The 60,948-nt window shown below is 53.3% G+C and overlaps 2 protein-coding genes across 2 annotated transcripts in view; one reads left to right on the forward strand and one right to left on the reverse strand.

Moving 5' to 3' along the window:
* The window catches only part of LOC144942883 (A disintegrin and metalloproteinase with thrombospondin motifs 4-like), an 18,702-nt gene extending 18,375 nt beyond the window's left edge, over positions 1-327 (reverse strand). Inside the window, exon 1 of the mRNA XM_078869885.1 lies at positions 1-327. This exon is cut by the window's left edge and continues 1,021 nt beyond it. The gene's annotated coding sequence lies outside the window, so the exon portion shown is untranslated.
* A 30,803-nt stretch (positions 328-31,130) lies between these two features.
* Positions 31,131-58,225, forward strand: LOC144942926 (A disintegrin and metalloproteinase with thrombospondin motifs 4-like). Its single transcript, XM_078869956.1, has 8 exons — positions 31,131-33,234; positions 38,442-38,574; positions 50,609-50,788; positions 54,144-54,466; positions 54,947-55,139; positions 55,447-55,664; positions 57,274-57,449; positions 57,767-58,225. Exons 1-8 carry the CDS (start codon positions 31,921-31,923, stop codon positions 58,194-58,196), a joined length of 2,967 nt encoding a protein of 988 aa, XP_078726082.1. The 5' UTR covers positions 31,131-31,920; the 3' UTR covers positions 58,197-58,225.
* Positions 58,226-60,948: the final 2,723 nt, after the last annotated feature.

The raw sequence follows: 60,948 nt of genomic DNA on the forward strand, positions 1-60,948 counted from the left end.
CCTTAGGCAGCAGCAATAGCAGCAGCAGCAGCGGCAGCGGCGGCGTCGATGCGTTTGTGAGACTGTGGTCGAAGTGGGGGGAATAAGTGAGGTTTCTATTCTCTCCCTCTCTCTCTTGTTCTCTGAAATAAATATAAAAAACAAGGGAAACCAAAAAATACCACGCAAACTCTCGTGCACACAGCGAGAAGGAGCCGTAGGAGCAGAGGAGCAGAAGGAGGAGAGGATATCTCGCTGAGTCAGCTAAGCTGGTCTGAGCGAGGGCGCACTCGCGTTACACGCCGCGCGCCCGTGTATATATATCTGTCTGGGCTGCGTCCGAACTTCTGACGTTCGTCGGATATTGCGTCCTTTTATTGGCTCACGGACAGACGCGCACGCGCGCACTCACATACGCACGTCTCAGCACGCGCGCGCACTCGCTCGCTCATGCACACAAACACTCGAGACGCACACTCCCACGCCCATACAAACACTCGAGACGCACGCGCACACGCATAATGAGCACAAAGGCAAAGATCCCCCGTGTAGCCTTTCACAGACTGTTGGGGGCAAGTGCCGTTAGCGAGCACCGATGAAGGACTGCACGGCGCACGAGGGGGTGGTGCGGCGAGCACCACGCCCGGTCGCCTTTGTCTCCCCAGTGCTGACGGATTACACATCGCACGAGGTACTAATTTCAGGCTGAGCCGACCTAGGGGAGGCTCAATTTTCTGTTCAGATATCCGTGACCGATGTTAGCTGTGAGCGGGATTTGAACTTGGGGTTCAGACATAGAAATACGAAGATCATCCGTTTGGTCTTAGTCGACTGTAGGTGCAAGTGCAGTTCAAAGAGCAGCACCTTTGAAGGCCGCTACGGCACACACGAGGGGGTGGGTGGCCATCACCACGCCCGGCCACCTTTGTCTGCCGAGTGGCGATGTTTACACACCGCACCAGGTACTCATTTGAGGCTGAGTCGACCTAGGGGAGGCCCAGTACCGGTTCAGAGAATTGCCACTGTTGGTGGTTGTGAACGGATACTCGGCTCCCACGCACACAGTCACACACGCACACAGTCACACACGCACACAGTCACACACGCACACAGTCACACACAAAGACAAGGACCCCCCCCCCCCCGCATTGCCTGCACAGACTGTTGGGTAAAGGTATTTTAGCGAGCACCACAATCTGTACGGTCCGTAGCAGAGTGCGCTAACCACTGCTCCACCGCTCCGCGTAGATGCACCCACATTATACAAACACACTCACATCGACTCCCGCGTATACGCACACACACTCACGCGCGCGCACGCCTATTATTTCCCGGAACGCTGAGAGATGTTTTACTTTGTGTGAGGCTATGAGTGACGAGGAGGCGGAGTCGTAGCGAGGGGTTGGGAGGTGATGACGATGGGGGGTGAGGTGGATTTGGGGGGCGGTGATGGGGTGTTGGGATGAAGAGGGTGCTACCTAAGAAAGGCCACGGGCAATAAAAGTAATGGAAGTGGTGAGTACAGGGGGGGTTACGGCTTGTATATATATGTCTGTGGTAGTCTTTAGAGCTCAGCTCTCCGATTTCTCTGCCGATTATCCATTCGGTTGGAACAAAATAACTCGCCTCTGTACCCCAATTGTGCCGCTGTACGGGATGTGATGGGTGTGGTAGCTTGTAGAGGTTTGGGGGGGTGGAGGGAGGTCACCTACGTTCAGGTGGCAGGCAGGATTGGAGGGGGTTCGATACATCGACCGCAAACAATGAGTCGATGTTATTGCTTCGTCGATTAATCGAATCGCTGGGCTTAATCGACGGAATGATCCCAGCCCTGGTAGTTTGGATAAGGGCCTGCGGGGAGTGGAGCTGCCAAATACCGCGGATTGGAGTACAGGCATCTCATCAGCTGGCCCCCTTCCTGTGCAGTAAATCATCTCCCGGTACGAGCGGACATCTGGATAACAAGTTATGAGCGCATTTATATAAATAATAAAACACACAAAAACATTTCAAATCACACATTCCCCATCCCCAGAAAGTAGGTTATTCCGCCGCAGCCGAATGTCTCTCGTCTTGAACATACAACTGTGAAAACTCGCTCAAGACTTTGTCTCACATACTTTCGCTTGCGTTTTCACGATGGGTTTTTTTTCCTTTCTACTTTGCTGTTGTTGTTTTTGTAGAGACAACTTCCCACTGCTGGGCAATGGCATTATTTCCCTCCCTAAACTCAATTCCTTCCATCCCTAAACTTATGCCTTCCATTCCTGAACTAGTTTCTTCCATTCTTAAACTCATTCTTTCCATCCCTAAACTCATTCGTTCCATCCCTAAACTCAATCCGTTTTCATCCCTAAGCGCATTCCTCCTTCCATCCCTAAACTCATTCCTTCCATTCTTAAACTCATTTCTTCCATTCTTAAACTCATTCTTTCCATTCCTAAACTCATTCATTCCATCCCTAAACTAAATCCGTTTTCATCCCTAAGCTCATTCCTTCCATTCCTAAACTCATTTCTTCCATCCCTAAACTCATTTTTTCCATTCTTAAACTCATTTTTTCCATTCTTAAACTCATTCTTTCCATTCCTAAACTCATTCGTTCCATCCCTAAACTAAATCCGTTTTCATCCCTAAGCTCATTCCTTCCATTCCTAAACTCATTCCTTCCATCCCTAAACTCATTCCTTCCATTCTTAAACTCATTTCTTCCATTCTTAAACTCATTCTTTCCATTCCTAAACTCATTCATTCCATCCCTAAACTCAATCCGTTTTCATCCCTAAGCTCATTCCTTCCATTCCTAAACTCATTCCTTCCATCCCTAAACTCATTTTTTCCATTCTTAAACTCATTTCTTCCATTCTTAAACTCATTCTTTCAATTCCTAAACTCATTCATTCCATCCCTAAACTCAATTCGTTTTCATCACTAAGCTCATTCCTTCCATTTCTAAACTCATTCCTTCCATCCCTAAACTTATTCCTTCCATTTCTAAACTCATGTCTTCCATTCTTAAACTCATTCTTTCAATTCCTAAACTCATTCATTCCATCCCTAAACTCAATCCGTTTTCATCCCTAAGCTCATTCCTTCCATTCCTAAACTCATTCCTTCCATCCCTAAGCTCATTCCTTCCATCCCTAAACTCATTTTTTCCATTCTTAAACTCATTTCTTCCATTCTTAAACTCATTCTTTCAATTCCTAAACTCATTCATTCCATCCCTAAACTCAATTCGTTTTCATCACTAAGCTCATTCCTTCCATTTCTAAACTCATTCCTTCCATCCCTAAACTTATTCCTTCCATTTCTAAACTCATGTCTTCCATTCTTAAACTCATTCTTTCAATTCCTAAACTCATTCATTCCATCCCTAAACTCAATCCGTTTTCATCCCTAAGCTCATTCCTTCCATTCCTAAACTCATTCCTTCCATCCCTAAGCTCATTCCTTCCATTCGTAAACTCACGTCCCAGCAGTGGCTTCCGAATTATTTGATTTCATCTCGCTGCAGCTGCTGCTGCTGCTGCAGCTGCTGCTGCTGCAGCTGCTGCTGCTGCAGCTGCTGCTGCTGCAGCTGCTGCTGCTGCAGCTGCTGCTGCTGCAGCTGCTGCTGCTGCAGCTGCTGCTGCTGCTGCTGCAGGCCACCGCGCTGCCGCTGCCGTTTCTTTCCTCTGCACCTCCGTCTGCTTCGCTTCTCGGGCGGGGCGGGGGGGGGGGGCCCTGGTGGCCGCGCACGTGGCCTGAAATCAACGAGGGATTGGTAGATCACACGCACGTTGCGAAACTCCCGTCTCCCGTCGAGGAAGTTGCCATACCCCCAGGCTCGCCAGGTGACCGCAGTGCAGCAAAGTGCGTTGGGATCGACGGATTAAGTGCGCCTTACAAATGTCAATGATTGTTTGTATTCTCATAATCATCGTGGGTCCCTTCTGAATGGTGATCGAGCGTTGGCCCTCGCGCACACGTGGGACTTCGCTTTTCTCCCACATCCTCATATATGTAGAGAATGACGTCTCAACATATGTATAGGGCGGCAGAGCTTGGGTAAATCTTGGCGGAACCAGTTCACTGTCTGGCTGCCTTCCCAGCTTGTCTGGCGATAGCGAGATGTAATTTGCACGAACGACGTGGGGCGATGTAGAACTACCAAGAAACCGCAACAATGTGCGACGATTGTGTTCACCTGTAACTACTCGTTCGGCGATGCTGCTGCTGCTGCGTTAGCAGTGGTGCACACGCACACACCACCATCACCACAACAACAACAACAACACATCTACGCACCCATCCGTCCACGACAAGTTTTACGTGCTATGAAGAAGGGCCATTTCCCAAAACGCCGATGTCTTTCACGAATATTTAGAGTCTGTTTCCTACGAATGTGGGGTTCGCGGTGTTTGGAATGAGCACCAGTGGCCGAGGAAGGAACGAATCAGAATCTAAACGATGACACATCTCTTTGTAACAAGTGATATACATAACAAGAAGAAAGTTGTGTAAAGCGGCAAGCTCCCTCGAGATGTAATGTCAAAGCGACTGAGTGTAACCAGACGCGATTGGAGACAGATTTGGCTGCTCCTCTTGAATCTCAACTTGTTTTCTATGACGATGCCCCCACGACCACGCGCTGAGTGGGTCACGAGGGGGGCTTGACCATACTTTACCACGCTGGTCAATACAAGGTGTTTATGTAGATCGGTGAGGATGTAAGGAGGTGGCATGAGTGTTTCAGATTTCATTCTCCACTGATGTTAGCCAGGCCCCGGAATCGGATTCCAACGCAGCGGTTCCACGGTGGAGTGCGCTAACCACTGCCCCACCTTTCCATCCGTTTCTATTCGGTCATAGAAACAGCATAGCGTGGCAGTAGTTGCATAACCGATTGCGTATCGGTTAAGAATAATGACGGAATGGAATCCAAAGAAGAGTACGTTCTCCCAGGAGATGGAGCAATGAAATCAGCTCGTGGGCAGATGCTCGGTGGTTTGTTCCATCGCGGGATCTTGGAAGATGGTGACGGCGTGGTGGGGAGGTGGGGAGGGGGGCTAGTGGAGGAGTGGGGGGGGGGGCAGGGGGTTCATCCAGCAGTGGATTGATCGTGGCTGATGGTGAAGAGCATCCTTGGAAGAAACGATCTTGGGCTGCTGAGCAGCGCCTGGCGGCGGAATGTTGGCAGCAGCAAGGCGGCGATGGCGAGCTGTAGTCCGTCGGTGCGTGGTGGTGGTGGTGATGGTGGTGGTGGAGAATCAGCGCCAGTGGCCGTGATTACCTTGTAGCCCGCGACACGCGAAACGAGCAAAACAAACGGGGCGATGTGTTTGTTTTTCCTGGGAGTTTGGGACGCATGCGTTTGGAATAAAATGCGTCACTTTGCATGGCAGAGAACAAACAAAGCTGGTGGTTTATTGGCATGTCGGGGATGTTCGGAGGGAGAGAGAAAAAGAGGCGGAAGGGGGGTGGGGTGAGAGAGACACGATGGAAATGTAAGGAGAGAGACACGGAGAGGAGGGGAGAGACACACACGTAGAGAGGAAGCTAGAGGCAAAGGAGAGAGGCGCAGGAAGGGGGAGGAGAGGAGACACGGCGAGACGGATTTTAGAGACACACGAGGGAGAGAGAGACACACACAGGGAGAGAGACAGAGACATTGAGAGAGAGACACAAGCAGAGAGACGTAGGGAGAGGGGATAGAAACACGGGGAGACCTACACGAGAGAAGAGGAAAGAGAGAGAGAGACGGGGAGAGGAACGGAGAGGCACAGTGAGAGGGAGACTCAGGCAGGAATCGTGGTAAAGTCGGGGAGAAGGGGAGGGAGAGACGCAGGGGGGTGAGGCTCATAAATCTTCCCCGCCGGGGTCGCGGTGTCGTCCCTCGCGGACGTCACGAGCGGCGCGCGTGCGTGAGCCTGGCGCGTGCGTGAGGCGCGCGCGCGCGTGCGTGCGTGCAGAGGAGGCGGGAGACGCGGCACGGGCAGGGGGAGAGGTGTTGAGGGCTGGGAAGACGACGCGAGGAGAGGTGAGGGGATGGGAGGTGAGGGGAGGGGAGGTGAGGGGAGGTGAGGTGAGGGGAAGATGGGATGAGGTTGTGGGAAGGAAGAATAAATGGGGGGGGGGGGGAGGGAGATGATGTGCGGTGAGGAGATGCGAGGCGAGGCGGAGATACGGTGAGATGAGAAAGAGGGGAGATGAGGTGAGGGTGAGTTGACGTCAGCCGAGGGGACGTTATGTGAGAGGATGGGAATTGGCGGTTGGTGAAGTGTAGGTGAGGTGACGTGAGGTGAGGGCGGATGGGGTGAGGTCACGTATAACGAGGGGAGGTGAGGGTAGACACGAACTAAGAGAAGAGGCAGTGAGGTGGAAAGGGTGAAGAGGTGAGGGGATACTTGAGGGGACATGACGTGCGATGGAGAAGAGTGGAGATGGGGTGAGGTGATTAAGATACATCGATAGGAACGAGGTGAGAAGAGGTGACAGCTGCAATGTTGAAATGAGATTAGGGATGAGAGATTGGTCAATTAAATTACGACGATGGCGGTGATGGTTGACTCGCGATGAGGAGAGACCAGATGAGATGCCAGCCGACACGAGGTGAGATGAGGAGAGAACAGATGAGACGAGGTGAGATGAGGAGAGACCAGATGAGATGCCAGCCGACACGAGGTGAGATGAGGAGAGAACAGATGAGACGAGGTGAGATGAGGAGAGACCAGATGAGATGCACACTGTACTCGTTAAGGCCCTGCTGTATGTAAACACCATTGATCACGAACTGAGCTCATTTACCATTCATGTTTATTAAATGTTTAATGTGCTGGCTTGTCAGGGAACAGCGACAGTGCGTGTGGCTGCATGTGTGTGTGGGGTGGTGTGGCCGCGTGTGTGTGTGAGGTGGTGTGGCGTCTGTGACCACCACAGTGGCTAAACGGGGGCTCTGGACGGGTGCGAGGGGCTGGTAACCCCTCCACCTTCAATTAATTACCACTAAACCACGAATTAAATATGTAACTAATAAGCTTGTGCCAGAGGCCGCGAGGGGACAGGCGTCTATGACGTCTCCTGGCCAAACCCCAATTGGTGGAGCCAGGAGATTGAATCTTAACCCTCGAGGCTCCTCCAGAAACAACGAAAAACCACTTCGTGTGGCCACGTGGAATGTTCGAACACTCACTGCGGAGGAGATTCTGCCACTCCTCTGTCGGGAGCTGGACCGGTACCGCCTGGATCTCTGTCGCATTCAGGAGGCTCCTGCCACCATGAGGGGTGGACAGTCCTCTTCTCGGGGCAGGAGACTGTCAAACAACAGGGTGTGGCTCTTCTGAACAAAAGAATGAAGGGGGCGTGGGAGCGTGGAGGTGAGGTGTGGGAAGCTGTAAGCCCCAGGCTACTTTGGGCTCGCCTTCCCATCAACCGGAGGCGAGGAGTGGTGGTCGTGATTACTTATGCCCCCATCGAAGACGAACATCCGTGGTGGGATGCAGGCAAAGCCGATGAGTCAGATGCCTTCTATGACCTCCTGTCACATGTTCTGGCTAAAGTGGCCACTCGGGATAGAGTCATCTTGATGGGTGACTTCAATGCCCGAGTTGGTCATGATGCTGGCACCTGGTCTGGAGTGATTGGAGGGCATGAGCCAGATCAGCTCAATAACAACAGTTAGGAGGCTGCTAGATTTTTGTGCAGCCCATGGGCTTGTAATTACCAACACACTCTTCCGGCATCGACGCATCCACACAACATCATGGATGCATGCCGGGTCCAAGCAAGAACATCTGCTGGACTACAGTGACGGACCAGCGGATGCGAGCCCATGTCCTTGACACCAGGACCTTCCGTGGAGCTGATCTGCCCTCTGACCATCGACTAGTCATCTGTAAGATGCGCCTGCCATTCTTCCACTCCGGTGGTGGGTGTACACCCAGGACCCCATTCCAACCTAAAGTGGCCTGATCTCAGTTAGTTGATGAAAGTTATAAGCGAGAATTTCATCATCGCTTGAGGCTGGGGTTGGCATCATCCCCCACTCCTCCTTACATCGAGGGTAAATGGGCGAGATTTAGGACTCTTACTCATGCAGCTGCAATGGCTGCTTTGGGTACGCGGTCCAGACCTCCCCAGAGATCCTGGCTGACAGAGGAGGTGTTCAGGATAGTTGAGAAAAAGCGACAGGCCCACTATCATCGGCTACAGCATCCCACGTCAGAGAATGAGGAGGCTTACCGCAGCCTTCGCTCGGAGGTTCGGAGAGCCGTAAGGCGCTGCATGGATGGGTGGTGGTCGCAGGTTGCTGAGGAGATGGAGTCTGCCTCAGTGGCCCGCGATCACAAATCACTATTTATCTCCATCAAAAAATTTACCTGCAGCGCCACACCTATTACCATCATTAGAGGAAAAAACGGTGATCCAAACTCCGACCCTCAGGAACAGGTTTGCAGATTTGCTGAGCATTTCTGTGAGGTCCTGGGGAGGGGAAATCCCTCAGCCAGGAAAACATAATGGCACAAAGTGGGGATGGCCATGCTGAGGCTGCGGTGCCTCAAATATTGGAAGAAGTCACCCCCTGTGAGTGGCTAGCTGAGGTGCCATCTGTTGAGGAAGTACTAAAGGTGATCCGGAGTCTGAGACCAGGAAAGGCACCGGGCAGAGATGATCTCTCAAGCGAAATGCTGAGGGAGGGTGGCGTTTGTGCACAGACTGCCCTATATGACATCATAACAACAGTCTGGACAACTGGACGGGTTCCGCAGGATTGGAAGGATGCCCTGATGGTCCCCCTCTTTAAGAAGGGGGATCGGACAGATTGAAACAACTACAGGGGCACCTCACTCTTCAGTGTGCCGGGAAATGTCCTGGCAAGGATTATTCAACATCGCCTTGCTAGGCACGCTGAGGAGAGGCTTGCGGAGCCCCAATGCGGTTTCAGGAAAGGGCGGTCCTGCACAGATGCCATATTTTTTGCCCGTCTGCTACAGCAGAGGTGTAGGGAATTTCAACAAGACCTACATCTCTGCTTTATTGACCTGGTCAAGGCCTATGATACCATCAGTAGGCCTGGGCTCTGGGTTGTTCTTCATGCTTTCGGAGTCCCTGATCCTCTGCTCACGATCATTAAGGACCTTCATGATAGTGAGCGGGCCCGGGTAAAACTACGTGGTCGTGAGTCAGAGCAATTCCCTGTACACCTTGAGGTGCGACAGGGATGTCTTTTGGCTCCCACATTATTTAACATCTATTTTGACCACGTAGTTCGTGAAGCCTTCAATAGCTGTACCGGGGGAATTTCCATTTGGTACAGATATAATGGGAGGCTGATCGATGCCCGGGTGCGATCAAGGGATGGCTCCCTATTGGTCAACCACGTTATGTATGCCGATTATTTGGTATAGCTGCTCATTCAGAGGAGGAGTTAAAGACACTGCTGCTGAGACTGGAGCGTGCCACTAAGAGGTGGGGCCTTACCATCAGCCCCACCAAAACTAAGCACCTGCCTGGGTATTTTGTACCATCGGACACTCCACCCACACAACTCCCAATCGGTGATGGGGCAGTTGTGGAGAGAGTGGAGAGTTTCCCATACCTGGGCAGTGTGCTTATGGCCGGCTCCAGTTTAACAGCAGAGGTCTCACTCCGAATCAGTCGAGCGGCAATATATTTTCATCGGTTGCGTAACGCTGTGGAAGCTACCTGGTCTGTCACTCCGCACGAAGCTTCAGGTATTCTCGGCCACAGGCATTCCCTCCCTTCTCTACACTTGCGAAACGTGGACCCCCCTAATGGAGCATCTTCGCCGGTTAGAAACATTTAGGCTGGCCTGCCTACGATCCATCCTGGGTTTAACCAGGCTGGATTGTGTGAGGAGCTCACAAATCCTTGAAATATCTGGGCAAGGACCCATCGGTGAGCTTCTCCGGCATGCAAGGCTGTGTTGGCTGGAACATGTAGCCCGATGCCCAGCCACCGCATGTCTAAACAGCTTTTGTTCACCCGGATCGAAGGGGCTAAACGGGCGCGGCACGGGCTAGAGAAGAGATGGAGTGATTTGGTACAGGAGGACGTGGAGCTGAGTGGACTTACCGATGATCGGCCTCTGTGGAGGAAGCTCATGAAGGACGCTACTGGGCAGTTGGAGGCTGTCGCCCTCCAACAACAATGGAGGGCGGAGGAGCGACGCTCACAACAACGAGCGGTGCGCCGGGTGGCTAAAGCACAGCAAGTTGGCACAGTAGGGGGCACAGGTGGTGCATCAGCCAGTCATCTCGGTCATCTCAGTCAGTCGACCCGTGGCACCTGCTGGGTCTGCCCCGTGACCTCCTGCCAGCGGGCGTTCGACACTTCACGTGGCCTCAAGGTGCACTTGGCCTGGCACAAGCGTCGTGGTGACGTCACCGCCACTTAGTGGCGAATGGCGGTTGTTGTTGTTGTGGCTGTGTGTGTGAGGTGGTGGTGTGGCTGTGTGTGGGGTGGTGTGACTGTGTGTGTGTGGGGTGGTGTGACTGTGTGTGTGTGGAGTGGTGTGACTGTGTGTGTGTGGAGACCATAGGTGCTCGCTAACAGCACTTGCCCCAACAGTCTGCAATGTCTTTGCGGGAGACGGTTGTCTTTGCGTGGAGCGGCAGTGGTAGTGGTTAGCGCACTGCGCTACAAACCCCGCTCGTAACAAAAAATAGCGGCGAATATTTGAACCGGTCCTGGACCTCCCCCTCGGTCGACTCAGCCTGAAATGCGAGCCACACCGGCCTCTCCATGTGCTGTGTTGACCTTAATAGTTGCTCACTTGGCCAAACGGAGATCCAATTCTCTAATTCGTGTCGCGCTGTCTTCTGTTGCTCTCTTCAACTGTGCCCACGTCCTTCCTCGTCAGACATCGTCCAGCATCGTCCTTCTTTTCATTCATTCTCCGTCTTGTCCCAAACAATCCTCACCTCGTTTAGCTCATTCCCTCTCACGACCACCATCTTGCCCAATCAACTCGTTCAACTCATTCCCTCCCACTACCACCACCTGCCCGTTCAGATCCTTCAACTCAATTACTCTCACTACTGCCACCTGCCCAATCTACAGCAAAAACAGCTTGGGTAGGCCTTAAACCAGCGGTGGATTAACCATGGCTGATGATAATGATGATAATTACAGAGAGTCTGTAACCTTCTCTCACTCGGAGCCATCTGTTCAACAACTCAGCACGTGCCCATGTGTTGTATGCTGGTGTGCACTGATCACTCGGAGCCATCTGTTCAACAACTCAGCACGTGCCCCATGTGTTGTATGCCGGTGTGCAGTGACTCCATGGTGCCATGGAATCAGCTGTTGGACTAATGCTCAGGGCACACTCGCCATCTGAACTCTCGCTCATGTACAAATGTTTATCTCTCCTCCTTCATCTTCTTTTTGCAACTCCTGGCGTCTTTTGCACGCCGTCCAACTGAAGTGAAATCTCTGCCCGCCCGTCTGCCTGTATATCTGTTGTAACATAAAAAAAAAACCCTCAACACAGTTGGCAATAACACCGTAGCCTTAAAAGACAACGTATTATAGGAGACGTTTCGGACGATGGTCCTCATTCATAGCGCACAAATGCCCATTGTTCATAGCATGGAATGAAATGTATGTATCTGTTATGTATAAGGGTCATTGCCATTCGTTATCTCCTTCTTCGTGTGGCTGATGTAAATGAAACACAACAAAACTCAGATTGTCATTGAGGTGGTTGAGCCAGAGAATGGCATTAAGACGAAGGGCATCGCTGTGATGATGCCTCCGTATTTGTGGAGTGAGAAGTGAGTAAGTCAAGGTTCCGTGGTCTGTTCTGGGTGACAACGGGCGTACATTGCTGGAGAGTTTATTATTTATTTTACATGTCTTGTGAAAAAGGCCCATTAACCGAAACGCCACCGGTTATATATTGCCATCTTTTGAGGCCACGGTGTTATTGACGAGTGTGTTGAGTTTTGTGTTTGTATAATTGTCCCTGTGTACCACTGCCACCAAAGCAGCAGGGAGTAGGGAAGGTGGGGAGGGAGGGGGGGTGGAGCGGCGTCTGTTTCACAGCAGGTGGCGGGGAGAGGGGGAGGGGCTCGTGGAGGGGCGTGGCCACACACACGAGCCATGAAGGTATATTGATATGCATTTTATGAGCACTCACAAAATAATTGCACAATGTGTAAATAAGCTATGTTTGACCTTCATGGAAATAACGATGTTCAGTTGAGTAAACAGCAATGCATACATATATAGCAATACTCGTCACCTTACTCTTGAATTAAGCCGACATTTCTAGGAAACCGCATTCAAATCTGTAAATTACAATAACAACCCATCAGAAAGAAAGGGCCACTACGCCCTTCTTCCTGAACTGCTGATGGATGTTTGCACAATGCACAGAGGCTGAGTGCGTTTTACACCACTGCTTTTGTGTGTGTGTGTCGATTGAGGCTTGAGGTCACTTGGTTAGCACACCCCCTGGATTGTCCTTAGTATATATGTACGTTGAACTTCTTTAGCACCGTACGTGGGGAGAATGACGGCAAACTAAACACACGAAAAGCAATTTTAAAGAAATGCGTTTTCAATCTGGACGACAAACGAGTTATTCAATCTCGATGTGATGTCCTTCAGAGCACTCTTAACTGGCGGGTCTCAATCCGTGTGTCATGTCTTTGTTTCTGCTCCACAGTTGCCGGTGCGGTTTTGTTGTTTCCAGCAAAGGGTCCGATGCCTTCCGGTGGAAGGCGACATCGCTGGCGCTCCACCGTTCGTTTTGTGGTCAAATTGAGGAGTCCGCTGCCCACGACCACTCTGTTCGCGTCTGCATCGTTTGGGGAGGGCGGGGAAGGCAATTACCCAGTAAACGTTGGGGGAACATTGGGCGTGTGGTTGGAACCGAGAGATAAGAGGTTCGGAAAACGTCCATGGTTACTGAGTATAAACACTTTAAAGAGATCACCAACAAACACCCGATCGTCAAGCTCACCACTACCACCACCCTGCCCGGCTTCCATCTTCCACGGAAACCACGGGCCGCTCTTCACCGGTGCCTCACGCACACGTGGACAGTCAGAGACTCCGTCTCCTGTGCGCGACTGCGGCTGTGTCAGTGTGTGGCTGGGGGGATGGGTGGGTGGGTGGTTGGGTGAGTTAATGAATGAGTGGCTGGGTGAATGAGTTGGGTGAGTGAGTTAGGAGCGGTAGCGTAGCGGTTAACGCGCTGCGCTACGAACCCGGCGATCCGGGTTCGATTCCCGCTCGCCGCCAACACCCAGTGACGATTATCTGAGCCGGTCCTGGGTGTCCCCTAGGTCTACTCAGCCTGAAATGAGTGCCTGGTGCGATGTGTAAACGTCGCCACTCGGGAGACAAAGGCGGCCGGGCGTGGCACTGGCCACCCACCGCTTCGTGTGCCGTGCCGGCCTTCATAGGTGATGCTACTCGCTAACGGCGCTGGGCCCTGCACGGCGGTCCGTGAAGGCTATTGGGGGGATCTTTGTCTACGCACCTGCAATGCGCGAATTCTCGGGTTCAGCAACCGAACGGCCAAGTCACTCAGAAGTGAAACTCTTCAAGAGTTGCCCTCCATTCGGCCGCGCACGTGAAGGGGACTATGCGCTCCTTTGTCTGTGTGGGTTTTTTTTTTGCAAGAGGATTTTCAGTCTATTGCACAAATACCCGCATGCACGAGGGGCGTTCACCACTGAGAGGGGGGGAGGGGTGGGGGATATTAGGGGTCGGCAAGGGACCGTTTTAATGTATCCGCCGGATCGAGCCTCCCAAGATGACGGGGGTAGAAGCTGAAGAATAAAAAAAACCCAAACCTCGGTCACAGCCGCCGCCGCTCCTTCCCGTTCCGTCTCTCCCCTCCGCTCCACTCTGCCCTCCAGGGAAGAAGTCTAAAGCAGCCCTGCCACGTGCATCCGTCTCGTGCGCCGGCTGGCGTTCTTAATTCTTGAAAACCAAATTAAATCCGCACGTGCGACCGCCATTTTTCTTGATGTTGTTGATGTTGTTGTTGTTGCGAAAGGTCGCGGAGACGCGGGGGCTTGGAAGATGTCCAACCCTCCCCCCCGTCGTCGTCGTATCCCACGCGGTTACAAACTGCGAGCAAACTTTGCACCCGCCGCGGTGGGCGGAGGAAACTTTGTTGTTGTTCTTCTTGATTCTTTCGGCAAAGTCACGTAGAATGGAAATAATACAATAATTAAAATTAAACATAATAAAATAACATTTTCACGACGTTTCGGCCACAACGCAAGCAGCCGTCCTCAGGTGAAGAACAGGGTTGTTGGAAAGACAGCGTCCGAATGACAGCCCTGTTCTTCACCTGAGGACGGCTGCTTGTGTTGTGACCGAAACGTCGTGAGAATTTAATTTTATTATGTTTTATTTTTATTATTTTATTATTTCCATTCTACGTGACTTTACCGAAAGAACCGAGAAGATGAATCCCTGCAGTCACGAAAGCTTTAAATCGAAATGTGTTGTTGTTGTTGTTCTGGTGTTGTTCTGTTGAACCGGGTTGTTGTTCTGTGGCCGCGATAATTTTGCGATGACTGCGATACGCCGTGCGGTGTTGGAGGATTGCGATCGAAAGAGGTTGAGCATGCGTAATGATAACTACCGTCCACTTTGCAAAATGCCACGACGTGTTATCATTGCTGAAGGTCACGCAATAAACCTGCCACTTACCCAAAGCAATTACGCTGAATCGCCATGGCTTCGTCATTATTATCCGCGTGCGATATATTTTTCGTTCGTCGATTCTTACATCGCTGTTTATTTACTGAGAGGCGTACGTCGACGAGATGCTACGCCCTCACAACATCGCCTGTCCGACTGTCGACCAGGACCAAACGACACACACGTGCGCACGCATTCAGCGCACCACCCAGGGCGCGCCATCCTCTTGTTTCTCGTGGACGCTCCACGCGTCCGCGAGTGTCACGTAGCGATCTCTCGCGCCGCGCGTCGCCTCGCCCGGGCTCCGTTCGGCTCTTGCGAGCGAGACGACGAAGTGCAGGGTGCAGCCGCGACCTCGCGGCGTCGTTAGTCAGGCGGTGGACGTTGAGGCGGCGATGCTACACGAGGTGCAGCAGCAGAGCGAGAAACACGACGAGCGCGTCCAACAGCAGCATCATCAGCAGCAGCATCAGCAGTATTAGCAGCATCAGCACCATCAGCAGCAGCATAGGCAGCAGCATCAGCAGCAGCATCAGCAGTATTAGCAGCATAGGCAGCAGCATCAGCAGCAGCATCAGCAGTATTAGCAGCATCAGCACCATCAGCATCAGCATAGGCAGCAGCATCACCAGCATCAGCAGCAGCATCAGCAGTATTAGTAGCATCAGCACCATCAGCAGCATCAGCAGTATTAGCAGCATCAGCACCATCAGCAGCATCAGCAGCATCAGCAGCATCGCCTTCTCGCGCGCCATTAGGAAGATGTTGTCCACGTGAACGTTGTTTCGCGCACACATTCGCCTACCAATAATATATCCGGTTGAGCATCTCACTATGTGTTAAAACACATGTTTTGCTTCTTTGAATAGAGCTTGTTATTATCTCTAACACATGTATGGTAGTATTGTATCATTTCTACTGTAACCGGTGAAATATGTAGACGTAAGAATGAGGTTCGATAGCGGTGCTTTCCCTACCCCAACCATTTCCGTCATTTCTCGGGGAAAATGACGTTTCATTTTAGACGATTAATCATCGACTCGCCGTTTTTTTCAAGAACGCAACCCCCCGCGTAAAACGAGAGGTAAGCCGTACATGAATCTCAGCTTTGATTTCCGTGAGACCAAAACTCGTTTTGTTGTTGTTGTTGCTGCTGTTGCGAGGCGTCACACGAAGCGGCCGCTCGCTTGAAGTTCACTTGACAAGTGATTTCAAACTTCAGAAGTCTTTGACGCACCGTTCCGGGGGGGGGGGGCGGGGGGCTGCGGGGTGTCGTTTCCTCGACGTCACGCCGCCTGCCGCGAGACTTGCAACGTCTCCGAGTGTAGCGGCAAACAATTAGCACAATTGCAATTCCGAAGCCAAAAAAAGTATTTTAAAAATGTTTTTTTAATGTTCAAAAAAAATAATGAAATAAAATTAGGCGACCTGAGGATGCTGGGAAGGAGGAAGACAGCTGCATCCGTGCTCATGACGATTGGGTCGCGATGACCATGGGACAATGGGGTGGGGGTGCTGGTGCTGGTGGTGGTGGTGGGAGCAAAGACCCCACCCCTCTGCTTCCCTCTGCTCCTTCATCTGAGCCATATCGGATCCATCTGCGGCGACGCTTAATTGGCCACTTGCCTCTGCTCAAATTGCCGCGATTACGAGTCGTTGTCGCGGCCCCTTCTCTCCTCCAGCCGCCCTCCCCACAACCTCCTTCCCCGGGCTGCTGCCAGCGGTGGCTGTCTTTAGTAAAAGTGCCGCCACTGTGCAGAACATGTAAAAAATGTGGCCACGGGTTCTACAGTTAGAAATCACAGTGGGTGGTTCATCCACTTGTACCCGTGTACATCATTTCCCAATCGGCATCGTCGTCGGTATGCACGTGGGTCAGCCCTTTTGTCGATCCACTACTGGATGAAGGTCGCCCCAGGCCCATCCCTCGGCAGTCCTGCAATGCAGCACCCCAAGCACCACGCTGTACGTGCTCTGAAGAAGGTCCGTTGTCCAAAACGTCGACTATCGTATCACATGTTTATCTTTATTGGCGAATGTGAGTGTTTATGTTCTCCACGCTGTGTGGGTTGTGGCAAGTCATGTTACCATACTTCACCGTGGGAACATAGAAGTACAACTACGTCACCTGTATTTTTCTGCGGAGCTCATAACACCTGTTATGCATGGTGGATGAATTTCAAAGCCCTTTACAGTCCCGACGCTGGTTAACGTTATGAGATCTGACGAGTTCTGATGCATTGTGTGTGATTTGGCCAACGACGATGCATGTGCGGTGTATAGAAACATGCGTCTTAAACATCGACATTGTGATCTTCGTCGTCATCATCATCAATCACCGTTCTGATCACCATACATACTTAAATAATAATTAATTCCTTCATCCATTAATTCATCTGCGCTCCGTCTATCAATCGTGCATCATCCATCCATGAAATATCTATACATTATTTATCAATTATCCATCCAACGATCATTATCATTGGCCATGGTCTATCCACTTCTGAATGAATGCTTCCCCACGCCGTTATCATTCCGCATCATAAAGTAATTCCGCATCATCTTGTGCTTTTATTCTCAACTACCTGGACATGTCACTATGAATCTGGCAACCTGAGTTTGATTCCCAGCCATGGTTTATATCAGTGGTGAGTTGAAACCAGCACCCCCCACCCCTCTGCCATCCTTTTTCATGATAATGTAGGTCAAACATTCTCATTGACCGATTGTTGTGGGGAGGCCTTCATCCAGCAGTGGATTGTTCGTTTAATGTGACCAGGGTGGCTGAATAATTGGCTGGTTGAACGTCTTTTGGTGGCCTTGTCGGCGGTGTGGCTGGCTTGGCTGGTGTTTAGTCCCTGGGTGGCTGGGAAGTTGTGTGGCTGATCTGCTTGGCTCGCTATGGTGGCTTGCGTGTCTGACTGGCTATGCGACCAGGTGGTTGCATTTCTTGCTAGTAGGTGGCTTTATCGGGAGAGGCTGCTTGTAATAACTGACTTGGGTGACTTCCTGTGTGACTACGGCCAGCTGCGTGGCCGGACAGCTGGCTGGCTGACTGACTGGCCGTGTGGTGAGCGGCTGGCTGACTCAACGGGTGGCCAGGCGGGCCGGGTGAGCGATTCGGTGTGGCGTGCGTTTTGGGTGGGCGGAGGGACCACAGGAACTGGGGCATGGGCCAGGAAATCCTCGTCTCCCCACTGATCTCTCATCCACGACCCCAATTGCCTTCCGACAACACAGCCCCTGCCAATAGCTCACGGCGTGGAGGTTCGCGCAGAGCCTCACGTGGTACAAACGCACACACTTAATTGATTATTTATAACGGCCTTGCGGGGTTTTTTTGGGCAAAGAGAGCCTTATGGGCATGACGAAGGAATGGGCCGCGGGGTTCCAAAATGCCCTTTATTCAATCGCTGACCGTTTGCCCTTTATCACTTAGCCTCTCTGGACCATTTGGGATGCATACTTAAATAAAAATTAGGCAGACTTAAAAAGAATAAGAAGGGATCCATTTCTTAGCCCTATTTGGCTGAGCACAGTGCGAAAGAAGTTATATACACATATCCATCCTGAGCGTGCCTGGCAAGGCGATGTTGACTAATCCTTGCCAGGACCTTTCCCGGCACACTCAGGAGGGAGATGCCATGGTAGTTGTTGCAATCAGTGTGATACCCCTTCTTAAACATGGGGACCACCAAGTCATTCTTCCAATCCTGCGGAACCCATCCAGTGGACTGAACGGGTTGTAATGTCACATTGAGAAGCCTGCACGCAGATATGAGCCCGCCGCAGCAGTTCGCTTGAGAGAGGGCATCTCTGCTCGACGCTGGACGTGGTCTCAGGTGCTGGGTTTCCCTGCACACTTCTTCCCCAAATTTCACATCAATCATCGATTCACTGCGGGTCGCATCTTACTGCAAAATTTGGGGCACCACAGCCCCAGCAAGGTCAACCCCACAATGCCCCATAATGTTGACTGAGTTGAGAGGTTTCTCTTTCCCCAAGAACTCACGAAATTGCTTAGAAAACCTGTTCCTGGGAGTCGGAGATCAGATCACCATTCACTAAAGGATGGTAATTGGCGTGGTGGTGCAGGTTACTTTTATGTATAATTAATGAGAGATTTGTGATCGCGTATTACTGAAGCTATTACATCTCTTGAGCAACTAACGAATACCACTCATCTTTGCAACATCTCACAGCTCTCAGAATTTCCGAGCGAAGGATGCGGTAAAGCCTTCTCATTCTCGGATGTGGGTTGGTTGTAGACGGTGGGGGTGGTCCAGCCGGTGTCTCCCCACACACGAACAGATGCTTCATCCTTTGCAAAAACAAAACAAAATCCCCATATATAACCTTAAATACTGTTGGGGCAAGTGCTGTTAGCGAGCACCTATGAAGGCCGGAACGGTACACGAGGGGGTGGGTGGCCAGCACCACGCCCGACCGCCTTTGTCTCCCTAGTGGCGATGTTTACACACCGCACCGAGTACTCATTTGAGGCTGAGTCGACCTAGGGGAGGAGGCTCAGGACCGGTTCAGATAATCGTCACTGGCGTTGGCCGTGAGTGGGAATCGAACTCTGGCCGCCGGGTTCGTAGCGCAGCGTAGTGCTAACCGTTGCACTACCGCTCCCTCCCCCCCCCCCGCAAACACACACACACACAACACGTGTGCACATTCATAAGAGAATCTCTGCTCGAGCTGGTTAATAAGTTGGCCCGGTGATTGCCAAAACCGCTGATGGCATTGGTGGAGCGACACACACTCGGGTGGAGAAGCGCCCGTGTGCTTTTCTTGCCGAAGGAGGAGGAGGAGGGAACGTCTGGCAGTTGGAATCCGTTTTGCTCAGTGGGTAAATATCCACCGCTGCGCCATTGACGCACTCTAAGTTAATGGCGATGATGATGATGGCGATGATGACGATGATGACGATGCCTGTTCCCGGCAAGTTGCAGCACGGAACTGGCGAGAAGCGGGGCTCAAGCAGCAGCTGTGCCAAGAGAGTGGCTACCCTAAGGACCCGGTGATTACGAGCGTTCTGGAGGACGCAAAGCGCGCTCTTCCCCAGTGGATCGCTCACACAAAGGGTCTTGGTAATTCGGCTTCTGCTGCTGCTGCTGCTGTGTTGGCAGCGGTGCACAAGGACGAACAATAACAAACAACACGTAATGAACAACACACAACAATAGCAAACAACACATTCAAAACCATTGTCCGCATTTATTCTCTCCGCGTGCCCTGTCACGTCTCAAAGACGTCAATGATCATGGCCTTCTTCCATTTAGCGCCGTCCATTGCATTACTCAACAACATTGGCAAATTGATTCTCCCAGTTGCATAGAATTACTCAAATTGTTTGCCGTGGCTGCTTGTGCTTATAATTTTGCCAGTCAAAACGCGATACTCAGTGTTGTCAGTATCAGCTGGATGGTGCTTGTTTGTGGATGCTCCTTGCCCTCCACACTCCCATCCTCCCCACAATATTCTCCACGAGAAGAGAGGATTGTTTACATTAGATGTGTTTAAATGGTCATCGTAATTTTTTTTATTTCTTACAGTTACCCCCCCTCGCCCCCCCCCCCAAAAAGGAAATTAACCACCCTACTATATATGTTAAATCTATTTAGGAGCGATCTGCGTTTTTATTGCAGTTTTTCTCGTCTTAAACCATCGCTGCCGAAATCACGCACTCCCAGAAGGCCGTGCGACGGCCGATGAGTTGTGCAATAAATAATTTTATTATTTTCGTGGAGAGACGGATGAGTGGAGATGTCCGCTCATTTATTTTGATGCGATTCATATCGCTTAACGACATGCTTGCCAAATGTGAGTTTGAGCCATTCTAGAAGGTCAATGAGAATTGACCTCAGCCACTGTGTCCCGATGGCCTGTGACATGTAGCGGAGTCGCCGGATCACCTGCGGGTTTCTTCGCTGGCCGGAACAATGATGTTTTTATTTAGCGTCGGCTTTTACACGTCCGGTAACTGATATTGGCCCAAAAAAAAAATCCCCATACCAATGCTTAACAAAGTCAGGATTAAATTATTGAATTGGGAATACACAGAGCAGCAACATCGCCCCCGACTGCGACCACAGGATCCTACTGGGAAATTGCGTCGAGACTCAGTGATAATTCCGTGGCTAAGCAAGTGCAACAATGTACATATTTATGTAGTACTTCTTTCGCACCGTACGTAGCCAGCCCGCGCTAATCGGAGGTGCAGGGGGAGAACAACAAACTAAACGCACAAAAGCAGTCTTAAATAAATGATTTTTCTGTCGAGAAGTAGCTCCAGTGGCTTCCTAATATATCGGAAGGAAGAGCGTTCCAGACGGCCGCAGAAGCGCATCTGAAAGTGCACGATGCAGTGAAAAAAAACATAATAATTAAAATATTTTTCAAGAATTGCGTCAATGCGTCTGACACTGAGGCACTGCACACACCTGATTAGGGTATCCGTGGGGAAGCGTGGCTCGGCGTGTCGAGTGGGAGCCGTGTGATAATGATTGGCTAACAAGCCAAGCGGAACAAAGTGACCAACAGTGACTTTGGGGTCGTGGTGGTGGTGGTGTCGGCGGTGGCTGCCGGTCAAAGCCGGTTTTTACTTTGCGAGATGCCAAGTTTGAGCCCCTCACCCGTTTTGTTTGGTGTCCCGTGACCTTCACAGAAACGTTGTTCACGTATCAGCACTATGCTGTAATCTACTCATCCTTATCTATGTTTGTCTACCGTGGAGAATTACAAGATGTACACTCACGGCATCCGAGACACATACTGGCGAATAGTTGATAATTTAAATACATTGAGAATTTTTGAAGAAAAAATTTCAGATTTTCAATTTCATACATCGTAGATTTGTTTTTACATTGCCCTGCAATAAACTTCGTGGTTGGACGGATGACGCAACGCTGCGGTGGCACGGCATTGTGGGGGCACTGCGTTACGCAGGCATGGAGCTGCGGTGTCACATCGTTGCGGTGTCACAACACTGCCCTAACCGCACCGTGAGCACCACACATTGAGAGCGACTGGCATTGAAAATCAGAGACAATTCTGCAATGGCGACGAGCAATGTGGAGTTGAGGGGATGGGCCAGACTAACACGAGTCCTATCCTGCAACCCTAACTGACCAGCCGCGAACACCAGCCATACCGATAATCATAACCCTGCTCAAATAGCCAATCAGACCTTGGTAAAAGCCATTTCAACTTACTCTAACCATAGCCAACGAGCTAACTAATCACTAGCACAGTTTCATCAACTCTAACCAACTAAACAAGCAGTCACTACGCCTAAGCCTAATCATCCAGCCTAGCCCTCTCAATAACCCTCACCACCCAGCCACCACCACTCACCTTCACCTCACCAGCTAGAGCCAGAGGCACTCTCTCTCTCACTAACCCTCACCACCCAGCCACCACCACTCACCTTCACCTCACCAGCTAGAGCCAGAGGCACTCTCTCTCTCACTAACCCTCACCACCCAGCCACCACCACTCACCTTCACCTCACCAGCTAGAGCCAGAGGCACTGTCTCTCTCACTAACCCTCACCACCCAGCCACCACCACTCACCTTCACCTCACCAGCTAGAGCCAGAGGCACTGTCTCTCTCACTAACCCTCACCACCCAGCCACCACCACTCACCTTCACCTCACCAGCTAGAGCCAGAGGCACTGTCTCTCTCACTAACCCTCACCACCCAGCCACCACCACTCACCTTCACCTCACCAGCTAGAGCCAGAGGCACTGTCTCTCTCACTAACCCTCACCACCCAGCCACCACCACTCACCTTCACCTCACCAGCTAGAGCCAGAGGCACTGTCTCTCTCACTAACCCTCACCACCCAGCCACCACCACTCACCTTCACCTCACCAGCTAGAGTCAGGGGCACTGTCTCTCTCACTAACCCTCACCACCCAGCCACCACCACTCACCTTCACCTCACCAGCTAGAGTCAGGGGCACTGTCTCTCTCACTAACCCTCACCACCCAGCCACCACCACTCACCTTCACCTCACCAGCTAGAGCCAGAGGCACTGTCTCTCTCACTAACCCTCACCACCCAGCCACTAGCACTCACCTTCACCTTCACCAGCTAGAGCCAGAGGCACTGTGTCTCTCACTAACCCTCACCACCCAGCCACCACCACTCACCTTCACCTCACCAGCTAGAGCCAGAGGCACTGTCTCTCTCACTAACCCTCACCACCCAGTCACCACCACTCACCTTCACCTTCACCAGCTAGAGTCAGGGGCACTGTCTCTCTCACTAACCCTCACCACCCAGCCACTAGCACTCACCTTCACCTCACCAGCTAGAGCCAGAGGCACTGTCTGTCTCAATAACCCTCACCACCCAGCCACTAGCACTCACCTTCACCTTCACCAGCTAGAGCCAGAGGCACTGTCTCTCTCACTAACCCTCACCACCCAGCCACTAGCACTCACCTTCACCTTCACCAGCTAGAGCCAGAGGCACTGTCTCTCTCACTAACCCTCACCACCCAGCCACTAGCACTCACCTTCACCTCACCAGCTAGAGCCAGAGGCACTGTCTGTCTCAATAACCCTCACCACCCAGCCACTAGCACTCACCTTCACCTCACCAGCTAGAGCCAGAGGCACTGTCTCTCTCACTAACCCTCACCACCCAGCCACTAGCACTCACCTTCACCTCACCAGCTAGAGCCAGAGGCACTGTCTCTCTCACTAACCCTCACCACCCAGTCACCACCACTCACCTTCACCTCACCAGCTAGAGCCAGAGGCACTGTCTCTCTCACTAACCCTCACCACCCAGCCACTAGCACTCACCTTCACCTCACCAGCTAGAGCCAGAGGCACTGTCTGTCTCAATAACCCTCACCACCCAGCCACTAGCACTCACCTTCACCTCACCAGCTAGAGCCAGAGGCACTGTCTCTCTCACTAACCCTCACCACCCAGCCACTAGCACTCACCTTCACCTCACCAGCTAGAGCCAGAGGCACTGTCTCTCTCACTAACCCTCACCACCCAGCCACCACCACTCACCTTCACCTCACCAGCTAGAGCCAGAGGCACTGTCTCTCTCACTAACCCTCACCACCCAGCCACTAGCACTCACCTTCACCTCACCAGCTAGAGCCAGAGGCACTGTCTCTCTCACTAACCCTCACCACCCAGCCACTAGCACTCACCTTCACCTTCACCAGCTAGAGCCAGAGGCACTGTCTGTCTCAATAACCCTCACCACCCAGCCACTAGCACTCACCTTCACCTCACCAGCTAGAGCCAGAGGCACTGTCTCTCTCACTAACCCTCACCACCCAGCCACTAGCATTCACCTTCACCTCACCAGCTAGAGCCAGAGGCACTATCTTTCTCAAGAACCCTGAATGACCCCTAAATCCGCCTGCGACACTTTGCCAGTTGACCCCCCCCCCCCATCAGTTATCGGTGCTCGCTCCAACGCCCAGGCCAAGCCGTGGGAATCCGGGAGGCATTTTGGAATTCCGCCGTGCGTGGTGGAGGGGTGAAGAGACGGAGCGTGGAAGTTTGGAATGACTCCGAGAAAAACGTGGTGACGTCGTCACCTGATCGCGGTGTTCTTGTTTGGGCCGCTCCCACACCCCGTTGGTGTTTCTTTCCCCCCGAGTTTCCCCTCCCCAGAGGCGATTACACATTGTCGTTGCAAAACCGTACTTCTTCTTCCTGTGAGCGAATCGCTCATATTAAATCTAAAAAAAAACAATTGTAACCGTTCTGGGAAATGCGCACTCACTCGCTCGCTCACTCACTCGCTTCCGTTGAAAGGTGACCGCAGCTGAATGAAGTCACTTCATTTCGTCACCATGCATTCGTTAATGATTTCATTCACCTGTGCCGTGTCGTGTATGTAAGGGTTTGCCGCCTGTACGGTTTTGATCCCAGACAGCCCGGGTGGCCTGGATCGATGAGATCTGGTACCTATATTTGTGTTGAACTTCAACGGAGTAAACTGCACTGAGGAGTGTGCGCGTCGCCTTTCTCCTCCAGAATGTGCGTTCGTTGAGTTTGCGAGGACAAAGCAGCGCCGCCTTTCACCCAGGCAACCAGAGAGCACAGACTTGGACAATTCTTGCCCTATCGCTACGACGACAACAACAACGGCAACAACATCCACGTGTCTTTAAGGAACCCACACGTGAAAAATAAAAGGTGGCAGACCTGCAGGCACGTCACGTGTCAAAGCTGCCGACCCCCGAGACCGCTCCACCAGGTCCAGTGAGCCAGGGGTCATCCGAGAACTCGCACGTGGCGCGTGTATGAATGGGGATCGACGTCTTGAGAGGGACGTGACATGAACTCTGACCCCGCAGCTTGGCTTATCGGCTCTAGCGTCGCTCGCCCCGCTCGATCATTGCAAATCACGCCTCAACGGGCTTCCCGTTGTTGTATAGCCCGCTGAGTAGCGATGATCAGGTGAAGATGCGGTGAGTGGTAAGTGGCGAGGAATGGTGATGACCTGGTGAGTGGTGAGGATGCTGTGAGTGGCAAGTTGTGATGATTGGAGAGGACCTGGTGAGTGATGATGGCCTGGTGAGTGGTGAGGATGCGGTGAGTGGCAAGTGGAGATGACTGGTGAAGACTGGTGAGTGATGATGACCTGGTGAGTGGCAAGTGGTGATGATTGGAGAGGACCTGGTGAGTGATGATAATCTGGTGAGTGATGATGACCTGGTGAGTGGTGATGACTGGTGAGGACTGGCGAGTGGTGATGGCCTGGTGAGTGGTGAGGATGCGGTGAGTGGCAAGTGGTGATGATTGGAGAGGTCCTGGTGAGTGATGATGACCTGGTGAGTGAAGATGGCCTGGTGAGTGGTGAGGATGCGGTGAGTGGCAAGTGGTGATGATTGGAGAGGTCCTGGTGAGTGATGATGATCTGGTGAGTGATGATGGCCTGGTGAGTGGTGAGGATGCGGTGAGTGGCAAGTGGTGATGACTGGTGAGTGATGATGGCCTAGTGAGTGGTGGATGTGTCGAGAGGGATGTGTTGGAGCGGTGAGTGTCACCAGAACGCGCCCATGGGAAGGGCTGCCCACAAGTCGTGTCGATCGCACCGCAGCGCAAGGAAGCGCTGCGATGCCGGCCACACCGACCGATCTCAGCGGTAGTCCCAACGATTTGTGAACTTCGTCTGTCCGCGCACAGCTTTCAGCTTGGGGTTCGGGCTAGAGTTCACTCGAGCACCGTTAAGGCACAACGTAATCACTAACGTCGTTCAATCATTGTGTTCTGCACAGCGATACATGTTCAGTGGTCTGTGTTGTGTGTTATCCAGGTTCGCGCTCTAACTAGAACACCCTTATCTAACAGAGCGGGGGTCTTTGCCTAAAAACATCTGTCAGTTCGCCAGCATTGCTGCCAGCGAGGCTGATTGCCGATGAGCACACTGAATGTCGAAACCAATCCAGAGTTTGAGATTTCGTTGAACCGTGTGATCTCTGGATCGATGAGGTGCAGGGCTGGCCATCGGCTTGCTACCTGCGGCGTTCGAAGATATATTTTTAAGTTGACCGAAGAAACAAATGCAAACTATTTCAAACTCATTTTTTTATTTCACCAGCTAAGGCCCGCTGAGTCATACAGCTCTTTTTCAGAAGCGAACTGGCCACAAATGATACCTCAACGAAGTGGCTTATCACGTGAAAATGTATAGCAGCCAAATACTCGAAACGCGTGACGTTGATTCTAAACGTGGAGGGAAAATCGGAAGACCCCGATAAAAAATAATCCACGTCACCACTGTGAGAGAGACACACAACCCCCAAATACACAGGTGCCAGGGTTGGGATCGAATCCACACGCTTCTGCATACCAGGCGAGGTAATTAACATCGTGGCATGCTGGTCTTCACAAGTGCTCGCGAACAGCACTTGCCCCAACAGTCTCTAATGGCTATACCGGGGTGGATCTTTATCTTCGTGGTTGTGATTTTGCTGGGGGAGAGGTGAGAGGGGGTGGTCAGGATGTGTGAACTCAATCTTGATTTGAAGCTTTCGTGACTGCAGGAATCCATACTCGTTGGTTCTTTCGGTAAAGTCACGTAGGTATAAAATAAGAGAAAATAAATCACGACGTTTCGGGCGTCCGTCATCACCTGATCACCTGATGACGGACGCTTGTGTTGCGCCCGAAACGTCGTGATTTTTTATCTTTTACACCATTGGAACCTCATTTGCCAGTAAAAAATATGATAATTTATTTCCAATGGTGTAAATGCTTACCCCGAGCTCTCATACTCTGATGGTGCATTGTCTTTGAGCTGTGCGCCTTTTGGCGTCATCTGGTGCAACCCATGTGAGACTAGGCTCTAAGGAAAGCTGTCTCGGGTGTGGACCAATCAACTTCAAGGACAGTGCATACATTATCAGAGTTGTGTTTTTTGTTTGCATTATGACTACAGGTATTGTGGTCTATGCAAACATGACTCCTCGTAAAAAAAGGTGTCAGTTTTGTTGCCAGATAGAAGGGTAAAAAAAACTATTATCTTATTTTATCTTATTTTATACCTGCGTGACTTTACCGAAAGAACCAAAGAATATGTGTGGACTCGTAGCGCCCCCTGGTGCCGCGCCTGTTCCACGGTTCACACGCGCGGATCGTGGCGCACGATGCGTGGACCAACATCGCCACCTGCTGCACGCGCAAGGAATCGTCGGTTCACGGGCAGTGGCACAGGGCGCGACACACGCTGTGCGTGCTGTGCGTGCTGTGCGTGCTGTGTGTGCTGTGCGTGCTGTGCGTGCTGTGCGTGCTGTGTGTGCTGTGTGTGCTGTGCGTGCTGTGCGTGCTGTGCGTGCTGTGTGTGCTGTGTGTGCTGTGTGTGCTGTGCGTGCTGTGCGTGCTGTGCGTGCTGTGCGTGCTGTGCGTGCTGTGCGTGCTGTGCGTGCTGTGCGTGCTGTGCGTGCTGTGCGTGCTGTGTGTGCTGTGCGTGCTGTGCGTGCTGTGTGTGCTGTGCGTGCTGTGCGTGCTGTGCGTGCTGTGCGTGCTGTGTGTGCTGTGCGTGCTGTGTGTGCTGTGCGTGCTGTGCGTGCTGTGCGTGCTGTGCGTGCTGTGCGTGCTGTGCGTGCTGTGTGTGCTGTGCGTGCTGTGCGTGCTGTGTGTGCTGTGTGTGACATTGCGAGGTCGATCTTTTAGACTCATCCCACACTGCAGCGATGGTTGAGCAAGCACGGGTTGGTGGACCACGCAGTGATGGCAAATCGTAATTTTGTGGTGTGAGAGATGTCAGTTGCAATACGTCGATGGGTGGGTAAGTGAATTGTTTGAGTGATGTGAAGTCCCTGTGGTGGTGGTGGTGGTGATGGGTTTTCTCTGATGTAAGTCCTACACACGTTCAACAAAAACAATACAAACTCAGTTCTTCAAGGGAATTGGCTAATGATCCCGACGTCGCAGGACCGTCATGAAAATGCGTCTCGACACTCATTCGGGGCCATTTCTGGACCCACGACGGCATCGCTGCCCCTCCATCAAGGCGACGTCTCAGCGACAACACGACCAGACGTGGACATTCGCCTGCCCTCCTTCAAGCGTCCATCGCCGTGCCGTGTGGCCGTGAAAATGGCAATCAATCAATGAATGTGGGATCTAACAATGCCATCGCCTCCTTTGTACACTACGCATGATAATCATAATAACGAGTGATTTCTCGTCAACCCCCCTCATCAACATCATCATCGTCTGCGTGGGTTCTTTTCAAAATTTTGCAGCTGACACTATCTTCCTGTTCTGCTGCTGATGATGATAGTGGTGGTGGTGATGGTGCTGTTGGTGGTTGTTATCGTACTTTAAATATTTGATTAAGTAACAGTTTCCTCGACCAGCCGTGGCTTTCTCGTCACCATCAATCATTGACCGGTGTCCACATGCACAGGGGATCACTGACCGGTGTCCACATGCACAGGGGATCATTGGCCGGTGTCCACATGCACAGGGGATGAAACACGGAGTGGACTGTGCTCGCTGCATAGTTTCGAAAAAGTGCAACACACAGAGAAGCGAGCGGTCAAACCACCAATGCATCATCCACGTCCTTATGAATAAGGGCCACTGCTCGAAACGTCGCCTATTTTACGTACACATATTTGTCCCCCCCGCCCCCCGAAACTTTTTTTAAGACCGCGAGTGTTAGTGACGAATGTTTTATGGTTCCGTTCAAAATGTTGATGTCGCAACTCGCTGCGTTCAGCCGTCTACGCAAAGTGACAGTCAGCGTAGCGCAAACAATTGCCCTGTCTATCGCCTGGCCGATATCTTTAAAACAACATGAACATAAAGTGTGTCTCTGTATGCAACCGCATCCCAATATGTTGCTCAGAATCAGTAGGACACGCGCTTAACTGTAGAGGAGAGAAACGTGAATGTGTTTATTTTCTAGAGGAGAAAGAGGAAGGCCCAGGTCCAGAGAGTGCGGACTTTGACAATGAGTCGACAGCACGGATAAGTGGTGGGGTGTGGGGGTGGTGGTGGTGGCAGGGAGAGAATTACACGTCAGGTTCAGCAGAGGCGACGCACACACATCCCACGCACGTGTCCAGAGCATCACAATCACGCGCGCGACTCCGATGCTGCGTTTTTCCACTGCCACGTCAGAATGCAGAGCCGAGCCGTGCCGATCATCACACCGATCGCCTCCTCTGGTTTTCATCCAGCTCTACCGGCCATGTAAATATCTTCAGAGACTTCTAGTCGCTCAGCTGCTCGTAAAGGTGAAGGGAATCTGTTTGATATCAGTGACGTCCATTGGCCGACCTGAGTGAGAGTGAGGCAAGCTTTGTTCCGGCGGATTTGTGTGCGAGTGTGCGAGTGGGTGGGTGAGTTGACGTCTGTGTGGCTCTGGATAAGGAACATTGTTGATTCGGGACAAGACGTCAGGGGCTCTCTCTTATCGCTCTCATTGCCGTCACTGGAGACCCCCGGGGTCACGCAGAGAAGCGTTCCTGAGATTGCTGAACGCCTTCACCTGATCGCTGGGATCACGGCCTGTTGTGGATCGTGGCCTCCTCTCGGTAAGAGCGCTACATCTACAGTATATATACTGTATATACATACTGTATATATACTCTATGTGTGGTTGTCAGTCGGTCAACATCGCGCGTCGTCGTTCTTTCGTTCGTTCCGCGAGTGACGCAATTGGCAATGTCCGTGGCACTTCGCAGACGTGACCCTAAACCCCCTCGTCTAATCCCCCGAGTAGCCTCGAACCCTCCCGGCTGATCCCCACCCCACCGCCTCCCCCGCTCTGCCAGCTCCCTCGACTTTCAATCAATCATCCACCACCCACCCACCCATCCACCTCCTCCTCCTCCTGCTCCCACTCACCCGCTCACCAGACGGGCCCAGCACGCTGTCTCCGCGTGTCGCGCGCGTGCGTCTCGCCAACTTCAGCTGAACCCCCCCCCCCAACGTGGCTTCCTTGTGAATGTTTGCGGCGGCGGCGGTGGTGGTGGCGGTGGTGGTTGTGGTGGAAGTTGAGTTTTGAGTTGGTTTAAGGACGAGATTGGAAGAGGCTTGCCGAGTCTGTCTGGTGAAAGCGCCTCCACACTGGGTGGTCTCAGGCCCATTGTTGCTGCTGTTTCTCTTTTCAGAGGCGCAGCTAAAACTCCACGATAGTCAAGTCCACGCAATTCTACTAACACGAGAGACGTCAATGACTAAACTCACCACCGCACGGGCTCACCAACACTGGTGCTAAACTCACCGCACGGCTCACCAATAAAGGACTACTTTGCATGCGGAGCGTTCATCGTTCTACCAGCTCGCGTGTTTATTTGTGTGTGTGACATTTACGAAAACCGCTATGCGACGACTTGAGGCAAAAGGGGAAGAGCAATCATGTGGAGTGAGCGAATTACTCAGAGCCCTGGGCCCCGGTGATCACGGGGCGGGTGTTGTTGGAAGGCTGGAAGGTGTGCGTGCGTAAGCGCCGGTGTAGAGAGACAGAGCGAGGGGGGAGCGGGAGAGGGTGTCAGAGTTTCTGGACGAAGCCATGCCCCGTCTGTATGAGCGGGAGTTCTGTAATCTATCCAGCTGTAGCCCCCCCCCCGTCTCTACCCGCGCCCAACTCTCCCTACCCCCCACCCCTCCTCTCTGCCGCAGTGCAGTCGGTGTAAGTATAACCTACCCACCCAACGTGTATACAGCGAGGGCGGCACACGCGCACACACGCACGCGTGCTCACGAACACACTCGCCCAAACTTCGTGACAAAAATCGCCCTCCCTCCTCCAACACCGCGACCACTCCCTCCCGTGCGCTTCCAGCCACCCACCCACCCAGCCACCCCCTCCCCGGCCTATTCCCACTCACCAAAAGCCCCCCCCCACTCACCACCACCCGCTCTCCCAACCCCGACTCCCCCCCCACCGCCACCACTCTCCTACCTCCCTTCCTCCCTCCCTCGCTGCTACCACCACCACCACCCCGTCGTGCCAAGAGGCTCAGCTCATATAAGGCGAGTTGCGCGGCGCACGGGCAAGCGGAGAGCGAGCTGCTGTGGAGAGAGAGAGGAGAGAGAGAGGAGAGAGAGGAGAGAGCGGAGACGAGTTAACTTACTCGCTCAAACTCCACTCACTCAGAGAGTGCAGAGAGAGAGAGAGTTGTAAAGGATTGAGAAAGGACAGGAACGGGAACAGTTGCACTTGCGGATAGGGATATTTGCACACCACGTTCGTGCCATCCGATGGCTTTTTAATGCAACGTGACTTTACGCCGTTGTAACTTTCACGGGCTGATAGAAGAGTCTGCGCGTAGTTTGATTTGGCGAAGGCTGGTGTACTCCAGTTGTGCGCGTGTGTTATTGTCTGTGAGCAGATGTGGCGTTTGAAGAGGTGTATTTATGAGTGAAGGAGTGTATCTATAGCCTGCTCTCTGCAGTAACACACGGGGTGACCGCTTTTAGAGTGAACTTTTGAGAACTTTTTTGTTTTTCCCACCAGCGGGTCGCGTAACCTTAAAGCACGGAACTCAGAACACGCGGCAAGAGAGATTGATCAAGCAAAGCCAATCGGCAGGCAAAGACAAGAGATTTTGTTTTGATATTTAACTTATTCATTTAATTTATTTTTTGACACGGCACAAATTCGTGCTTCATTTCGTCGCAGTAGCAGCAGTCTTAGCGCCTTCGCTCGTTTTTTTGTTGTTTTTGCAACTTTTACACGGGCAGCGACGACGAAGCGTCGTCCCTGACGCTGAAGATCCACGCATCAACGTTTGCCTTTGAATCGTAAAGATGCTCGCGACCGGCGTCTGCGTGTTGCTTCTGGTCTCTGCCACGAGCGCCACTGCCCTTCGTAGCGACGTGACGCTGCCCAGACGCGCGAGCCCAGACGGGCAGCACTTGGGTCCCGGACAGCGCCACTTCGAGCCGGTCTCGGGCTCCATGTCGACCTCGTCCTCTCCTTCCCTGCCCGCCCCTCCGCTCCTCTACGCGCTCTCCGCCTTCGGCCGCCGCTTCCAAATCTCGCTGCTGCGGCCCGAGGCGTCGTTGCTGGGACCCGCGCTCAACGCCCATCACCGCGGCGGCGGTGCTCGCTGCTTCTACTCGGGCACCGTTCGGGATGTAAGCGGCCGCGGCGAGGAGGAGGAGGAGGAAATGGATCGTCGTGGTCTCGGTGTGGATCTGGATCGAGACGGGAGCGGAGAGGCCGTTCTCAGCGTGTGCGGGGGACTGAGCGGCTCGTTCCAACACGGCGGGCGCGTGTACGCGATCAGGCCCTTGGTAGGGAACCGCCGCGACAACGGCGACGGCGAGGAGGGGCAGGAGGATGAGGGTACGGGAGTGGGGCCACACTTGATCACGCGAAGCGAGGTGGCGGGTGGTGGTGATCGGGAACACAACCGCCAGCACCGCCACCACTACGACGACGCTGCTGATGATGACGATGCTGCTGCTGAAGCCGTGGCTGATGTTAACGACCCATCTGAAGCTGACGCTGATGATGGTGATAACAAAAATAATAACAATGCTGACGATAATGCCGCCGCTAAGGAAGACGACCACCTGATCGGCGATAGAGACAGCATTGCCGGAGAACTCGGTAAGGGTAACCATGACGACGTTGATGAAGACGACGATGATGACGACGACTACAACGATGAGTCAGAAGACGGTGACATCGCGGGAGTGCGCTCCCCTTCGTCATTCTCCTCGGCGGCTGCTCCGGCGCGAGCTCCGGTGCGCACCCGTCGCTTCGTGTCGACGCTGCGCTATCTCTCGGTGCTGCTCGTGGCGGACGAGGGCATGGCGCTGGCTCACGGCGCACGCCACGTGGAGCGGTACCTCTTGGACGTGGCGGCCCGCGCCGCGCGCCTCTTCTCGCACGCCAGCCTCGACAACGCCGTGCGACTCAGCGTGGCCGGTGTCGTGGTGCTACAGCAGCAGCAGCAGCAACAGCGTCGCCACGGCTCCAGGGGAGGACCTCCGGCCGTCTCGAGCAGCGGAGGACTCACCCTGCGCAACTTCTGCGAGTGGCAGAAATCGCTGCGGAGGGCGGGAGGCGCTGGGGCGGAGCATTTCGACACGGCTGTACTCTTCACCAGAGTGGTGAGTGGTGGTGGGTGCGGGGGGTTGGCTTGTGTGTGATGTGGTGGTTGGTGGTGGTGTGATGTGGGGTGAAAGAGAGAGAGAGGGATGGAAGGCAGTGGGAGATTGCAAAGCGAGCGCGCGCGTGTGGACATTCGTACCCCGTGTTCCCACACTCGTGCGCGTGCGTGCATTCACGAGTGTGTACACGCTCGTGAAAATACAAAGACAAAGATTCCCCCCCCCTCCCCCGGTATAGCCTTAAACAGAGTGACGGGGCAAGTGCTGAAAGCGAGTATCTATTACGCACGAGGGCGCGTGGTGGCCAGCACGACGCATGGCCGCCTCTGCATCCCCAGTGGCGATGTTTACACACCGCGCCAGCTACTCATCTGAGGCTGAGGCTCGAATAATCGTCACCGGTGCTGGCCATGAGCAGGAATCGAATTTGGTTCGCAGGTTTCAGTAGCGCAGCGCGCTGACCGCTGCACTGCCGCTCCCCACAGTAACACACACACACAAACATACACACACACAGACATACACACAGACACTCACACGCACTCGTGTTAAAAAAGTGAGACGTGCAAAAGCTCACGTCCCCGTGGGGGAGGAACTTTCTTCAACGCCAGCCGCACGCACTTGCGAACTCACAAAGATAATGATCACCCGTATAGCCTACGATAGGATGTTGGGGCAAGTGCTGTTAGTGAGTTGTACCTTACACGCACACACACACGCACGCACACACGCACGCACACACGCACGCACACGCGCACGCACACGCACACACGCACGCACACACGCACGCACACGCGCACGCACACACGCACGCACACGCGCACGCACACGCGCACGCACACACGCACGCACACACGCACGCACACGCGCACGCACACGCGCACTCGCATATACAAGACGCACATCGCCCGTATGGCCTTTAACAGTGCCGTTAGCGAGCGCCTCTGACGGCCTGTATGTTGAACTTTCTTCGCCCCGTACGTAGCCAAACTTGCTCATCGGAGGGGGTGAGTGGCCAGCACCACGCCCGGCCGCCTTTGTCTACCTAGTGGCAATGTTTACACACCGCGCCAGTACTCATTTGAGGCTGAGTCGACCTAGGGGAAGCCCAGAACCCGTTCAGATTATCGTCACTGGCGTTTGCCGTGAGCGGGCATCGAACTCGGGTCTCCCGGTGCGTAGCGCAGCGTAGGCGCTAACCGCTGCCTCTCTCTGCTCTCCTTCGGCTGCCCAGTCTCTTCTCGCGAAGATGTGTCCTGCCCAATCAATGTAGCGTGGGTCCTGGTTTGCGTTTGTTACCTGACGCATGCGCGCGCGTTTGTTACTGTGTGTGTGTGACTGTGTGTGTGTGACTGTGTGTGTGTGACTGTGTGTGTGACTCGGTCAGTCGACCCGTGACACCTGCTGGGTCTGCCCCGTGACCCCCTGCCAGCGGGCGTTCGACACTTCACGTGGCCTCAAGGTGCACTTGGCCTGGCACAAGCGTCGTGGTGACGTCACCGCCACTTAGTGGCGAATGGCGGTTGTTGTTGTTGTGTGACTGTGTGTGTGTGACTGTGTGTGTGTGTGCATGTGTGTGTGGGGAGCGGTAGTGTAGCGGTTAGCGCGCTGCGCTATAAACCCGGCGACCCGAGTTCGATTCCCGCTCACGGCCAACACCAGTGACGATTATATCTAAACTGGTCCTGGGCCTCCCCTATGTCGACTCAGCCTCAAATGAGTACCTGGTGTGGTGTGTAAACATCGCTACTGGGGAGACAAAGGCGGTCGGGTGTGGTGCTGGCCACCCACCCCTCGTGTGCCGTGCCGACCTTCGTAGGTGCTGCTCTCAAACAGCACTTGACCCAAAGTCCGTGACAGGCTACACGGGGGACCTTTGTATCCACCGTTGTCTCTCTGAGTAATCTCAGTGTCGTTTTCAAGCAGCGCGTCTCTCTCTCATTGCACGGATTGTATCTGATGATTATCTTCGCAGTGGGTGATGCCAAATGATTGCACGGTTTCCTCTCCACGCACATCGTTTGCTTTTCGGTTTATCCTCGGACGTTTGTTGCCAGTATCAAAGTATGAAAAAAAAGTTTCAAGGACAATCCATCATATATTATCAGAGCATGTTTTGTTTGCATGCCCACCACAAGTACTCTGTGTGGTTAGCGCAGAATCGATTCCTTGGAGTTTGAAAGGGTAAAAACTTTTCTAGGTTTTTTTCCCGTAACATTTATCCTGCAAAGTAAGTAAGAGTAATTTAACCTGCTCTTCATCGCCTCTGTTTTCTAATGTTGATCTCCAATCCCTTCCAATCCATCCCTCCCATGTAGCCTGCACATACATGCTCTATAGCCTGTATATGTTCTATAGACTGTATATGCATAGTCTACAGCCTATGTGTGCTCTATAGCCTATACACGCATACTGTTGAGTTTACACATGTATACTATATGGCCTATCATGTACATGCGTACTATATAGCCAATGGATGCACGCTCCATAGCCTATAGGCGCGCACCCTCTAAGCATTCACAAGCCGGTCCATACTTCGTGACCCGCTGTGAATCCTCAAGCGCACAGCTGATCGGCGAGACGGAGTCTTCGTAGACACGTGGGACGTTGCCTGTTGGTGGGGGAGGGAGATTGAGGTCAATCGTGGGCACGGGTGGCAGTGCAGAGCGAGAAGACCCATAGACTTACATAGAGACCCATAGACTTACATAGAGACCCATAGACTTACATAGAGACCCATAGACTTACATAGAGACCCATAGACTTACATCGAGACCCATAGACTTCGAGACGTGTGGGCTTACGCAGAGGCCCGTAGACGCACGCCGCGACTCATAGACTTATGGAGAGACCCAAAGATTTAAGTAGAAACCCATAAACCAGCACAGGGAATCATAGACTTACACAGAGACCCATGGATGTGTAGACCCATGGACACACAAATAGACCCAAACACTTCCATAGAAGCTCAAAGAGTTGCACAGTGACCCATCGTAGACTTGCAGACACCCACAATTGTAAAATGTATAAAACTGTTAAGGACGAGTGTGTCATTATTATCGTTGTTATTTTTAATTTAAAACGCCTCTTGGATCTGGGTGGCTCCGGGAACCCGCTGTTGACGATCACTCCGCGCGTGTCCCTGCACAGAGGGGCACTCAAAGCCACCCTACCCGAACTGGAGCCGCCGTGACCTTTAGCACAAGGCTGCTGCTGCTGCCTCTCATCTCTAATCTGCCCGGGGCTTTCCTCATCCCACCCCATCCTCTCCCACCCACCACACCCACCTACGCGTCCCGTCCACGCATCCTTCTTTTCTTGTTGCAAACGGTCGAGGATTCATGATTTCCCAAACGCCAGTCCTCGCCATCGCCCACCACGCTCCGTCTTTCCGCGTTTACCAATGTACTCCCTCTCCCCCCACCCAACCCCCATTCAAATACGAATTAACTCGTTCCACGCTGCACGCGTCCGATGATTGTTAAACACGTCCCACGTGACGCGCCAAGCAATTAACGCCGCCTGCGCCACGCTGAACGAGTGTACACGCGCCACGCCGAGAGAGATAGCAGTCTTAATGTGAAGCGGCTCCATGAAGGCAGACAGTGTGAATAGAGCAGTGGTTCATACCGGAGGTTGTCGATGTTCGCGTGTGCACGTAAGTGGCTTAGAGCACGCGCTCTGTGTGTGGGAGTCTCGACGGGGTAGTGAGTGCTGGGCTCATATCACGTCTAATCTCAAGCCCATGCTTAGGGTTTGGTTGTGAGTTCTGTTTACAATTTCCAACTGAGGTTGAACACGTGGGAGCATTAGCTCCGTCCGTAAGGCGGGGGCATGCTACCTAGCTGTGAACGATTATAATCCAACACGAACACAACTTGAGTTGTAGAGTCGTGTGTCGCTATACGGGTGATCGTCCTTTGTGAAAAGCGGTCACATTGATCGGAGGGGTTGCCCAAAAGTTTGAGACGACAACCGGAGAAAGAGAGCGAGAACAAACCAGTGACGGTTTGTATCATGTTGGAATGCGTCACATAATCCCTGCGGTGTGCATTTAACCAAACACATTGCGCCGCGTGATGAGCGCGCTTATTCGCGGGAGCGTTGATTGTCCGTGCTCGCCAGATTTCTCCGCACAGTCCAATCCGATCCACCGACTACATTGGAGGCTCCATAAAAGTGCCGGGCTAAGGGAGTTTGTGTTTTTTTTCTCTTTGTGTTTATACTCCGGTATGCGCGGGCAGAGGCAGCGGCGGCGTTTGGACCACGGGGGGATTAACCCCTGACCCCCAACTTTAACCTCAAGCCCCGCAAAAAAAACCGCGCGCGGTATCCGAATCTTTTTTTCAGGACCCATAAAAGTTTTTTTTTCCCCTCCCCGACGAATGCTTCCTCCGCTCTTTAACGATGTGTGCACCTCCTCCTCCACTTGGTGCCCGGATAAAATCGAAGAGGTTCCATTATTCACGATGACTCCTGCGCGCCCCCACCACGCAAGCCCAAGTCCTTTAAAAGAATAAATAGATTAAATTGCTTCCAGAAAAGGTTCCCCCCGGCTCTACAATGGTAGTTCCATTAGCACAACAAAGGCGGAGATCCCCCCCCGGTTCGGTACACGAGGGGGTGGGTGGCCAACGCGCACAGACACATTTGTCTCCCCAATGCTCGAGTTTACTCACTGCACCAAGTACTCATTTCATGACGAGTCTACCGTTGTTTGAGTCGAACTCTGGTCTCCGGGTTCGTAGCGCGGTGCGCTAACCACTACACTATCGCTCCCCCAAGCCCCAGACAAACGCCTTGCCCAGCCGCACACAGGCGTCTGATGAGTCGAGTTTGCGCGCAATATATTTCCCAAAAGCTACTACGCGGCTCTTGCTATCGTGCACGCTTATAATCTCGACACCGAATACTTCGAGAAAATCACCGGTAGCATTTGCCACCCTGACTGTTCTAGATTTGAAGCTTTCGTGACTCACTTGATACAGCAAATCTGGCTGTGACGGTCCCACCTGATGACGGAGACTTGTGTTGCCTCCGAAACGTCGTGATTTTTATTTTATTTTTATTAATTTAAATTTCATTTTTTACCTACGTGACTTTACCGAAAGAACTAAGAGTATGAGCCCTGACTGTTACCGATGTGACCCCCCCTCCCCACCGCTCCCATCCTACCTCGCTGCTCGCCACTCGCTTGCCCCACGCAGGATATCTGTGGCGCGTCGGACTGCAGCACGCTGGGGGTGGCCGACGTGGGCACCGTGTGCGACCCGGCCAGGAGCTGCGCCGTCATCGAGGACGACGGCGTGCAGACGGCCTTCACCCTGGCGCACGAGCTCGGTGAGGCCCCGCGAGCCACGTGCGCGCGCGCGCGCGAGCCCGAGGACACTCACTCACTCCACACTCGCTCCACGCTCACTCACTGCACACTCACTCCACACTCACTCACTCCACACTCACTCCACGCTGGCTCACTCACTCCACACTCACTCACTCCACACTCGCTCCACGCTTACTCACTGCACACTCACTCCACACTCACTCACTCCACACACTCCACACTCACTCCACACTCACTCCACACTCACTCACTCCACGCTGGCTCACTCCACACACTTTACACTCACTCACTCCACTCACTCCACACTCACTCACTCCACACTCACTCACTCACGCCACACTCACTCCACACTCGCTCACTCCACACTCACTCACTCCACGCTGGCTCACTCCACACACTTTACACTCACTCACTCCACTCACTCACTCACGCCACACTCACTCCACACTCACTCACTCCACTCACTCCACACTCACTCACTCCACACTCACTCACTCCACACTCACTCACGCCACACACTTTACACTCACTCACTCCACTCACTCACTCACGCCACACTCACTCCACACTCACTCACTCCACACTCGCTCGCTCGCTCCTCACTCACTCATCACCAGCACCCCGCCTGTACGCGCGCTTGCCCTGCACCCATTCCACCCTTGCACTCGTCGCACGAGGCCACCCCTTGCAAAACTCGACTCGCAGCATGTTTTGTTTTGCGCGTTTTGCCACAAGTGCAGACGCGGTTGTTGCAGACGCGCGGCGACCTTTAAAAAAGGGTGGGAGTGCTGTTAGCGAGTAGCACCTATGAAGGCCGCCACGGCACACGAGGGGGTGGGTGGGTGGCCAGCACAACGCCCGGCCGCCTTTGTCTCCCTCGTGGCGATGTTGACACTCCGCACCAGAGGACTCATTTGAGGCTGAGTTAATCATTACACAAAAATACACTCACCATAAATACAAGCGTGCGCATTTACTCAAATCAAACCCGACAGTTTAAACTCACCCGTTCCACCTGGACCGTGACTCACGCACCCACGCACACGCTCACATTCACACAGTCACCTCTTGACCTCTAGACAGCAGCAGAGGCCGAGACTCACGATGATGATGATGGTGGTGGTGGTAGTGGTGGTAACGATGACAACCACCATCACCACGACGGTGATGGTTATTCGAATGTTTGACTTCGGGTCATCCAGACGTTGTAAATAAACGAGAGGGGCTGCTGGCGATTCATTCGTTTGAACAAATGTACTCTTGGCTGCCCAATGCTCCTCGCACCTCGTGTGCGAATGTAGCGGTGACGTCGCTGGCGGAGAGCGCTTTGAAAGGCGCTTCATCTGTGTGCGTGCGCGCGTGTGTGTGTATGTGTGCGTGTGTGTGTGTGGTGTGTGTGTGTGTGTATGTGTGCGTGTGTGTGTGTGGTGTGTGTGTGTGGTGCATCTGCACGTGCGTGCGTGTGTGTGGTGTGTGTGTGTGCTGCATCTGCGCGTGCGTGCGTGTGTGTGGTGTGTGTGTGGTGCATCTGCACGTGTGCGTGTGTGTGGTGCATCTGCACGTGTGTGTTTGTGTGGTGTGTGTGTGTGTGTGTGTGATGCATCTACACGTGTGTGTGTGGGTGTGTGTGGTGCATCTGCACGTGCGTGCGTTTGTGTGGTGCATCTGCACGTGCGTGCGCGTGTGTGTGTGGTACATCTCGACGTGTGTGTGTGTGGTGCATCTGCACGTGTGTGTGCGTGTGTAGTGCATCTGCATGTGTGTGTGTGTGTGGTGCATCTGCCAGTCATCATCACAGTCAGCCCATCGCACCCGGGTCTGTCCCGCGACTTCCTGACAGCGAGCCTTAGACACTTCACGTGGTCTCTCAAAGTGCACCTAGCCTGGCACAAGAGCTGTGCAGTACGTCATCGCAACATAGCTGTGAATGGCGCCCGTTGTGACGGTGCTGGTCACACCACCCACTCGTTGCGGCCAGCTGCTCGCGAGGAGGACTTGCCCGTCCGATCTTCATGGATTTGCGGGCTGTCCCCCAGCATCTTTCAACTGCCGCTCGGTTCAATTGCCTTTGTGCCGAGCGTGCGTGGAGGTCGGGAATAGAACGTTGACGGAGAAAGCGATGTAGGTGTTACCTAGCAGCGGGGGGGGGGTAGGTTGTGATGATGGGTTGGACACGTGTGCAGGGTAGAAGGAGAATAGTCCACGGACGGAGGGGGGTAACACACACAACCAGATGGTGGTGGTGGTGATGAGACTACGAGCGATCCTTGAAAGCGCTGTTTACTTTGGTAGCAAGGAGACGATCTGGAGGCATGATGGTGATGAGCGTGTGAGATTGAGCTCTGCCTGAGGTTGGGCTGTCGATCGCGCAGCGGCTGTCGTGTTTAGCAGAAGGAAGGAAGCGATGGCGGTGGTGACATCGGCGCCTTCAGTTGTGGGTCGCCTTCTCGACCTTGACTGAATTAGCAAATCCTCACTGCGCCACTCCACTCCTCCCCCTCGCTCGTTGGCGCCTGCACCCCTCCCAACGTCACTTGCTCTCATCCAAGGCCAAACGCGCTCTCACTCTCCCAGACACACCGATGAACACACACACAGATTAACACACACACAGATTAACACACACACACAGATGAACACACACACACACATTAACACACACACAGATGAACACACACACAGTTTACCGTACGTAGCCAACCGTGCTACTCGGAGGTGTGGGGCAAGGACAACAAACCAAACACAAAAATCAACCAGACACACACACACACACGGACTTGTACTCACACACACACAATCACACACTTTATTTACGTGCATACATAGAGACTCGCACACATACAGACCCAGTCATGGGCCTCTTTACGCCAGTGTTGTTGTAAGCCGCACACGGAGGGGTAGGTGGCTGATTTTAGTCTGAGGCGACCTAGGGGAGACCCACGACCGGTTCAGAAAATCGCCACTGGTGTTGGGCGTGAGCAGAAATCGAACTCGGGACGCCGGGTTCGTAGCGCTAATCGCCACACTACCGCTCCCCACGATTACACACACACAGACCCACTTACACACCCACACAGACCCACTTACACACCCACACAGACCCACTTACACACACACAGACCCACTTACACACACACAGATGCACGTACACAAACATGGGAACTTAAATCTACACAGACCCACTTATAGACACGCAGATCCACTTAAACACACACATGGACCCAATGACACACATACCCACACATGCGGAGGTCCACACACAGACCCACTTACACACCCACACAGACCCACTTACACACACACAGACCCACTTACACACACACACACACAGACCCACTTACACACACACAGACCCACTTACACACACACAGACCCACTTACACACACACAGACCCACTTACACACACACAGACCCACTTACACACACACAGACCCACTTACACACACACACAGACCCACTTACACACACACAGACCCACTTACACACACACAGACCCACTTACACACACACAGACCCACTTACACACACACAGACCCACTTACACACACACAGACCCACTTACACACACACAGACCGACTTACACACACACAGACCCACATAAACACACACAGACCCACTTACACACACACAGACCCACTTACACACACACACAGACCCACTTACACACACACAGACCCACTTACACACACACAGACCCACTTACACACACACACAGACCCACTTACACACACACAGACCCACTTACACACACACAGACCAACTTACACACACACAGACCCACTTACACACACAGACGTATTTACCCGAGCACCCACTTACTACACACACCCCCCACAAAGACAAACCCACACACATACCCACTTGCATCCACACAGACACACACACTGACACACACACAGACACACACACAGACACACACACACACACTGACACACACACTGACACACACACTGACACACACACTGACACACACACAGACACACACACAGACACACACACTGACACACACAGAGACATACACACAGACACACACACACAGACACACACACAGACACACACACAGATACACACACACAGACACACACACACAGACACACACACAAACACACACACTGACACACTCTCCCTCCGCGCTGTGTGCTATGCACTCATTCCTGTTCGCGTCGCCTCCGCTATTTGTGCGACAGTGAGTTGAGCCGCGATGGTTTTTAAGCAGAGGTCCCCCGTTATTTATGTTCGTATGAACATATTAAGCATTCGCTCGATCTTGATAAAAGCGCGAATGATGGCCTTTTCACCCAACCTGACCCCGTGTCGCCCACGGGAACCCGTGCATGCGTTTACTTCCCCGCGGGAAAGTTCACGTGGGGGGTCATCGGCACCGAGTACCGACCGTGGGATGCGATGCCACTTTTATACGTCCAGCCAAAGCCTCCCCCGAGCCTCAAGGGCTCTTTCGTGCAGGAGGAGGAGGAGAATGAGGAGGGAAGGTCGCGTGCATTCGATTGTTCGACCGATGCCACGAGCCGATGGTCGTTGTTTGTCTTCACGTGGCGAGGGGGGGAAACTGCGGTGGCCGGAGGACAGCCCCCACCACGCACGAGGGAGCATCACCCCGCGCCTGGATGGCTCGCGGGCTCAGTAACTCGGTACAGCCACCGTCTGGTACTCGCCCGCAGTGCGCTGCGGCTATTGGAGTATCGAGGTTGGCTGGTTTTTTTTAGGCCGAATTCGAGCAAAACGCCTCCGCTTGCTACGTTTGGCTTCCGACCCCCGACTGAGGGTGCAGTTCGGTGGAAAACAACAAGTTTGTGTCTCTGCAGTGGCCGATGCTGACCGTCGCCTGTTGCTGCTGCTGCTGCTGCGATTTATTTATGGCAACATTATTTATTCATGTATGACTGTTATTTACGCTCGTGCTTTATTTAAGCAGCAATGGGGGGTGGGGGGCAGAGGTCTAATCGGAGCTGTCTGAAACAGCGCGATGTTTTTATTTAGTTTGCGTCTCGGCGCAATGGGCATCTCGAGAACTTGTTACAATCCACCCCTCCCCACCTCCACACGTTTACATGATCATAATCGCATTAATTATACAAGATCTAACGGGTGTAGCTCATGTTTACCCGCTCCCCGAGCAGAAAATTTGATAAGTGTATGATGAGGGGTAATATGAATGATATCGATTAATATGTTGGTGGTAATAATGATGCCAATCAGGGGGTGATGATGTAATGAAGATGATTGACATTGACTGCGATGACGACGACTGTGATGATGATGATGATCGTGATGGTGGTGGTAGTAGTCGCAGTGACATACTGTTGGGGCAAGTGCTGTTAGCGAGCACCTATGAAGGCCGGCACGGCACACGAGGGGGTGGGTGACCAACAGCACGGCCAGCCGCCTTTGTCTCCCTCGTGGCGATGTTCACACATCGCACCAGATACTCATTTGAGGCTGAGTCGACCTAGGGGAGGCCCAGGACCTCCCCTAGGTTCGTAGCACAGCGCGCTAAGCGCTACACTACCTGCTACACTACCACTCCCCCAAGTTTGTTACAGGCTATACGGGGGATCTTTATCTTGTGGTTACAGTTGTGGTCGTGAGTTATCCTTCAGCTGTGTGGTGAGGATGTGCGTCTCTCTCTATCGTGTGTCTCTCTATCATGTGTCTCTCTACCGTGTGTGTCTCTCTATCCTGTGTCTCACTATCATGTCTCTCTACCATGTGTCTCTCTACCGTGTCTCTCTACCATGTGTCTCTCTATAATGTGTCTCTCTACCGTGTTTCTCTACCGTGTGTGTCTCTACCATGTGTCTCTCTACCGTGTCTCTCTCTGCCATGTGTCTCGACCATCACCTCTTATCGTGTACGGTGGACGTCAGCTGTGGCTCCTCGTAGTAGTAGTATCCTCATTAATAATCGTACTCGTAAATAAGAGGAGCGATGTAACTGCGATGAAACAATGGAAACTCCTTTCACACCGTACGTAGCCACCGTGCTGTGTGAACTTCTTTCACACCGTACGTAGCCACCGTGCTGTGTGAACTTCTTTCACACCGTACGTAGCCACCGTGCAATGTTTGTCGGTAGTTTAGACCGACAGCCACCAGCAGAGTGGTGCAGGGACCGTGTCGGTGTGTGTATGTATGTCGGTGTGTGTGTCTGTGTGTGTATGTCAGTGTGTCTGTGTGTGTCGGTGTCTGTGTCTCTGTGTGTGTGTCGGTGTCTGTGTGTGTCTGTCGGTGTCTGTGTCTGTGTGTCTGTATGTTTGTCTGTGTCTGTATGTGTGTCTGTCTGTCGGTGTCTGTATGTCTGTATGTGTGTCTGTATGTGTGTCGGTGTGTGTGTGTCGGTGTATGTGTGTCTGTGTGTGTCGGTGTCGGTGAGGAGCGGTAGTGTAGTGGTTAACGTGCTGCGTTATGAACCCGACCGCTTCTGAAATGAGTTACGTTCCTCAGTCGGCCTTCACCTGCTACAATAATACTATATACGTGTGCTTTGTGCTCACGTGCGTGGATGGATGAGTGGAAATCTTCATTTATAACTAAAATGTCTTCTTTGGGAGGCAGGCTGTGAAAAAATACGGGGCTCGAAGGAGAATGTGATGAGTGCCATTGAAAGGCTCGTTTATTAGCGAGCGTCGTGATATACAACCACTTCCTGTTTTAAAATCAACGACGATTATTATAGCAGCAATGCACATTTTTATTTCACTTTTACCGTGGAAGCCGCTACTGAGTCTCGGTACTCTTTGTCGGGAGGGTCCTGCATTGGCAAGTTCGAGTAAATGACTTCAAAAGAAACGCCAGGGGCACCCTCTGAATCCATCCTTCCATACTCACGAAACGCCGCCTGGTGTTTTATGACCTTGCCTGGAACTTTCCAGCAACCCCAACGACTTTGGTTTTTAATCGGTCGCAGCTTCGCCGATGGGAGTCATAAAAGTAAAAAAAAACGGCCCAGAATGTAGAGCGGTTTAAACGAATGCTCTCAGAGCACATTGCTTCATGCACATTATAGGCCGGTTGAGCCAAAGGTTGTTAACCATTCTGGCAATACGACGTAACTTTCCCTGTGTTTCGTGATGTAACTTTTTGTAATGTCACAACTTCCTGGCAACATATTTGAGTCTCGTTGAGGGTTGCCCAAATGGCGTAATGAATCGGTATTATCGGCGGCTGGTCTGCATGTATCTTTGTTATTATTGTGTAAGTTTGTCTGGAATTCCTCTTTAAAATGCTTCGAATTTTTCCCACTGATCAGGAGCTATTTGAAACCAATGCGATACGCGTGGTACAGTTTATGGCGGCCCCGTAAATCTTCCCTGGCGCTGCTTGTCCACTTTCGCAATTTCAAAATCGTACAACGGATACATGTACCATTGTTAGAACGCTACCACAGTTATCCCAGCGGTCTCAGTCGATCAACCCGTGGCAACTTTGGGTATGTCCCGTGACCTCCAGCCAGCGGGCATTCGACACGTCACGTGGCCTCAAAGTGCACCTCGCCTGGCGGCTCAAGTGCCGCCGTGGTGACGTCCCCGCCACTAAGTGGTGAACGAGAGTCACGTGTCAGGGGGGGAGCGGTCGTGTCGTGCTTCCCGCACTGCGCTACGACCCCAGCGCACACCGGTTCGATTCCCGCTCATGGCCAACACCAGCAACGAATCTCTAAACCGGTTCTAGGCCTCCCCCTAGGTCGACTCGGCCGCAAATGAGTACCTGCTGTGGTGTGTAAACATAAGCGCTAAGCCGGCCTTGATGCACTTGCTCTGACAATCTTGGCGAAGTCGAGAACGGGGGGGGGGGAATCTTTATCTGAATCTGAGCAGGATGTCCCACGATTGTGTCATGGTGGCTGTGGCCATATCGGTCCAGAGTGCGGATCTCATCTGTGCCTGTATGGGACACTGCACATGGCAGCAGGGTTCGAGCCATGCTGCTATTATTAGTGTGGAGGCAGCAGCAGCAGCAGCAACAACAAAACGCCTGTCAACACAAAGGCGATTTAAATGCCTTTGAGGTTGTGGGTGGTGGCTGCTGGGTTGTGGACAGGTGAAAGTGTTTATGTGTGTGTGTGTGACTGCATGTATATGTGTGTATGTGAAAGTATGAAGTGTGTGTGGGGGGCGGAGCGGGAGCGCAGTTGATAGCGCACCGCGCTATGAATAATTGCAGTTAAGGGGATGAATGAATTTGCTCGGCTTGTTTGTACACCAACACTTTGCGGATGTTAGGAGGCAGTTCACGAAACGTGGAAGAACAGGGGCGCACACACACAAGTTTTCGTGGAGCATATCGGTCCCGCGGATAAACCCCATATCGATGACATGGGGTTAACAAAACTGCTTCACTTCTTGAAAACGCTCTCGAATGCAGACGGGTTATCGTGACTGCTGTGAATCCCGACAATATCCTAGCGGGGCTCGACAGCTGGAATTTGGCACGCAATTAGCACGAGTCTACGCTTGCGACTCGGGGAAAACATCCGAAAACTATAAGTTTCCAAATACGGTCGGTTCCAGTCAGAGGGCAAAAAAAAACAATAGAGGGGGCTTGGGAATCTTGAGGTTGGAGTGGCGAGGCGTTGAGACCACAGCCACATTCGTGGGTGATGGTCTGACCACGTGTCTCCTCCCCGCGCATCCATCACGCACTGCGATGCCTCGGAAACTCTGACACTTTGCTCCTTTCGACTTTCACTTGCGGCTGTTATGGAGTTTTTCCCCCCCTCTGCCATAGAAACGTAGGCTACATGTGCCGGGGGTGGTGTGTGTTGTGTGTTTGGGATGTCTGTTTGTTTTGTGTGCGCATGCCTGCGTGTGTGCGTGCGTGTGTGTGCGTGCACGCGTGGGTGTATGTGTGTGGGTACGATGTGGACTCATCCTCAGATGAGTACCTGGTGCGATGTGGAAATATCGCCACTAGGGAGACAAAGGTGGCCAGGCATAAATTCTGGCCAGCCCACCCCCTCGTGTGCCGTGCCGGCCTTTATCGGTGCTCGCGAACAGCGCCTATGAAGACCATACGGGGGATCTTTATCTTTGTGGGTACGGTGTGGAGTCAACGTCGGCACAGGGCTGGCAAATGTGACCGGGCATGGTGCTGGCCACCCAGAACGACTGCTCAAGTCAGTGCTGTCGTGTTTAATTTGCCCTGCACAGAGTGGTTCATTGCCCCTCGATCATAATTATGTGTGGGGGTTGGGGGTTGCACGTAGATTGAACTTCATTCGCGCACCGTACGGAGCCAACTGTGCCACTCGGAGGAGGTGCGGAGGAAGGACGACACACTGTACTTCACAAAGAACCAAAGAATAATTCCTGCAGTCACGAAAGCTCCAAAATTAAGACTGTACTTCACATATATCGATTTTTTTTTACCGAATTTGAGTGCAAAATTCAGCTTCTACGTGAATTTGGTTTCCTTGTCTTTGTCGTTGTTTTGGGTTTCCCCCCCTATTGTGGATACAATCACGAGCTACATCGAAAGCCGCCACCTGCATTCACCCCCCTCCAGGTCGTTGAGCTTTCGTGGCCGGCTCAGCGTCCTGAGCAGCCCCCGAAGCCGCCTGCTGGCCACCTCCCTGCCACGACATGTGCGGTGCGTGTGTCGTGGGTGTCTCGCTCACAGAATCAGAATCCCTTAAAACGCGAAGACGCTTAAACCAGTGATTCTCAACCATTTTTTCTGGTTTTGGCTACGTTGAATTTAGTTTCAAACCCGAGCCATCCCGTTTGTCTGACCCCAACATGGTTCTGAGAAATAAATGAACGTGAAAACTGTAAGCAAATTAAGCGCAATGATACGTGACAGTCTCAGGCACATTGATAAAGCCCCTCGCGTTACCCCCCTGGGGCATCGCCACGTACCCCCAGGGGGGTCCCCGTGTATCCCCGGTTTGAGAACCACCGACTTTGTCCCATTTTATCATCATCATCAGCAGCAGCAGCCGCCTTCCTTCTGCAGTCCGGGTTTGATGATCCCACGACAGAGTAAGGAATTACACTCAAGGCTGGCCAATGTAAATAAAGAAATAAACCGTTTTGGTGAAATGTTTGGGCTAATGGGACCTTATCGGAGGACTTTGCTTAGGCACTTTGGTGTGAATGTTTTGGCGTGGCTTCAACTCTGTCTCTGTTACTGAGCAGTGTGGTGTAAATACCAAAGTCGCTTATCAAGCTGCTCCGAGCCTTCACACGATTACACCACAATATGACGGCTTTCTCAGCACGTGTTTGCATCTCCTGCTTCCTTTGTTTTTCTCCCGGGCCACAAGTCATCAACAACACAAATAATAATAAAAACCACAAATAATCATCAACAACACAAATAATCAACAACACAACACAAACCATCAACAACACAAATCATCAACAACACAAATAATCAACAACACAACACAAACCATCAACAACACAAATCATCAACAACACAAATCAACAACAACACAAAACATCAACAACACAAATCATCAACAACACAAATCATCAACAACACAAAACATCAACAACACAAATCATCAACAACACAAATCATCAACAACACAAATCACAACAACACAAATCGTCAACAACACAAATCATCAACAACACAAATAATCAACAACAACACAAAACATCAACAACACAAATCATCAACAACACAAATCATCAACAACACAAATCATCAACAACACAAATCATCAACAACACAAATCATCAACAACACAAATCATCAACAACACAAATCATCAACAACACAAATCATCAACAACACAAATCACAACAACACAAATCATCAACAACACAAATCACAACAACACAAATCATCAACAACACAAATCATCAACAACACGCTCTGTGCACGGAGAGCTGTCACAGCGGCCTAACGGTTATCAGCGCGCCAGAGTTGCGATCCAGAGAAGCTCGCCGGTCCGATTCGATCTCCCGGCGTGGCTGTTCAAACGATAGGGAAAGTTTCTTTAAATCTCCCTCGCTGCCCCTGTCCACCCAGCAGTGTGCATTTGCGGTCCTCCACGGATTGTCGATTGGTAGGTCAGGTGTGGTGTGGTAAAGTGTGGGGGCTCCCACTTCTGCTGGCACGGTTGGCTACGTACGGTGCGAAAGAACTTCAACTTACGTGCATGGCCAATTTGAAAGAATAGCCCATCTTCCTCTAGTCTGTAAAAAGAGCTTTATAGCTCATCGGATTCCTCCAGCATTAATAAATAGATTCTCATTCTGGATGCCCTTCTTCTGCTGCCCATAAAAAAAAGTGGCGTGAGAGAAGCAAATTGCAGGACTGCTCCTTTGTCTAGAAACCAGCTCACCTCAGCCGCCAGAGCGCCGCTCGTTTCTGACCCGGCCTCTCGGCCGCTTGGGAACCTTTTCTCAACCTCACACGTGGTGCCTGGCGTGTCGGACGCACGTTGGAATGTTATTTTTTTTTTGGGGGGGGAAACTCCGTTGGGTTTAGTTCCGCGCACTTTGCTCCGTGCACATGTCTTCGTGTCGCCATCTACCACAGCGTGTTTATATCAACAATAATACCATAACATACGCACAATAACATAACATATGCCCCCTTCCCTTAAGCATCGGTGTGCAAACCCACGGGATGTGTGGTCATCGGCGTCTCGTCACTCTCGACCACGTTGCTGTTGTTGAATGTTTAGTCAGCGTGGTATCAACGTTTAGTTACGGAGTAAAAGTGCGATTTACTTTTTCAGTTGTGAATCTTGTCACTGCTGGCATTTTCATCCCTATCATTGTCACCGTTACCATCGCCTAGGTTGACATTGTCATCCCTATCATTGTCACCGTTACCATCCCCGAGGTTGACATTGTCATCCCTATCATTGTCACCGTTACCATCGCCTAGGTTGGCATTTTCATCCCTATCATTGTCACCGTCACCATCGCCTAGGTTGGCATTGTCATCCCTATCATTGTCACCGTTCGCATCATCTCAATCACCATGATTCGAGTAGTCAATGTGAGCATTACCTCAATTGTCCCCCCCCCCATCACCCCCCCCCCCCTCCGCAGGCCACCTGCTCGGCCTCCCGCACGACGACAGCAAGCAGTGCGGCGGCAACGGCGGCGCCCCGCTGGGCTCCGTGGCCACGGCGCACATCATGGGTGAGACGCTCACGCGGGTCGAGCCCTCGCGGCCCTGGTCCACGTGCAGCGCTCGCCACCTCACCGACTTCCTGGACAACGGGCACGGTGAGCGCCGCGCCACGAACCCGGCCACGAGGGTTCGATTCCCGCTCGCGGCCCCGACAGCCAGTGACGAGTGTCTGAATCGGTTCAGGGCTTCCGCTAGGTCGACTCGGCAACAAATGAGCACCTGGCGCGGTGTGGAAACGTTGGCACTCGGGCGTGATGCTGGCCACCCCCCCCCCCAACCCCTCGTGTGACGTACACTCGCCGTCATAGGTGCTACTCGCTAACAGGACTTGCCCCAACAGACTGTTAAGGCTATACGGGGGATCTTTGGTTTTTTTACGCGTAAGCCGCTCACTCGCGACGACTCACTCCATGCCCCTCACCCCGGGAGCAGAGAGGCCCCGCCGACCCGCCTCGATCTGGCGCGGCCGGGTGTGACACAGGCCAGGTGTGACGCACACAGGTGTGACGCACACAGGTGTGATGAACCAGGTGTGATGCAGGCGGGTGTGATGAGGCTGTGATGAGGCTGGTTGGCTGATTTCTTCCAATCGCCGCTTGCTCTCGCTCCAAGCCTCGACTTGACACACAGCTGCTGTCGTGAGGGTGGCCGCAATTCGTCTGGCAGCACAGCAAGTGGGATCATGTACACCGTATCGTGGCGCTCTGCAGTGTTTAATCTTCTCTGGGGAGTCTCTTTTTTTCCCTCCCACACGAAGCCAAACTCTCGTGAAGGGGAACCGACCAAGTATCCCCAACGTATCAGGGACCCCGCTTGGAAAATTGCTTCTCGAGACTTGGCATTGTTTCCCTGGATAAACGAATTGAATTATCGTGACATGAAGATAACCGTGGTGGGGGGGGGGGGTGTTGTGTGGGTGGGATCCCCCAAGACGACCACGCTGCTCCCAAACGCAACCACCGTCCATCATCAAGAGGACAGGTTTTTCCCTCATATGTATGGATGCCAGGAATGAATTCCGTAAATATATTTTTCTTACTCCAGATCGTCTGAACATTTAGTTCCTCATGGTTTACCTCTCGCCTTGAGTGTCACGTGGGCTGCATCTGTCTCGTCCAGAGGGGGGGGAAAAAAATCCCAAAAAACTTTCCGTGACCCATTTCTCCAATGTCCGCCCCCTCACAAACGCCACCGCCACCTCTCCCTCAACCACCCCCCCCCCCTCGGGCCCCCTCCCCCTGTCCCACCACAACACCGCCCCTCCAACAACCGCTTACCGGTGAGTGATGTGAGTGACGTCATTTCTCATCTCCATCATCTCCACCCCCCCTCCCCCTATCGCCACCGCCCAACCGCCTGTCCCTTACAGACCTCTCGGCACTGATGTCATCTCGGGCCAAGTGAGGCGAGTGTTTGAGGATGGAAGCCAGGAGTCTTGCTGGAATGTGTTTTTTTTAAACACATTTACATCATCATCATCATTGTTATCATCGTCATCTTCCTTGCGATTGTTGCGATTATATTCTACTTGGAGGCACCCCGGCTGTTCGACGAGGCCTGACAGATGTTGCGATGGGACGAGACATTTGAAGCGTGCTTACACTTTGCTACGCACACCGTCCTATAACTGCCGGCACATTGTATTATGCAGCTGCTGCCTCGCAATGAACAGAGAGCAGCCCCCCTCGTGTGCCGTGCCGGCCTTCATAGGTGCTGCTCGCTAATAGCACTTGCCCCAATAGTCTGTTACAGGCGATAAGTGGGAGGTGGATCTTTGTCTGTGTGTCTTAGTGGGGAGCGGTGGTGTAGCGGTTAGAGCGCTGTGCTGCGAACCAGACGGCCTGAGTTCGATTCCCGCTCACGGCCAACACCCAGTGACGATTATCTGAACCGGTCTTGGGCCTCTCCTAGGTCGACTCAGCCTCCAATGAGTACCTCGACAGGTGCGTAAAGACATCGCCACTAGCGAGAGAAAGGCGGCTGAGCGTGGTGTTGGCCTCCCACCCTCTCGTGTGCCGTTCTCGCCTTCATAGTAGCTCGCTAACAGCACTTGCCCCAACAGTCGGTTGAGGCTATACGGGGGATCTTTGTCTTGGACCTGTGTCTATGTATATTTGCTCCTATCTGGTTAAAAGAAAAAAATCATTGATGGAAAAACGAACACCGACGTCGCATTCAATTCAATCAGTGAAATCCACCTCCATCACTTGCGACTGGAAATCTGACAGAGTTTGTAGCCAACATGAAGCTGAAGCCAGGAACCAATCCTGGAGTCATCCTCCCTCTCTCTCTCTCTCGCCCTCCCTCTTGGTGGCTGGGTGGCTCAGAGGTCAGAATTCTGCACTGGCACTGTTGGGATGTTGGGATCCGAATTTTAGCCACTTGTGAATAAACCGGGTTCTCAAGTATGGCGAGTTGGTGGTCTTATCTTGGTCAGCAATGACCGTAAAATAAACACTCACATTGTTTTTTTCGGTAAAGTCATGTAGAAGGGAAATAATAAAATAATAAAAATAAAACATCATAAAATACAATTCTCACGACGTTTCGGCCACAACGCAAGCAGCCGTCCTCAGGTGAAGAACAGGGCTGTCGGAAAGACAGCATCTGAATGATGTCGGAAGACAGCATCTGAATTATGCTGTCTTTCCGACAGCCCTGTTCATCACCTGAGGACGGCTGCTTGCGTTGTGGCCGAAACGTCGTGAGAATTGTATTTTATGTTTTATTTTTATTATTTCCCTTCTACTTGACTTTACCGAAAGAACCAAGAAGATGAATCCCTGCAGTCACGAAAGCTTTAAATCGAGAGTCACATTGGTTTTTCACGATCTTGACTATATTCCTGCTCTGAGATTTAAAAAATAATCAGTCCGATCGCTATTTTTAATTCGGTCTGTAGCAGAGTCCTGCAGTGAGAGCCCAGCGCTCCCCTCGTGTGTGCATGAAAGGTCACTTGAAGGGATGGATCTCGAAGGTATCTCCTTCCACAGCCAACTCACTGCAAGAATTCCGAGACGACGTTTCGATTCATGACATGAGGCTCTTTGGCCATACTTGACGATGCTGGTTCGTGTGAGTTGGTGGAGGGTGGGGCACAGGCCCGATTCAGATGCTGCTCGCACACACACACACATTCACGTGCGAGTTTGTTTTGCTTAACCGGCTGTGAACTCCAAGATACCAGGACGGGTCTCATGTGCAAGAGTGACCTGGGGAATTAGTCTGCCAGTATGAGGGCGATGGTTTGCCAGGTATAGTCGCAATTGAGTCAATTGTGCGGTGTATTTAAAAAATTTGGAAAATTCACGCGAACAAAATGAGTAGATTCCATGGGACAGGAACATTTGGATAGCATCGGGGGGCAGCGACAGTATCTAAAAAATCAAATATCTTCATCTTTCTCTCTCTGTGTGTCCCTCTCTCTCTTGCTCTCTCCGCAACACGCAGGCGACTGCCTCAAGGACAACCTGAAGCACAGCAAGTCGCTGCCGCTGCCAGCGCTGCCGCAGGGCACCTTGCTCTCGCACGACGCTCAGTGCCGGGCCGTGTTCGGCTCGGACTTCCGCCACTGCGCGCTGCCCGGCGAGGTCCCGTGCCTGGCGCTGTGGTGCCGCAACGTGTCGGCGGCCCTCGCCTCCGCTGCCGGCGCGGGCGCCAGCGAGTTCCTGGGCTGCCAGACGCGGCACTCGAACTGGGCCGAGGGCACGGCCTGCGGGCAGGACAGCGAGTGCTCCGATGGGCAGTGCGTCGCCTCGCTCAGCCTCGTGCAGGTCAGTTGAGCGGCAGCGCGGTGGTGGCGGGTGGTAGTAATGATTGATGGGTGGTGGTAATTGTTGGTGGATGGTGGTGGTGGTAATTACTGGATGGTGGTGGTGGAAATGACTGGGTGGTGGTGGTCATGGATGGGTGGTGGTGGTGATGAGGGTAGTGTTGATCATAATGAATGGGTGGTGGTGGTGGTGGCTGGATGGTGGTAGTTATAATAGGTGGTGAAATATGATGAATGTTGGTGGTTACAATTTGAATGGTGATGGAAGTCATGATAATTAAGATGGTGGTTGTGGTGATATTCATAATGGTGATGACAATAAGGGTGGCGATTAACATAACAACGGCATGACGAGACCTGCTTGCATCACTGGTCCATAGCCTTGCAAATATCCCTAACCAACTCCCCACGAGTACTACCTCTACCCCAGCTGGGCCCTAGTACTATCACCTGCCCTAACCCTGCCGCTGTGCCGTTGCAGGTGCCGGTGGACGGCCAGTGGGGCGAGTGGGGCGCGTGGAGCGAGTGCTCGCGCTCCTGCGGCGGCGGGGTGCAGCTCTCCTCCAGGGGCTGCGACGCGCCCCAGCCCCGGCACGGCGGCGCCTACTGCGTGGGGCAGCGCGTGCAGTACCGCTCCTGCAGCACCCTCGCCTGCGGGGACGCGCACTCCTCCGGTGAGCCGGGCTACGAGCGGGCGCGCGTGGGTCATCGAGTGCGCGTGGGAGTGTGCGAGTCGGTGTGTGCGAGTGCGAACGTGAGTGAGTGAGGTGCTGAAAACATCTTACGAATAAAAAGCCAATTTCGCAGCGGCAGGGGACACCCCCTGAAACAACCGGCTAACCGGCCACTTGCACCAGTGGACATTATACACGTCCGTCGCTCGTCCATTCGCTCTGCGCGCGATGCCACGCGCGTCACGTGGTCACGCGCGCGTGTTGTCTGTGCCCTTGCGTGTGCCCCCCCCTCCCCCGGGAACGGCAGACGGGAAGAGCTTTCGCGACGAGCAGTGCGAGGCCTTCAACGCGCCGGCGCAGAACGGCAGCGGCGGCCTCTTCCCCGTCGGCTTCCACCCCACGGGGGGCAGCAGCGGGGGCAGCACCCACTGGCGCTCCAAGTACGCCGGCGTGGCGAAGCGTGACCGCTGCAAGCTCGTGTGCCAGCTCGGAGGCAGCGACGTGTTCGCGATGCTGCGGCACAAGGTGACGTGTGTGTGTGCGCGCACGCGCGCATGTGTGTGCGTGTGTGCGTGTGTGTGCGTCCGGGTGCGTGTGTGCGTGTGTGCGTGTGTGTGTGTGTGCGCGTGTGTGCGTGTGTCCAGACGCGGTGCTGGCGACGACACACTCCTCGTGTGCCGTGCCGGCCTTCGTAGGCGATGCTCGCGAACAGCACTTGAGGCTATACGGGGGATCTTAGTCTTCGTGTATGGGCCTCCCCTAGGTAGACTCAGCCTCAAATGAGTAGTAGCTGGTGCGGTGTGTAAGCATCGCCACTGGCTTGGTGCTGGCCACCCACTCCCTTTTGTGCCGTGTCGGCTTTTATAGGTTTTTCGCAAACAGCACTTGCCCCAATTCTCTGTTAAGGCTATACGGGGGAGCTTCGTCTTTGTGTGCTTGTGTGTGTCTCGGCCAGGTGTTATGAGTCGACTGAGATGACTGGCAGAGACACACGCACGCGTGCGTGTGTGTGTGCGTGCGTGTGTGCGTGCGTGTGTGTGTGCGTGCGTGTGTGTGTGCGTGCGCCTGTTTTCCCTCTGCCAGTCATCTTAGCCGGTTAACCCATAACACCTGGGTCTGTCCCGCGACCTCCTGCCAGCGGGCCTTCCTTCGCTTCACGTGGCCTCGAAGTGCACCTAGCCTGGCACCAGTGCCGTGGTGATTTCACCACCACTTAGTGACGCGGCGGGTTGTCCGTCTGCACTCGTGTGCGAGGAGTTTGCGGCGCATGGGTTAACGCGCTGCACTACGAACCCAGGGACCCGAGTTCGCAGCCAGTGTGTGTGTGTGTACGCGTGTGATTTGGTTGCGGTGAACTTTGCGTAAAGCGCACCTAGCATGGCACACGTGTGCGTATCTACACGTGTGCCAGGCTAGGGGGCACGTGCTGTTAGCGAGCCACCCTCTCCCGCGCGCATACACACGCGGCGCGCACGCACGCGAATCTCGCGACCTGCGCGTGCCTCTCCCGTGCCTCCCTCGTGCATTCCTCCAGCGCGCCGCCGTCCCCCAAACCCTTGAGTCACGGCCGATGATGGGCCACGCGCGTAACTTACGTGCGCGTGGCCGCTCAGTCCCCACAACACAATCTCAAAGTAAACAAAGCCGATGCATTTCCTGGCCGCAGCACAAACCTCTTCCTCCACCCCCTCGAGTTTCAGGGAGGGGGTCGGAGGGGGTTTTGGCTCGAATCGCCGTCATTCCTGGCGGCTCTCGTCATAAATAATTAAAGTAAACGGAGGCGGACTATAAAAATGTTCACATTCCCCCATGTGTGGGTGTGCGCGCGCTCGTGTGTGCGTGTGCGATGCGCGTGTGTGCGTGTGCGATGCGCGTGTACGTTACTTGCATGGGGGGGGGGAGCGGTGGCGCAGCGGTTTGGCGCGCCGCGTTCACGGCCAACCCCCCTCGACGATTATCTGAACCGGCACTGGGCCTCCCCCTAGGTCGATTCGGCCTCAAATGAGTACCTGGCGCGGTGTGCCCAGCAGCACCGACCTGCTGATCCTTGGCGTAGCTCGTTAGTAGTTGGGAGCTCCACTCCCCCCCCAACCCAACCCCCTCTAACGATCCCGCCCGGCCTGTGCGCGTGCAGGTGGTGGACGGCACCCCGTGCTGGCCCGACAACTCCGGGGTGTGCGTCCAGGGCAAGTGCGTGCGCGCCGGCTGCGACCACGTGATCGGCTCCAGGAGCAAGGCGGACAAGTGCGGCGTGTGCGGTGGGAACGGCTCCACGTGCCGCAAGGTGTCCGGCTCCTTCAACCACGCCAGGTGAGCGGGGGGGGGGGGCCTCGGGAGCGTTAATGGACGGGATCGGTGAACATCCATTCGATGGCATCGATTGTTTGTCGGCGATCTTGCGAAGGATGTACCACCGGCACACTCGCGCCGGAGGATGGTCTGGTACTCGTGGCCGGTGGGATTGTTCGTTAGGGTCCGTGGCATGTCCGGTAGTCGTGGCTGGCTGGTCACAATGCTCGGCACCGGCGATGCAAGTCTGGTCGGGGGAGGAAACAACATTTAGAAACTTCAACGCAATTAATGCAACGTCTGTCTCCCCCCCCCCTCCCCCCACCGCCCCCAATAAGCTACGGCTACAACACTGTGGTCACCATTCCGGCCGGCGCCACCAGCGTGGAGGTGAAGCAGCGCGGGCGGCGCGGCGGCGCGCCCAGCAGCACCTACCTGGCGGTGTGGGGGGCCGCGGGGGGCCCCTACCTGATGAACGAGCAGGACATCCCGCTGCCCGGCGGGGCGCTGCTCCTCTACAGCGGCTCGTCGGGCTCGCTGGAGAGGCTGCAGAGCTACGGCACGCTGCGCGAGCCCGTCACCGTCCAGGCGCTGTCGTTCGACCCCAGCGTGCCGATCGGCATCAAGTACTCGTTCTTCGTGCCCAAGGGGGCGGCCGCGGCGGCGGCGGCCGCGGCGGCCTCCTCCTCCTCCGGCGGGCGCAAGGCCAAGGAGGCCAAGGGCCCCACGGGGCAGAAGGCCCCGAAGCGCGTCGGGAAGAACACATGAGCGCCGCGGGGTTCTCGCGGTCGCGCTCGGCGGGGGGCGGGGGGGTGTGGGTAGGGTGGTGGTGGCGGGGAGAGGTGCGAGCGAGCGGGCGGGGGAACCGAACTCGATTACTCGAAGGAGCTCCCGGCGTGCGGAGCGTCGAAACGTCGGACGTCGTGCCAAACGACGCGCGGCGCGACCCCCGAGATGCGGAGACGCGCGTGCCGCTCTGGAGCGGCGGGGAGGAGGGGGGGAAGGAGTTTGTGGCAGAGCGAAGATGGACGGACGCGGACACAAGTGCCTTCGCAGATGTTGTTGGGGCGGCGAAAGACGGGACGAGGTTTGGGGGGGGGGGGATTCTGCAATATCCCCCCACCGACCTGCACTGGACGAGGCGGGCGCTCGCTACGGGACGCCGCCGCGTTAGGGGTGGACGAGGTTTGAAGACGAGGAGGGGGACGGTTCCTCGGAGTTCAGCCGACCAGGTTTTTCGCAGCCGCCGAGTGGACGGTCGCAGATCCCGGTGGACGCCACCGACGACGCGAAAGATGTACGCGTGTGTTGTTGTTGTTTTTACTTTTTGGTGAACAACGTTTGACGGGACCTCAAAGGCTCGGCCCACGTTGGCCACGTGATCGGGTTGTACGTCAGTATTGTGTTTAAACCCGAGCAAACACACACACGCAGGCACACAAACACAAACAAACTTCAACACACACAGACATAAACACAAACACACGCTGCCGAATGCTCCCGAGCACATCCACCCACGCAAAGACAAAGACACACCCACCCACCCTCCCACGCACCCCCACAAAGACACTCGTTTGCGCACACACGCACGCACACAGACACATACAGACACACCCACGCACACAGACACACACACACAGACACCCACGCACGCACACACACACGCACACACTCACGCACACACACACGCACACAGACACACACAGGTGATCTGATGATGGTTGGTAGCGGCTGCCTCGCGCGCGGCTCAGACCGCCGCCGGCACGGAGCGACCGACAGTTGTTGTTGTTGTTGTGGTGGTGGTGTCTTTAATGAGGTTCACGCGAGGCAGGGAGGGCTGGTGAGGAGGCGAGACGCTGCGAGATTCACTAACACGTCGACGCGACGGTCCCTGCAGTGGGAACGCGCCCAGGCTTAGATGTCGAACCTGAACGGCTCGCGAGGTGACGAGCTGGGAGGGGACCCCGGGTCCCCGCAGCGATACTAACACGTTTTGAGAAACAACGCAAACAGCTCTCGTCTTGTGTACGTTCGTGACGACGACGGCGACAACAAAAACATTAATAACAGCTGTTGTCAACACAAAATAACAGCGATATAACCGACAGTCAATTTCAAGTCCTTTACATTCTCAAAGTGGAATCTATCGGCTTGTTGTGCTGGGGCACATGGCTGGGCGCAGCTGCGAGTGCTATGAAGAAGGGCCATCGCTCGAAACGTCGCCTATTCATTTTGAGGCCACGCAGTGTTATTGGCGATTTATTTTGCTTGTCATTTGTGCTTGTGGCAGCACGGTTGATGCAGCAGCAGCAACGTCACGAAAATAATCCGTTGCATCTACAAGATGAGAACTGTTTGCGATTTTTTTAAAAATATTTTTTTGTTGAGGTTGCGTTTTTTGTTTTAACCAAGACGAGCACGTGCACGCACTCGCGTGTCAAACACGAAACCGCGTTTACTAACAAACCCACGCCCCGCCTCGCCTCCCCTGCCCTGTCCTCCCCTGCCCCCCCCTTCCCTGCCCTACTCTACCCTCCCCTGCCCCTGCCCTGGCCTGCCCTCTGGGGGGCGGGGGGAGATCTGTGAGCGTCGCACCGGGGGCGATGACGGTCATGGCGAGCGTAGTCGCTTCTCGTCGTTGTCAAGGTCCCTGCGGCCGCTGGAGTCCATGCAGCCCCCCCCCCCTTCCTGCGATACGCGCCAAGCGCTCGCGAGCCCTCCAATCGTTCCGTCTGCTGCCCCCTTGCCCGTCACAAATTGGATTTTCCCCACGAGGTGGCCGGGCGACTTTCAAAGTGAGGGGGTTCGCAGTTCCGGAGAAATCCCTCTGCGTTCGGATCCTGGGTTTTGAAATGGTCACGATTTTTTTTTTGCGAATATTTTCAACATCGCGAGTCTTAGCCCGGCCGCCAATTACTTAATCTGGCAAATTCCTGGTGTGTGTGTGTCCATTGCCTCGCAACAAACGCATCCCGAGCGGGGGTCGTGTGAGACGACGCAGAGCTGAATGTGGACCTCAAAGTGGTACCGTGTCGTCTATTCCACCACGTGTTCCTTGTGTGTGTGTGTACGTTGTGTGTGTGTACGTCTGTGTGTGTGTACGTTGTGTGTGTGTACGTGTGTGTGTGTGTACGTTGTGTGTGTGTACGTGTGTGTGTGTGTGTACGTGTGTGTGTGTGTACGTGTGTGTGTACGTGTGTGTGTGTACGTGTGTGTACGTTGTGTGTGTGTGTGTACGTGTGTGTGTGTACGTGTGTGTGTGTACGTGTGTGTACGTTGTGTGTGTGTGTGTGTACGTGTGTGTGTGTACGTGTGTGTGTGTGTACGTGTGTGTGTGTGTACGTGTGTGTGTGTGTACGTGTGTGTGTGTGTACGTGTGTGTGTGTGTGTACGTGTGTGTGTACGTGTGTGTGTGTGTACGTGTGTGTGTGTGTGTACGTGTGTGTGTGTGTACGTGTGTGTGTGTGTACGTGTGTGTGTGTGTACGTATGTGTGTGTACGTGTGTGTGTGTACGTGTGT

The sequence above is a fragment of the Lampetra fluviatilis genome, chromosome 29 (assembly GCF_964198595.1).
Source record: "Lampetra fluviatilis chromosome 29, kcLamFluv1.1, whole genome shotgun sequence".
Lineage (NCBI taxonomy): Eukaryota > Metazoa > Chordata > Hyperoartia > Petromyzontiformes > Petromyzontidae > Lampetra > Lampetra fluviatilis.

What these genes read in the sequence shown, in the direction of transcription:
- LOC144942926 (XM_078869956.1), top strand. Translation starts at nt 31,921, where the DNA reads ATGCTCGCGACCGGCGTCTGCGTGTTGCTTCTGGTCTCTGCCACGAGC. An exon ending in CACCCTGGCGCACGAGCTCG is followed by an intron (nt 38,575 to 50,608) that starts GTGAGGCCCCGC and finishes CCCCCTCCGCAG; the next exon opens with GCCACCTGCTCGGCCTCCCG. An exon ending in TCGCGATGCTGCGGCACAAG is followed by an intron (nt 55,665 to 57,273) that starts GTGACGTGTGTG and finishes GTGCGCGTGCAG; the next exon opens with GTGGTGGACGGCACCCCGTG.